Source organism: Lynx canadensis, chromosome B3 (assembly GCF_007474595.2).
Source record: "Lynx canadensis isolate LIC74 chromosome B3, mLynCan4.pri.v2, whole genome shotgun sequence".
NCBI classification, from domain to species: Eukaryota; Metazoa; Chordata; class Mammalia; order Carnivora; family Felidae; genus Lynx; species Lynx canadensis.
The window spans coordinates 113,267,269-113,335,709 of record NC_044308.2 but is presented as its reverse complement, the minus strand read 5'-3'; the positions used below and the strand labels follow the sequence as shown (position 1 = coordinate 113,335,709).

The window sequence follows — 68,441 nt, the reverse complement described above, 5'->3', positions numbered from 1 at the left end:
CCAGACCCAGGTTATGATTTGTAATTTGGGAAAAAAAAAAAAAAAGTCACCGTGGCCCCGAGTGTACTTTGCTTGCTTATGTACGTTTGTCTATGCATTATTTATGTTAAAGGAGCAGGCCGAGGAGCCAGAAAGGCAAACCGGACGCTGCCTGCTGGGCAGCTAGAGCAGTCTTCATACCCTCGTTCTACAAGGGCTTGCAGTCCCTTAGCGCACCGGTACAGTCCTACACTCAGAGGGGATTGGCACACTCGACTTTTTTGGTTAGGCGCGTTTGGGGTAAAGAAGATGAATATGGAGACTATAGGAGGAAAGGAGCCACGTTTCAAACGGCTTTCTTGGCCAGTCCTGCAGGCTCTCTGTCCAGGCCTGAACCGAGGCAATCACCACCAGGACCCACTTCTGCAAAGTGGCTTGGAAAACTCACTCCGGGCCTTGATGAAGGATCCTCTGGCTCCACCCCAAGTTTGAATTTGAATCTCTGGAGGTGAGGCTGTCAGATTACCCAGCTAACAACTTCCCCAGGCAATTCTCCTGCACAACTTTGAGAGCCCAGATACTATAGAAAGCTGGTCCCAGTAGTAGTAGTTTAGGAGGCCAAGGGCAAAAGTTCAACTGGGCCAATGGGACTCCAGGGCTGAACTTGCAAATGGATTCATAGCTCCTGGGGATTGAGATAGGTCAACCCCAGACTGTGGGACACTGGCCTCTGCTATCTCTTCAACACTCAGGAAGATGCCTAAGGAAGCTCAAAAGCAAGTCTTCTGGAGTTTGTTAAGGATGATTCATTGGTTCATTCATGCTTTCATTCACCTTCATGAACATTAGATTTCAAATAATATAAAAGGGCTAACAATGAAAAATGTCTCCCTCCCACCCTGCCCTGTCCCCCAGATCACTCCTCCCCAAACACAGAATTTCCTTTCAAGATATTTTATCTATAAAGCATTCATAAATACATATGCATTCATATGTTTGTATATATATACAGTTGACCCTTGAACAGCATTGATACGAACTGCACAGGTCCACTTATACATGGATCTTATTCAATAAATATATTGCAAATGTTTTTTGGAGATTTGCAACAATTTCAAAAAACTTGCAGATGAGCCACATGCCTAGAAATACCAAAAAAAAAAAAAATAGTATTATTGGAAGAATATGGTATTTAATACATATAATGTACAAACTATGTGTTAATCAACTGTTTTTGTTATCAGTAAGGTTTCCAGTCAACAGTGGGCTACTAATTAAGTTTTTGGGGAGTCAAAAGTTATACTCAGATTTTCTTTTTAATTTTTTAAGTTTATTCATTTATTTTGAGAGGAAGAGAAAGAGAATGTGTGTGAGCAAGCAGGGGAGGGGCAGACAGAGAGGGAGAGACAGAATCCTAAGCAGGCTCTGCAGAGTCAGCACAGAGCCCTGTGGGGGGCTTGAACTCATGAACTGTGAGATCATGATCTGAGCTGAAACCGAGAGTCGGACGGACACTCAACCAACCGAGCCAGCCAGTATAGGCAACCCTATACTCAGATTTTTTACTGCATAGAGGTTGGTGCTCCTAATCCTGGCATTGTTCAAGGGTCAACTATATATATGTTCATATATATGTATTCATATCCCCTTTCAACACTAAGGAAACATCCCTTGCTTTTTTTTCCCTCTTGACATTACCATTTGTTGACTCTTGTTGACTCATCAGCACACTTAGAGATGCTTTATTTTTTTAGGGGTCCCCTAGTGTTCCTAATGATGGATATTTAGGATGTTTCCAATCTTTGGAAATGCTTTGCTACAGTGAATATCTATGTGCATACTTCTTGGTCCACATTTATGACTATCTTTATGGTTTAATATTTAGAAGTGGAATTGCTGGCTCTACACACAATATGAATTTTAAATTTCATTAGATGCAACCAAATCACCCTCAAAGGAGGCTGCACCACCAACCTATACTTCTTTCAGTGTGTTTTGAGTGCCCCTTTGTTCCCTCCCACCACACCAGTCAAGTGATTTATCACGAACTACAAAAGCTTTTAAAAAGGGAGGATTAAATGAGTTCATATGCATGGATGATTTTAAAACACTGCTAGCACACAGGAAGGTTCAAGAAAGTGTTAGCCTTTGGTCTCCCAACCACACTCCTCCCTGTGACCTCTTCTTTCCTTTGGGCTCTGTTTCAATACCAGCTCTGTAAACTTGAGCAAGTTCCTTAGCCTCTCTGGGACTCGGTTTCCTTTTCTCTAATATGCATGATCTCTCTCTCTGGAGTTGGTTTGAGGATTAAATCAGATAATAGAGTTACATAAATTTTGGAATACAAATCATTGTTCAATAAGTGATAGCTATCCTTCCCTCAAACTTTCCCCCCAGCTTTTATTTTGAAAATTTCAAACTGACAGAAGTTGCAAAAAATAGTGCATCAAACACCCATATACTTTTTGCCATGTTTACTTTCTGTCTTTACACATATATAATATATATTATAATATATTACATTATATATTGGTGCTATTTAAGTTATATATTATATATATTATATATTTCATATTTCTAATATATTATATATTACATATATTATAATATATAATTTTTCCCCTAAACCATTTGAGAGTTGTGCACATCATGACCTTTTACCCCTGAATATTTCAACATGTACCTTCCCAAGAACAAGGATGTTCTCCTAATATTATCACACTTAGGAAACTTATTAATACAATACTATCATCTACCATACAGACCATATTAAAATTTCCCCAATTGTCCCAACAATGTCCTTTATAGCTGAGTTTTATAGCTCTTCTATTTATTATTATTAGTCCCTACCTAATACCAGAATGAATGGATGCCTAGAGAATAATTTCATCCCCTCCTCTGTCCCAGGGAGAGGGTGACTCCCACAATTCTAGAGCCTAGTATTCCTCAGCGGCTTCAGGTAATCAATAACCACGCTAGCAGGGAAAGTCACAGGCAGGGCAGAGTTTCCCATCTAATGCTAGGGATTGTCCCACCAGCCGTCTTGGCTGATGTCACCTCCTCTGCCTGGCTCCAGCCGCCCGATGCTGGCAGCCCAGGAAGATTCTGTCCACCTCCCCTCCAAACCCTGGCTGGGCTTCTGGTGTCTCTTCCACGTCCCCCATTGGCCTCCAATCAGCAGAGGCAGCTGTGAAAGCTTCGGTGAGGGAAACCTGGCTCCTCCGTCACCCTCAACCGCAGCCCTCCCCATGCCACCCCATCCCTAGATGAATTTCTATGAACCTCCAGGCTGGCCTACCCCTAACTTAACCCTGGAATTAAGGGTTGAGATGTCAAGACACTATGTTTTCCCCACAATCGTTCTGTCTTTTTTTTTTAATGTTTATTTTTGAGGGGGAAGGGGGGATAGGCAGAGAGAGAGAGAGAGGGAGACAGAGGATCTGAAGCCAACTCTTCCCTGAGAATGGAGAGCTGAGAGCTGAGAGCCCGATGTGGGGCTGGAACTCACGAACTATGAGATCATGACTTGAGCCAAAGTCGGTCGCTTAACCAACTGAGCCACCCAGGCGCCCCAACAATCTTTCTGTCTTAAGTCACCTTTTACGTAGCCTTCCATGGATCTGAGACTAACAGTCAAACTGGCCACTGATCACATCCAGACAGTAACATCAGCTGATGCTGATATTCTTCTCTTCCCCACCCCCCCTCCTTCCCATTCATTTGTTCATTCATTCATGATAACTGACTTTTAGGTTGTTCCAGGTACTCTATTAGATGCCCAACTATTAACTTGGATAAACCATTTCCTTGCTTCCTGCCTCAGTACGTCCTATTGTAAACTGGGGAGGAAAAGGCAGGATTATGAGAGAATCATTACAGCAGAGGGGAATTTGCAAAACTGAAGTAAGGAAAAGCCATCTTGGGCACCATATTTGGTGTTGTAGTGGGAAGTAGAGGAGAACAGGAAGGCTGGTGGGAGCCTGCCTGAAAGTCTCCAAGGCCCCAGATCCCTCTACGGGTCCATGCAGAAGCGGCACTCATGACACTTAAAGCTCATTCCTGTTTGATATTAGTTTGTTATTATAGTGGCCTGACAGCAGACAGAGGAAGAAAGCCATCGTGTGCCCTGAGTGGAAGGCTCAGTTGGGCCATTGAAGCTGAGGATCTCCTTTTACTTTTCTGAGAAGAGGATGAGGCCTTGGTGGCCACTCACTGTGAACATGTCTGAACCAATTTGGTCCTCTGGCAATTGACAGGATCCTATACTCACGGCCCCTGGAGATGAGAGGTGACTGGAGACCGTTCATCTCCTCTTCTATAACCTCTTACAGGTGGGATAGTAAAAATGGCCAAAATTCTGTCAATTATACAGACATCAGCAAGCAGGCACAAAAATTTCTACAACTTGCTTCAAGGGAGTCAAGGAGTTGGCCTGGTCTGGTTTTTACACATTATTCATGTGAGGGCCCATATCCTCTTTCTGGCTAACTCCTTACTTTGGAAACCTCTAGCATACCTCAAGCACATTCAGCCTACTGGTGTAGGCTTTGATGCCATTTGAAGTGCTTATGTAATCACCCTCTAGACTACAGATTCCTGATTAGAATACTTTCGATGCTAACTAACCACTCCAGGGGTTAGAGGAGATCGGTGTATATACAGACACACCATGTGGTTTGACATCATCAGTTTAAGTCCCATCTTTACCACATCTGTGCTGATGTAACCTTGCGGCGGGTGCTTAATTCCTCATTGGTAAAGTGGTATAACATCTCTTGCCCCGTAGGGTTGTTGGAAGGGTTAAATGAGATAGTATTGTGTCTGGCATGTAGCAAATTCTGTATAAAAGGTAGCTTTTGTTATTCATTCTTTGAACAAATATTTGCTAGAGGTATAATGTTTATGAGATACTCTCCCAGGTTGCTAATATGTACTGTACTAGGTCAAGAGGTGGTGATATCTCAAGGAGTTCTCTTTGTTGCAAGATTGCAATAGATAAGAAACATGGTTTGAGAGAAGGAATAACTCTAGGAGAACTAGCAAAATGTTTGACAATTCATCTTCCCATGTCCTGGGCTTTCTAGAGATCCCACTTCTCAACACCACTTGTTTTCTCTGAGTGGGGATCTGGACTCCAAAGAAGCCCTACCTGCTTCACTGAAACTCTCCCAAATCAACCACCCTGTCTTCTGCCTTCAGGGCCTTGTTCTTGGTTGTTTTTGGTAGGAGACTAAAGGGGAAAAGGGAGGGAGAGGAGAAGGGGGAGGGACCTTAGAGTCCCAGGAACCCCGGGGGCTGGTCCTTGTCCAACCTTCTACCTCAGGAGCCAGGGGCAGAGGTTGGCAGCCCTTGGGTTACAAAGAAGTCAGGAGGTGATTCTACTGCTGAATCTCTGGGAGCAGCTAGAGCAACCAGGGGCTGGGTCAGAAAGGCTCAGGGTCATTGTCCAATTCAGGTAGGAGAGCAGTGATCAGACATGCAGAGAGATGCAGGATAGGAAGGAAATGAGAGTCCAGAGGCAGAATTCTGTATTGTGTGTGTGTGTGTGTGTGTGTGTGTGTGTGTGTGTTGGATGGTGGGAGTGTCCTAACTTTGGGCATGGACTCTTCTTTCATTTATTCATTCAGTTACTCAAGAACAAATATTTACGGAGTAGTTACCATTTTTCAGGCACTGTGTGAGGAAACAAAGTGTGGCAAATGTGACCAATGAACTCAGGGCACAGACTTCAAAACCAGACATGCCTGTCATTGAACCCTGGGTCTTCCCAGTGGGGAGCATGGCAAATGATCTATCCAGTCCAGCTGTGGGCTCCAGAGCCAGACACAGCCAGACAGAGCCGGGCAGAGAGCAGGGAAGAAAGAGGTTCTTCATTTGTAAACAGGAATCAGTATTCTTTCCTTAGAGGGTAGTTGGAAAGATGGAGATAGGGTCTGCCCCAGTATCTGGCATATGCACCCAGTAAGTGTTACTGAATGGAGGTATAAAGGACTAGCAAGATGCCCAAAGAGTAGGGACTTGGAAGCTCACAAAGAGCAATGGGTGGAAGGAAGGCCTGGTCAAGAAGGACTCCAATGAGAAGGAAGGCAGCGATTCCCCACCTGACCTTATATCAAAAAGCCCTGGGGCCACTGATTAAAAACATGGAACGAAGCCCTGAGCATTGAGATCAGCAAGCTCAGGGGTCTGTATTTTCGTGATCCTTAGACCAATAGGGTGCCTGGAATTGACTGGTTTGTCATACACCATGTTCCAACACTCCAGTGATCTTCTCAGACAGCAACAACAGCCCCAGAGGGGAAGGCAGGGTAGAACTGATGTCATGACAACACATATCAATGCAAAAGGATCTGTCCAGCACAGCTGTGAGCTCACCAAGTGAGAGAGAGCCAGGCAGAGAGGGACTCAGTAGGATGAGGGTGGAGAGGGAAAAGAGGAGGTGGCAGGGAGGGGGAAAGGGAAGCTGAGTTGGGAGCTGATAGAGCTCAGGGAATGAGAACTGCGTAAATCCAGTCATCTGTGTGGGATTCTAGATCATTTTAGAACTTACAACATTAAGGTTTTAAACCAACCGTCTTATTTCTCCATGGGGGTAGAAGGGGATGGGCAGGGACCTTCAAGTAAGTGGCATTTCTCCAGAAGTCTAAGGAGCCCATGTGGGAAGAGACTCTGGGGTTCTAAGAAGCCGGAGGAACTCAGGCCAGTCAGGGAGCCTGTTGTAGCACCTTGGCCCCTTTTCTGCAGTATGTGTGCGGCAACTCTAGACATTTGAGTTCTCGAGGTGACATTGTGTTGGCTCTGGGGGATTCTACTTCCAGAGTTCAAATTCCAGCTCTGGCACTTAACTGAATACTGGCATATAGTAAGTACTCAGCAGATGCTGGCCATTATTATTATCCCTTCAGCTGATGACAGATCATGGGAGAGGTGTGGTGAGCTAGGGTTCTGCTTTCATCCATTCAGTACATGCGTGGTGAGTGTCCACTGTGGACCAGGAAGTAGGGGAGGGAGAGCATGGTGGAACAGGTGACTCAGTCTGGGCAAACTGGACTGTGGAGGGCCTCTTTGTGCCCCTTGACCTCCCCTCTGCTGACTGGCTGCTTCACTTGACTGGAAGAGGCTTGCAGTGTAGGGTGGAGAGCTATCTATGGCTGGGAGTTGGAGTCCTCTGCTTCAGAGACACATGCATTTCCCTGCAGGGCACCTTCCAGGCTGAGCGGTTGCTATGAGAGCATGCCAATAAGTGCCCCAGAATTCACAGAGATGGCAAGATGCAAAATACCTGAACAGAATGAGAAGACCTAACCATTTCAGCTCTTCCTCCCTCCTTCCCCCAAAGATTTAGTGTGAAACCAATTGGTGTGTTATCTGCTTTGATCAATCGAGCCTTCATCTGTGGTGCTCATGATCATTATGCTCAGGCTCAGGGATTTATGAGTGTCAGGTCTCATATCCTATTGGAAACCTTCTTTGCCAGCTCCTCTTTATGAAAGGGGGTTAGTCCAGATGACATAACCTGTCTTCCCTCACAAAGTTCCCAATGTGACCCCCCAGTAGCCAGGACAGGGAGGCTATCTCTCAGCGCCATCTAGTGGTCAGGATGGCTTGTTTTCTTAAACAACCCTGAGCACCAGCATTCCTACTCCCAGCCATGCCGATGGCCAGATCTGTTCCCTTCCAGTCTGACTAGTGCATGCTTTGGCCACCCTGAAAGGTGGTGGTTAATGGGGCTTTAACTTCCTTTTTTTAAAAATGTTTTAATTTATTTTTGAGAGAGTGCAAGTGGGGTTGGGGCAGAGAGAGAGATGGAGACAGAGGATCTGAAGCAGGCTCTGCACCAACAGCAGTGAACGGGTCATGGGGCTTGAGCTCACCAACCAGGAGATCATGACCTAGGCCGAATGCTCAACCGAATGAGCCACCCAGGTGCCCCATTATGGGGCTTTAACTTCTGTCTAAAGTGGAGACTTTAAACCTTAAACTCTGAATACTTTGTTCCTGTTCAATTTTGCATAGTTTCAGGGAAGGGGATTAGAAAACTTAGTGGTACTAAAAGATGAAGGTAAAGGAGAGAAAGATGGAAAGAACATTCTCCCATTCCCAGCTCTGAACACTTGGCTTCAGCAGTGCATAGACCATCAACTTGGCACTTGTTCCAGGTATCTCTCACCTAGAGCCACAAGAGCAGGGGACAGGAAGAGTCTCTTCTGCAAAGGTCCAAGCTGCAGATTAAGGATCATCTTTGCTCCACCACAGATAAAGTGATGAGACAGGGAGCTGGGACCAGACTGCTTAACTCAGAATACCAAGGGAATGCACATACTGGGAGATTTGCTCATGGAAAAGTGAGTTTTGGAGATTCCATAGAAGTGACAGGACAGTGCCCCTTTCCAAAAAGCAGTTTCCACTTTTCCAGGTTCTGAATTTCCTGGTCCAGGTCTAGAAGACAGAATGCTAGTCCTTTCCCTATTACAGTGTGGGGCCCACCCAAAGGAATCTGATAGCGCTGACAGGCTTCAGACACATGAAGGGAGGTTGGTGATGGAGCAGAACATCCAGATTCCTAGGATTAGAAGCAACAGGCATTGCTCTAGGGGTGACACATGACTGTTGCTCCTTCCAAATACTACATGTTGCTCCACTGGCTACTGGGGGAAACTCTCAGATGGCTTTGGAATGGTCTGATCCTGACAGCAGGAATTTTCCTACAGGGTATAGGGGATTGTTCTTGTGTGGACTCAGGATCTCTCAGGGGTAGGAGAGTGGGGTAGGAAGCACTCTTGGGAATAGCATGGTTCTTTGGGAAGCAAATTTTAGTGTTGAAATAAATCCATTGGAATATTCAGAATAAGAAAATTTCCTAAGTATCCTTGCTATTCAAGCCAGTGGAAGATAATATACACATATAGTAATGCACATAAGATTAGAAGCTATTTATAAGGTAAAGATCACCAAAATTTTTCTAGAACCTTTTCCTCAACTCCAAATCTCTGCTTTCCCTGACATAGTTTTATTATTCTTGTGTCCTTTCTTGAGCTATACCACTCAAAACTTCTTACAATTTGTGTTAGGAGAAGGATGCTTAGAAGGACTGTATTGTTCCTCATATTTATAGCAACAATAATAACAGAATAAAGAGGGAGAGGAGCCAAGATGGCGGAACAGCATGGAAGTTTTTTTGTGTGTCTCACGTCCATGAAATATAGCCAGACCAACACTACCTACACACCTAGAAACCATCCTACACACCTAGAAAACTGATCTGAGGATTAACACAACAATTTGCACAACCTGAACCACAGAATTCAGCAGGTACATGGCACAGAGAAGTGAACTGGGGGAGAAAGAAGCTGCAGAGGGCAGGGAGCTGCTTTTGCATGGGGAGAGAGGATGAAGATGGGGGGGAGAATATGAGAAAAGCATCCCCTCCCCAAAGCAGCTGGAGACAAAGTAGAAAAGTGGAAACAGCCACAGGGACTGAACTAAAAAGGGAGAAAGGAGAAAGGAGAGGGTTTAAATTCCATTAAGACCATAAACGGAGGGGGTGGGGGAGTGCAAAGTCTGCAACTCCACAACTCAATACGTGGTAGTGCCCTGGTGGGAAGGGTGAATCCCCAGGAGCAGAGTGGAGTCTGCGGTTCTTCAGGCCACACGGGGATAGGCAGTTCCCCTGCTGGGAGGACACCTGGTAGAGGCTATGTGGGTCCCCCAAAGGCAAAGCCCCAGTGGACTCGGGAGAACAACCACATTCCCTGGTTCTGGAAAAGGGTTATTAAGGGTGAAGCCTGGTGCCATATGTGTGTTGTGATTTTCCATAATCCCTGAAATGCTGCTGCTACACTATCTGGCGAGCTTTTTCTGGTGTGGGCTGGCACCCAACCACAGTCTCTGGGCATCGGCAGCAGCACGGTCCCGCAAATGTTCCTTGGTGCAGCCAGCACCTGGCCATTGCTTGGTGAGACCCTCCTGCAGAGGGGCAGAACAGGTCAAAGCTGCAGTCCCTCAGAACTAAGGGGTTGGGAAAAACAGCCACATCTAAGACAAAACTCAGGAGGAAAGTGCTGCCTGGGGTTTGGTCACGGACTGTGTAAAAGCGGGGAGTGGATGGAGGCTGAGGACAAAGGATGGGTCCATGATTGCTGATCAGGGAGAACAGAATTCCGATACTAGAGACTGAGTTGCAGGGTGACACCATTTTCACCGCTCCCGCGCATGTGCCTATGCGCCTACAAGCGCCACAACAATCCACCCCAGCAAGCTAAGCAGTGCCATCTAGTGGAGAACGGAGCTGTTACACTAAGCCCTGCCCAACTGGGCCAACCTCGCTCTTCAGGAACACAAGTCTCTCCACCTGCTTAGTTTATGGACTATAAAGCACTTCATAGTTTGACTTCTAGGGGAAAACAAAGTGATTACAGTTGTATTTCAGTCTGTTCGCCAGTCCATCTATTCAATTTTCTTTCTTTTTTTTTCTCTTTTTTGTTTATTTTCTTTTTCTTGACTACAGAAAGAGAAAAAATGCATTTTTATTTTTAATTTTTATTAAAAATATTTTTCTTTATTTTTTTCTACTATATTTTCTACCTTTGTGTAAATTTTTTCAAAATCTGTTTTACCTCTATCATTTCATTTTAGTCTACCTCAGTGTATTCATTTTTTCAAATTTTCAAATGATTTCTTTTTTTGCTTTATTTTTTCTTTTCCCGTTTTTCTCTAATCTTTCAACACTCAGACCAAAGCACACCTAGGATCTAGCATCATTTATTCAATTTTGTGTGTGTCTGTTTTTAATTTTTTAATTTTAATATTTTTTAATTTTAATTTTTTTAATTAAAAAAATTTTTTTACCTCATTAATTCCTTTTATCCCTTCAAATTGATGAAACGAAGAAATTGACCCCAAAAGAAAGAGCAGAAAGAAACGACAGCCAGGGACTTAACCAACACAGATACAAGCAAGATGTCGGAACCAGAATTTAGAATCACAATAATAAGAATACTAGCTGGTGTCGAAAATAGATTAGAATCTCGTTCTATGGAGATAAAAGAAGTAAAAGCTAGTCAGGATGAAATAAAAAATGTTATAACTGAGCTGCAATCTCAAATGGGCGCCACGGTGGCAAGGATGGATGAGGCAGAACACAGAATCAGCGATATAGAGGACAAACTTATGGAGAATAATGAAGCAGAAAAAAAGAGGGAGATTAAGGCAAAAGAGCACAATTTAAGAATCAGAGAAATCAGTGACTCATTAAAAAGGAACAATATCAGAATCATAGAGGTCCCAGAAGAGGAAGAGAGAGAAATAGGGGTAGAAGAGTTATGTGAGCAAATCATAGCAGAAAACTTTCCTAATCTGAGGAAAGACACAGACATCAAAATCCAGGAAGCACAGAGGACTCCCAATAGAGTCAACAAAAACCCGCCATCAACAAGGCATATCATACACAAATTCACAAAATACTCAGGCAAGGAGAGAATCATGAAAGCAGCAAGGGAAAAAAAGTCCTTAACCTACAAGGGAAGACAGATCAGGTTTGCAGCAGACCTATCCACAGAAACTTGGCAGGCCAGAAAGGAGTGGCAGGATACATTCAATGTGCTGAATCAGAAAAATATGCAGCCAAGAATTCTTTATCCAGCAAGTCTGTCATTCAAAATAGAAGGAGAGATTAAAAGTTTCCCAGATAAACAAAAATTAAAGGAGTTTGTGACCACTAAACCAGCCCTGCAAGAAATTTTAAGGGGGACTCTTTGAGGGAAGAAAAGATGAAAACAACAACAACAACAACAACAACAACAACAACAACTAATAAATAAAGACCAAAGGAAACAAAGACTAGAAAGGACCAGGGAACACCACCAGAAACTCCAACTCTACAAGCAACATGATGGCAATAAATTCATATCCTTCAGTACTCACTCTAAATGTCAATGAACCCAATGCTCCAATAAAAAGACATAGGGTATCAGAATGGATAAGAAAACAAGATCCATCTATATGCTGTTTATAAGAGACCCACTTTAGACCTAAAGACACCTTCAGATTGAAAGTAAGGGGATGGAGAACCATCTATCATGCTAATGGTCAACAAAAGAAAGCCAGAGTAGCCATACTTATATCAGACAATCTAGACTTTAAAATAAAGACTGTATCAAGAGATGAGGAAGGGCATTATATCATAAGGGGTCTATCCACCAAGAAGACCTAACAATTGTAAACATTTGTGCACCAAATGTGGAAGCACCCAAATATATAAATCATTTAATCACAAACATAAACTCATTTATAGTAATACCATAATAGTAGGGAACTTCAACTCCCCACTCACAGCAATGGACAGATCATCTAATCAAAAAATCAACAAGGAAACAATGGTTGTGAATGACACACTGGACCAGATGGACTTAACAGATATATTCAGAACATTTCATCCTAAAGCAGCGGAATATACATTCTTCTCCAGTGTGCATGGAACGTTCTCCAGAATAGACCACATACCGGGACACAAATCAGCCCTCAACAAGTACAAAAAGATTGAGATCATACCGTGCATGTTTTCAGACCACAACGCTATAAAACTCAAAATCAACCACAAGAAAAAATTTGGAAAGGTAACAAATACTTGGAGACTAAAGAACATCCTACTAAAGAATGAATGGGCTAACCAAGAAGTTGAGGAGGAAATTAAAAAGTTCATGGAAGCCAATAAAAATGATAACACCACAACCCAAAACCTCTGGGACACAGCAAAGGCAGTCATAAGAGGAAAGTATATAGCAATCCAGGCCTTTCTAAAGAAGGAAGAAAGATCTCAGATACACAACCTAACCTTACGCCTTGAAGATCTGGAAAAAGAACAGCAAATACAACCCAAAACCAGCAGAAGACAGGAAATAATAAAGATTAGAGCAGAAATTAATGCTATCGAAACTAAAAAACAGTAGAACAGATCAATGAAACCAGAAGCTGGTTCTTTGAAAGAATTAAAAAAATTGATAAACCACTAGCCAGTTTGATCAAAAAGAAAAAGGAAAGGACCCAAATAAATAAAATCAAGAATGAAAGAGGAGAGATCACAACCAACACAGCAGAAATACAAACAATAATAAGTGAATATTATGAGCAATTATATGCCAATAAAATGGGCAATCTGGAAGAAATGGACAAATTCCTAGACACGTATACACTACCAAAACTGAAACAGGAAGAAACAGAAAATTTGAACAGACTCATAACCAGTAAAGAAGTCGAATTAGTAATCAAAAATCTTCCAAAAAACAAGAGTCCAGGGCCAGATGGCTTTCCAGGGGAATTCTACCAAACATTTAAGGAAGAGTTAACACCTATTCTCCTGAAGTTCTTCCCAAAAACAGAAATGGAAGGAAAACTTCCAAACTCTTTCTATGAAGCCAGTATTACCTTGATTCCAAAACCAGACAAAAACCCCACTAAAAAGGAGAACTATAGACCATTTTCCCTGATGAACATGGATGCAAAAATCCTCAACAAGATATTAGCCAACCAGATCCAACAATACATTAAAAAAATCATTCACCACGACTAAGTGGGATTTATACCTGGGATGCAGGGCTGGTTTAATACTTGCAAAACAATCAGTGTGATTCATCACATCAATAAAAGAAAGGACAAGAACCATATGATCCTCTCAATAGATGCAGAGAAAGCATTTGACAAAATACAGCATCCTTTCTTGATAAAAACCCTCAAGAAAGTAGGGATAGAAGGATCATACCTCAAGATCATAAAAGCCATATATGGAAGACCCAACACTAATATCATCCTCAATGGGGAAAAACTGTGAGCTTTCCCCCTAAGGTCAGGAACAAGACAGGGATGTCCACTCTCACCACTGTTATTCAACATAGTATTGGAAGTCTTAGCCTCAGAAATCAGAAAACACAAAGAAATAAAAGGCATCCAAATCAGCCAGGAAGAGGTCAAACTTTCACTCGATGCAGATGACATGATACTCTATACGGAAAACCCAAAAGATTCCACCAAAAAACTGCTAGAACTGATTGATGAATTCAGCAAAGTGGCAGGATATAAAATCAATGCACAGAAATTCGTTGCATTCCTATACACCAACAATGAAGCAACAGAAAGAGAAATCAAAGAATCGATCCCATTTACAGTTGCACCAAAAACCATAAAATACCTAGGAATAAATCTAACCAAAGAGGTGAAAAATCTATACACTGAAAACGACAGAAAGCTTATGAAAGAAATTGAAAACAACACAAAAAAATGGAAAACGATTCCATGCTCCTGGATAGGAAGAAAAAATATTGTTAAAATGTTGATACTACCCAAAGCAATCTACATATTCAACACAATCCCTACCAAAATAACGCCAGCACTCTTCACAAAGCTAGAACAAATGATCCTAAAATTTGTATGGAACCAGAAAAGACCCCAAATAGCCAAAGCAATCTTGAAAAAGAAAACCAAAGCAGGAGGCATCACAATCCCGGACTTCAAGCTATACTACAAAGCTGTAATCATCAAGACAGTATGGTACTGGCACAAAAACAGACACTCAGATCAATGGAACAGGATAGAGAACCCAGAAATGGACCCACAAATGTATGGCCAACTAATCTTTGACAAAGCAGGAAAGACTATCCAATGGAATAAAGACAGTATCTTCAGCAAGTGGTGCTGGGAAAACTGGACAGTGACATACAGAAGAAAGAACCTGGACCACTTTCTTACACCATACACAAAAATAAACTCAAAATGGATGAAAGACCTCAATGTAAGACAGGAAGCCATCAAAATCCCTGAGGAGAAAGCAGGCAAAAACCTCTTTGACCTTGGCCGCAGCAACTTCTTACTCAACACATCTCTGGAGGCAAGGGAAACAAAGGCAAAAGTGAACTATTGGGACCTCATCAAAATAAAAAGCTTCTGTACAGCGAAGGAAACAATCAGCAAAACTAAAAGGCAACCGACAGAATGGGAGAAGATATTTGCAAACGACATATCAGATAAAGGGTTAGTATCCAAAATCTACAAAGAACTTATCAAACTCAACACCCAAAAAACAAATAATCCAGTGAAGAAATGGGCAAAAGATATGAATAGATACTTCTCCACAGAAGACATCCAGATGGCCAACCAACACATGAAAAAATGCTCAACATCACTCATCATCAGGGAAATCCAAATCAAAACCACAATGAGATACCACCTCACCCCTGTCAGAATGGCTAACATTAACAACTCAGGCAACAACAGATGTTGGGGAGGATGCAGAGAAAGAGGATCTCTTGCATTGCTGGTGGGAATGCAAGCTGGTGCAGCCACTCTGGAAAACAGTATGGTGGTTTCTCAAAAAATTAAAAATAGAACTACCCTACGACCCAGCAATTGCACTACTAGGTATTTATCCAAGTGATACAGGTGTGCTGTTTCGAAGGGACACATGCACCCTCATGTTTATAGCAGCAGTATCAACAATAGCCAAAGTATGGAAAGATCCCAAATGTCCATTGATGGATGAATGGATAAAGAAGATGTGGTATGTATATACAATGGAGTATTACTCGGCAATCAAAAAGAATGAAATCTTGCCATTTGCAACTATATGGATGGAACTAGAGGGTATTATGCTAAGGGAAATTAGTCAGTCAGAGAAAGACAAATATCATATGACTTCACTCATATGGGGACTTTAAGACACAGAAAAGATGAACATAAGGGAAGGGAAGCAAAAATAATATAAAAACAGAGAGGGGGACAAAACATAAGAGACTTAAATATGGAGAACAAACAGAGGGTTACTGCAGGGGTTGTGGGAAGGGGGGATGGGCTAAATGGGTAAGGGGCATGAAGGAATCTACTCCTGAAATCATTGTTGCACTATATGTTAACTAATTTGGATGTAAATTAAAAAAATAAAATAAAAGAAAGATACAACCTAAATATCCATCATTTCTGACCTACTAGTTATTATTATGATTTATCTAGAAAATCAAGTATGCAGACATTAAAATTTGTTGGAGGATTATGTTTCCTGACATGGAAAGGTAGTCATTTCTTAATGTCGAGTGAAATAATTTCTAGAAGTGTATATAATATGAAGGATTTTATGTGAAACTGTACATATACATAACTACATATATATCTATGTACATAAACGTGAGTGGAAGATGTTTTTCCCAAACATTAACAGTGATTATCTTTGGATGTAGAAATTTGGTGTAATGGTTTTAGTCTCTGCCTTGTTATTTTCCATATTATGTGAATGTTTTACAAGGAGTATGAATCATTTTTCTAATAAAGCTTTTAAAATGTTTTTAAAGTATTGATCTCATCAGTAATGCAGAAAGCTGAGATTCAGGGAAGTTGACAACTAACTCAATAAAGCCACAGTCTGCCAGTCAATGAGCCAGAATGTGTCCTCATATCTTCCCATCCCTCAAGTTTTATACCAACCCCTTGAGTCACTGCCTTGAACTGGTAAAAGCCCTGAGGGAATATATAGCAAGTGGACACCTGGAGAGTTGGGGATCAATGCTCAGATCAGAGGGGACTCACATGCTTTTGATGTTGCCTGGATCCCCATTACCTCTTCAGAGCAATTAAGCTATGACCACAATAGCATTACTGGATTCCTATTACACACTATGTTCTCGTGGTCTGGCAGTCATCCAGGTCTTCAAGGAGCAGACACAAGTCTGGGTACAGAGTTAACTTGGACCTAGTTCTAATCCAAGCCCATTTACATCCTGCAAGGGAAATGATGTATTTAAGCCATGTTCTCCACTTGAGGAAAGAAAGGACATGTGGCTAGTTGGAAGTCATCCAGAGGACTAACTTCATGAGGTTCTGGGTGGGAGCCACATGGTGAATGATTTCAAGGAGAAAGTCCCTCTTCCTTCTCTCCACCACTTCTTACTCTTCCACACTTACCCATGTTCATCCACACTCCTTAACTGCAGTACCAGAGACCCTCAGACCCTTCCTTTGGCCTTCTTTGATTTCTGGGACATCATCCAACTCCATTTAGCCTGGTGGTCAAGTAGTAGTTATGCCAGGGAGTGGGACCCACCGGGCACAGTATCTTCCTAGAACAAGAATTTGGATTTAAATAGTAAAAGCTCAGAGATAGGCTACAGTATTAATTTCCCATCATACGAGCACCCATAAAGTCATGTACTGGGTTAAGATAAGGCCTCTGAGCAACTAGTTCCCTTCTCAGCCTACGTGTTCTTTTTTTTTTAAATTTTTTTAATGTTTATTTATTTTTGAGACAGAGAGAGACAGAGCATGAAGGGGGGGGGGGTCAGAGAGAGGGAGACACAGAATCTGAAGCAGGCTCCAGGCTCTGAGCTGTTAGCACAGAGCCCGATGCAGGGCTCGAACTCACAGACTGCGAGATCATGACCTGAGCCAAAGTCTGATGCCTAACTGACTGAACCACCCAGGCACCCCTCAGCCTATGTGTTCTGATTGCGGACATGCAGTTCCAGACAAAGCACTCAGCAATTCTGTATTCTTCCTTTTTTTCATTGGAAACCCCACTCTTCTTCCCTCCCTGTCCCTAGACCCTACTATTGTATTCCCTGGGGGGCGGTCACAACCCTAGATATCTGACATAACTTCCCACAGATATGAAAAAAAGTCCACCAAAGATGGCATTGCTTCCTTCCCAGATATGTACTTTGCTGAAGGACATAAGAGCAAGCAAATCTTGACCTAAGCTGTGGGCAAGAAAGAGGGGCAAAGAGTCTTCTGACAGAGAGAAGTGTGTAGTTCGCAAATATCAGACAATTTTGAGCCAAAGTCAGAGTTTCCTTTACAGAGTGTGGTAGAGATAAAGGCAGGTTATGGAAACAGCTCCATCATGGAACACAAATAAGCAGAGCCTCCACAGCATGGGAGGCACAGAATTTAAAGCTAGGAGCATGGGATAGTGCTTTGTTATAGACCATTCTATATTGTTCTCATACCCATATGCATAGGTGTCAGTCTTTTTACCTGTATGACCCTAATCCTTAGCACAGTGCGTGGTACATTAATGGTTGTTGAATTTGAATAACAAGTTCCTTGAAGCCAGGTTCAGTCCTCACAACAGCACAGTGCTTGGGAAGAGAAAACACTAAATACATACTTATTAATTAATTAGCATCTGAGACTAAGAGGATGCCTAATTGAACTAATTCCCCAGACAACTTCGAGTCCCTGGGATCATCAGCCTCTCAGACTTACACCGCCTTTCCTGAAGATGTCAGAGTCCTCCTAGAAGGGCCAACACAAGAAGGGTAAAAAGAATTGAAACAGGTTTTATCTGACCCTTGGTGGTGCAATCTGCACACCCCACCCCCACCTTCGCCCCACCTCCAAGCTGGGCTGCCTCACAGCCAGCTCCTAAGGCAGAACCTTTTGCCTCAGATCTACAAAAAGAAAATTTTTCCCACTCTAACCCATCCCAGGACCTAGTGGGGCCCAGAATTGGGACTTGGATGACATGTTGTGATAGAAATTCTTAGCCTATTAGTGTTGCCAAGTCCCAAGATATCCTTCTGCAATCACTGTGTCTGGCTGAAGTTTCTCTTTGAACTGATACAGTGATCGGGACAGGCACACAGTGTCCACCCGTGCCCCCGCCCTGGCAGAATGGCTTAGATAGCAGCATAAAAGCTTTTAGTTGCAAAGCCTTCTCATAAGCAGGCTCCCCTTAACAATACCCCTTTGTCCCTCCTCAGACGACTAAGCTCCTTGTATCCAGGCAAAGGGAGGCACGAGGGGAGGTGACCAGCTTGGCGTTTGGTTTCTAATCTCCAGGGCAGAAATTCTTTCCAATTTGCCCAGCACCTGGGCTGACTGCTGAGTCGGAAATGAGAGCAGCTGGGGAGTGGGGGTGGCTCTCTCCATGATTCCAAAGTTTCATAATGAACTCTATCTCATCCCTGCTCCCCCCACCACCCTGCTGCCCCCACCACCAAATTTACAACCTTCACAGTTAAACTCACCACTTAGAAGTATGAAGTAATGTAGTTTCAATGTATGTTCATATTTTCACTTTGATTTCTTTTAGCATTGGCCTTTCCCCCCCTAATTTACTGCTAATCTCATGAAACTGCACTAATTTTCAGGGCTGTCTTAGTGCACACACATTAATGTCTTAATGCTTTATGGATGAATTCACATTATCATAGAATGGTGAGTTCTTCATTTTCAGGCTCAAGGTGTTCATGAATACTGCATAGTCCTTATCTATTGCATTTTCTTTTTGATGAGTAAAAAAGGAGAGGACACGACTTTTAAAATATCCCCAAAGTAAGAATACACCTGTTATTTTGAGAGCTCTGTGAAAGTTCATACCCCTTTCCCACACAGACACATGGATAGCAAAACTTCTGATAAACCTGCAGTCAATTTGACCATTTCCCTGGGGTTTAATGCCTCTTCCCCTTGCTACTGGTACCCCTTTCCCCCCTTCAGAGGCATTTTGTAAACATTCAAGGACACCCATAACAACCTTTTGCACTTGCTTCCCTTATCACAGTTTACCCACTCCTGAGCAGAGCTCAGAGTTGGGCAAATCTATAAAACACCTGCCTGTTGGGGCGCCTGGGTGGCTCAGTTGGTTGAGCGTCCGACTTCGGCTCAGGTCACGATCTCACGGTTCGTGAGTTCGAGCCCCGCGTCAGGCTCTGGGCTGATGGCTCAGAGCCTGGAGCCTGCTTCCGATTCTGTGTCTCCCTCTCTCTCTGCCCCTCCCCCATTCATGCTCTGTCTCTCTCTGTCTCAAAAATAAATAAACATTAAAAAAATTAAAAACAAACAAACAAACAAACAAAAAAACACCTGCCTGTTTCCACCTCTATACCAACCCCAGCATGGGCAAGGATTTTATTCAGTAACATACACCTTCCTGTCCTGGTACTTTCAGAGCTTCCTGCTACTTTCTTGGGGCTGACGTGTTTCTCTCTTCACCTTCTTTCACAGCCAAGAACCCTACAGGGACACTGAGTCAGGTGTAAATTCCTTGTGCTTCCCCCATGGCATGGACATTTACTGTATGGGGCTGCACAGCAGCCTTTCTCCTCCTCTGGAGAACAGCACTGTGATTTCTCTCTCACTGCTTACCTCTCAGTCATGATATGGGGTGCTGTTAAGAGCTATGTCAGAGTATCCTGCTGGCCCACCCCTGGCCAAGAGGTGGATGCATGACTCAACTTAGGTAAGTGTGGCTCTAACACTTGAGCAGAAGTGATTAAAAAAAAGTGAAGTCCAGTGTTTAGGGGCAGAACCCTGAGAAGATTCTCAATTACTTCCTATTACCTGGGCTCCCAAAGCTGTTCTGATTCGAGCCTGTTCTGAGTCTATTTTGCCAGCATTCCCTTCAAATCTGTGTATCATCTGAGCATATCCTTCCAAGAAATTCCTTTTAGACTTAAGATAGCTAAAGTCGGTTTCTGTTGCTTGCAGCCAAAGAATCCTAAATGATGCAGGTTCCCACTCTTTAGTCTCTTTATGACTCTTTCCTTCCTACTTCCAGAAGGGACTGTTACAAAGAGACTCCCCTGTTATCAACCCCCAGATGTTTGTTTTGACCTCCTCTCTTACTGCCAAGACTGTATTTTCTGAGATGAGAACTTTTCTGAAAGACTTCTGTATGCTTGTTAGGGAGGATTGATGGCCTCAGTTTCCTCCAGTTGTTTCTCACCCAGCTTGCTTTCCTGTAAAGCTGGTCCAAATAATTCCAAACTTGAAATTGCCTTTGACTTTGATGCTTCCTCCACTCCTACTTCACTTATCTTTTTCTTATCCCAGCCTCCGGGATGGATTGGCCTCCAATTTCTACACTAGGCTCCCTCCCAGGTCCTTCCTGATCTGGCTGTGGGCCCAGTCCCCCCACTGAAATCACCCTCTTGAGCCACATCTCTCCTGACTTGTGGTCAGAGGGCATCCCCCAGGGAACCAAGTCTCTCTAACAAGTATGCAGGAGTCTTTCTGGTTCCCCTTGAAAGTCATCAAGGAAATTACTTATAGTGGACAAGAGCAACCACTTTATGGATGGTTTGCTTAGTAGAAGGGCAGAGAAGTTTTTGTCTTTCAGAAAAGATGACTGAGAACCTAACATTATCAAGGCACTTTAGAGACTACAAAGACACCTGAAAGACTCTCTTTTTCCCTACTTCATGGTCAGAGAGAGATGTGCAGAGAATTACTATTCTAGTCCCTACTGTGGCAGAGACTTTTAACGATGTATATGTGCCTGACGATATGCTAAATACCTGAATTATCTTACTTAAGCTTACAACAGCCATGGGTCTGGGTAATATTGCCATTTCTATTTTGCAGATGGCTATTTTATAGCCTCAGAAAAGGTTAAATAAGTAGACTTAAGATATCTGGCTAGGATGTGGAGTCCGGACTCCAATCCAGCTTGCTTTGATAAGACAAGAAGGCAAAGGAGAGGCTGGCATCCTTTGCCGTGTGTTAGTGCAGCAGGGTTTGCTCTGTCCCATGGCTCTCCACCGTGAATCTGTACTTGAATCACTAGAATTACTATTACTGTGCCCACCTTCACCTGGGGGTCACTCCCCATTCATTCCCACAACACTATGTATGTTGTATGTCTCGGCATTCTTGGGTGAAAAACCAGGGGACCCACTCATTGCCACAGATGCTTTTTTAGGTCTGCTTCCAGAGCTGATTGCTCTGCCCCGTACGTACCTCATTTTATTTGACATTTTCTAGGTGCAGACGTATGAGACCCTGGATGGAGTGTCAGAAGACCTGAGTTTGACCTGCATTCTGCCTTTACTAGCAATATGGCCTTGACCAAACCACACAATCTCTTTGAGCCTTGGTTTCCTCATTTATAAAATGGGGGTTAAAATAGCTGCCTTACCCAAAGAAAAAGATATGTTAACTGTAAGGCATTATATGAATTTTTGTTAGGAAGCAATGATTCCTAATTTAGGAATGAGGAAAACCCAGATCATTCAGTTAAATCCATGGGAGAGCTGGATAAAGCAGAGACTGGCTAATGCCAAGTCTTGTGCCTTAGTTCCTTTCCCTCCCTTCTTTTTGATTCTGTAACTGGACTGTGGCTTCTGTATACTATGGCTTCCACACTAAAAATTAAAATATTGATATTATATATGAAAGCATTTTCTTTGATCTCAAAGTTTATTTTTTGTCCCTGATTTTAAAAGAAATGTAAACACTTTTGTGAGCCCTAAAACATTATGGGCACAAGGCACTGCACATACTGTGCTAAATGGGTAAGTCACCCAGAATTCAGATCTTCTGCCTTAACAGCCCATCATGCTTTCTTGTGCAATGCTGCCTCCCAGAGTCAGGGAGGGAACCGAGTCAACTACCAGACACAGACTGAGAAGCAGAGCGGGAGAACTAGGCTTCGGAGGCAAGAGGGCACAGGGAAGGTCCCTCTTCAGTAGGTTAGCTTTGCTGTCAGACTAACCGAAGCTACTTCTTGCCAAGGTGTTCCCGAGAGGAGGCTGTCTCTTGCCTCTCTGATAGTGTTCCAGGGACAGCCTACATGGCTTGCTGTAGCCCTGATCCCTTCTCCCCACTCCCTGCCTTACCCCCTCCCCCCTTCAGAAAACACTTTCCTGTTATCAAAGGTCCGCTGCATACTGAGGACAGTACATGCACTATCTCACTGGGTCATCACAACATACTTAGGAAGGAGGAAACTAACTTTGGGAAGTCAAGAGCTCTTGCTACTGGCAACACATGGCTTGAGAAATCCAATATAACTCTTTCTGCCTCATCGAACCCCAGTGCTTTCCTTCTGCAAAGAATGACTCAGCCAGCCCAAGAACTAGGTGTGTATGGGATGGCCTTAGAACTCCTTGTCCAAACTGCCCACCCCTAGTTGGACGCACCTTTGTTGATCTTTGAATATCCCGGCCAGGGACAGGAAGCTGGTGGAGCAATGGCCTCACTAGGCAATTAGGAGAATAGGATCAGATTAGGTTCAGAGAGTAGGAAAGCAGCCCAGCTTCTCACCCAGGATGTGGCAAGTCCACTGGATGCACCTCAGTTTCCTTTTCTTTCAAGACTCATTGCCGCCCTGGGCCTGGGAGAACTCTTGTCACTGTGGCAGGTGGGAAAACAGGGTTAGGAGGGCTAGGAGAAATCAGGCCTAGGCACACCTAAGGTCTGTGTGAGTATGAGAAAAAGACACTGCCCCCTTAGGATAGACTGTTTACAAAAGGACAGCTCCAGGGGGCATTACCTATAATTTTTTTTAAATGTCCTTTCCTCTTGGCTCCCATACCCAGTGCCAGAACTGAGGCTTGGAGTTGGCATAGGGGTTCAATTACATTCCTACTCCTGCTCAGTCTTTCTGCGGGACCTGGGACCTGTCTGAAGGGCCTGTCTCACATCAGGGCCCTCTCACCCACTTCCCAAGATCCATATCCAGAATCTCCAGGCTTTCCAGATGACATCCATTATTTTCCACCGTCCAAGAGAAGAATCTAGAGTGACCTCAGAAAGAACATCCTGTGTTTAATCTTTTCAGTATAGATCAAATTGTGGGTCTTGGAGCTTCCGGCCCTGCCTTAGGCAAATTCCTTAATTTCCACAGGCCTCAGTTTCTTCATCTTGAGAATGGGGATGATAAAAATGACCTTGCAGGGCTGATTCAACGAATGGATAGCGCACAGCACAATGCCAACACAGAGTAGGTCTGCAACACCACGTGGTCCGTGGCGCTCAGGTGGCCAAGACCTGCAGGATCCCCACAGGGGGTGTCGCACGCGCCGTCCCCACAACTCCTACAGGCTAGGAGGTGAGGGTCCCGAGTTAGTCCTCTCCGCCGGGCTCCTGTGGACACCTCGGATGCAGGCGGGGTGGCAGGGGCCGGGAGGGCCGAGCAGCTCTGCACTGCAGCCACCTGCGCCACGGCCTCGGCCGATGGCGCGCTTCCAGGCGCCCAGGGTGCGGCCGACTCCTGGCTGCGGGAGGCGGCGGGGTCGGCGGGGTCGGCGGGGCAGCGGACCCAGCGGGCTAGCAGGCGAGCAAGGAGTTAAGCGGGGCCGGAGGCAGCGCGCCTGTCAGACGCGAGCATGTGCAGTTTGCACAGCATCCGTACTATGGGTGAGTGCCACCGCCGCCGCCGCCGCCGCCGCCGCCGCCGCCGGGGGCTCCGTTCGGCCCGGGCAGCGGCGGCTGCAGCCCCCCGGGCCCCGCGCCGCTACGGCGGGCGCCGGCATACAATGCGGGAGTAGGCGCGGCGCGGGAGGGCCGGCGGCGTGGGGGAGGCACCGCCGGCAACTCGACGCGGGGGGAGCCCGAGCTCCGGGCGTGGGGGCGGGGAGCGGCGGCGCAGGAGAGCGCCCCGAGTCCCGGCGCGGGAGGAGGAGCGGGAGCGAGCCCGGGAGACGGCGCTCCTGGCCGCACCTGCACCCGGCGGGCGGCCGGCCCTGCCCTGCCCTTGCCCGCAGCTTCGGCCCCGCACCGGTAGGTGCCCCCGAAGCCCGCGGAGAGGCCTTTCTGCCGCCCGTTGAGGTGGCCGCGCGGGGCTCCAGCGCCGAGTGCGGGGGGCCCGGGGATGGTGCGGTGATGGGAAGACCGGGCGACCGGGCTGGGGGTGCTGCCGGATCCTGCTTCCTCTTTGCTTTCGGTTTCGAAGCGTCTGCCCCGGCTCGAGAGCGAGCCGCAGATCGGAAGGTGCGCCCGGGCTTGGATTCCCTGCGGGGGATGGGCGCACAAGGGGGCGTGTTGGGGAAGGGGTGCACGTTGGCAACTTTCCCCGCCTGAAACAAAGGGGTATCGGGGAGGTGCGAGGGGAAGGAGGCAGCCGGGGATGTCTGGCCCCGGAAGGTTGATATCCCCCTTCATCCGGGAGGAGAGCACCTCCGAGGCCGCCTCGGGAGTGCAGAGGGGGCGCCAGTTTGAGTGGAAGCTAGGAAGCCAGGGAATGGGAGTGGGAAACACCGACCCTCCTGAATCTGAGGCTAAGGACTTTGCTGAAAGGGATGGAACCGTGCCTAGATAACCCTGCCGCCTTCTCCCGAGGGTGAATGGAAAAACTGGGTGATGGTGGACTGCACACCTAGGTGTCCTCCCTTCTCCGAGTCAGTGCCCTGGGGCCCCCAGCCCAGCCCCCTGGCCGCCAGCTCTCTGTTTGCCCTTTCTGATTTCCAGTCCTTGGTGGGAAATGCAGGATTGAGATGGGGACCATTATAGCCCTGTTCATGGCAAGGGCAGGGAGACGTTGGCCTCTTTCCCAGGTGTCTTCTTTTCCCTCTTTCTGTGCCCAGTCAGAAGCTGACCCCCTTTCCTTCCTTCCTGGGACTTTTTTCCGAGGTTTCTTCGGAGATATGTGTGGTTGCCTCAGGTACAGAGTTTAGGGTGGCAGGTTGTTCTGATACCGCTTCAAACCCTCCCTGGAGAGAGAGAACAGGGCCCCAGAGAGCAGTGCCAATGTAACCTTGGGGGCTCTGCTCGCCAATTCTCATGTGTTTTGAGCACCTACTAACAAATGAGCTGTTAACAATGGTCTTCAGACTTTGATCATCAGGAGGCCCGGGTTTCCCTCTTTGCTATAACCAGGAAGAGGGGTGAAGGTGAGGGCTGAATGGCTTCCCCTGAGGGTGGTATACTGTGTTTCTCTCTGTAGAACAAATGGGCCAGGATCCAGATTCCTGGTCCCTGACCTTGTGTCTCAAGGAATGAGGTGTCTCCAGCCCCATGCTGGTTTGCATATGACCACTGGCTTCCATGTGTGACAGGACTGCCCCTTGCCTTTCTTCGTCTTAGAAAGGACAGACCTTTGAGAGTCGAGTTTTCCCCCTGGTTGCAAGGCAGTGCTACATCTGCTTGCCTGTGGAGACAGAAGGCACTGGGGGTGGGGGTGGGGGTGGGGGTGGGGGCTGGACTGTTGTGTGACTCTTGCTTGCTCCTGTAAATGGGCTAATGATACAAGTATTTGGGTCAGGGTGGGCTGTGTTACTCTAGAGACATGGAGGGGCGGGCTGAGATGAGGTTTGGCCTTCCACCCCAAGGCTTGGTATTTGGGGAGAGAGATGGGTAACTGGGAGACAACAGGTCCTTGGAGGCCAGATGACGAGCTGATTTAGTGTTGACTTTGGCCACTCAAAGGCACTGGAGTAAGGGAGGTTCCAAGACCAGTAAGGGGTAGCAGGAGAAAATGGAGTCCTCTGAACCATAGATCTGTGGCCCTGGAAGTTATGGCTGAAGTCAGGTGCAGGTGCTAGACCAGAGAACACCACCGGCCCACTTGTAGGGACCTTTCTCCTCTAAATGGGCAGGGTTGATTATTGCTTAGCCCCCCACTGGGTTTATCCCAAGCTATTTATTCAGAGCTGAGAGTAATGATATGGAGGCCTGACCTCCCCACCCCCAGTGGTGAGAGAAGGGCTATTCCATGGTGTTCCTCAGATGTACTGACAGTAAGATGGGAAAATGATACTCCCCTGACTCCCTCTCTTAAGGCGATGAGGCATGAAGTTTTACAATTTGTAAAGTGATTTAAGAGCCTTGGGTCCTTGAAAGATGTTAAATGAATTAGGGAAACTTGTACTGTGTTTATTTCATTTGTATCAGACTTATATATTGTTTCTAAAGGGAAAGATGTCATTTTGCAGGAAAGGGCTAAATTACAGCTTTTGTGATGGACAAAGCTCAGCGTTGGTTTTAAAAGTGTAGTTTTTAATCAGAAGCACACAGGCCGCAAGTGTTTTTCTGTCTGTCTCTGCTTTCCAGGTATCTTCGAGCTCCTTCCTAGTAGGATTTTTCCTGGTTAGACAGTGTCTAGCCTGGACGTCAGTGGAAGTCCCCTTCCAAGCTCTGAGAAGGGTCTCCAATGATGTTGGGGACTCTGATGTTATAAGTTGAGACCCGGGTACGGGCGGTAAGGCGAAGCCGTTTGGTCTTATCAGAGACCGTATCAGATCTGGCTGTCCTTGAGGGAAGGGAAATCTAACCCTTGCACAGCCTGGCTATTTTCAAATTTATATCCCTTTACTTTCCTCCTAGCTCCTCCCCTCACTCCCAATTTATAGATAAGGGCGGTTTGGGTTTTCTTTTTCTTTTCTTTCTTTCTGTTTTTTTCTTTCATTGCAAGCACATTCCTTTTAAGGTGTGGTGATTTCTGACTTGGCAAACTCTCAGCTCCCTTTGTGGTAACACCTGGCTAAGGAGGGAACGTCAGAAGGGATTCTGCTGTTCCGAACAGGAAGAAATACAGCCTTTCTGGCCAGGCCTTCTCCACCACCACCTCTCAGAAACCAGAGACATTGTATTTTAAAAGTAAAGTGGGAGCGGATTTCTGGGAAAGGGCTAGGAGGCAACACTTTTGGTTATGGTTTCCCTTGAGGAAAACTGAGTCACACTGAGAGCACAGTGGCTGTGTGTGAATGTCTGTGTTGGGCGAGTTTTCCTTTCCTGGGATCTAATGGTGTTTTAGGCTCAGGTACTAGAGGAGACCCTAATAACTTTATATTTTTTCATTATGAGATGAAGATGAAGTTTGGGTGCCCATTTGTTTGGTTTTAGATGTACATGTGCTTCAGACTTTGCACTGTGGGATGCTCCATGCTGCTGTGATTTAAGGAAAAGGAAGTGGCTTTTACCCCTGCAACTCACATCCATAGATAGAGCTGAAGCTGAATAAGTAATGTCTCATCCCCAGATGAAAAGGAGGGCCTGCTCCCTTCCCTGTGCTCACACCGCTTCTGCAGGTGTGGGCTCCCACTCTCCTCCACCCTAAGGCTGTCCTCAATGTTCATTTTAACATCAATCCTCCTATATATAAATTTCGTGGGGTTGAGGTCACAGAGTGGTATTGGTCCCATGCTCCTTCAAAGGATGGCTCTGAAAGGTAGCTTTCTACCCTCCTCTGATGTTGGTGCTTCTATCTTTGGGGTCAGTCACAGTCCTGTCTGGCAATCTGAGGAGTAACCAAAGCTATTGCCAATTTCTGAACATCCAGCTCCCCATTATCCTTTACTCTGCTGGCTCCCCAACAGAGGGTTTGATATCCTTTCAGGGCTCTTGGCTCTAGTGTGACTGGTATTGTAGAAGGGACAGCATCCTTGAAATTAGGGCCAACAGTCTACATGGACAAGACTTGGGTCTCAGAATGCTCCTTCCTGCTGCTCCATCCTTTAGAAGTACAACAGTTTAAAAAAATAAGACTCGCATTGTCAAATCCTTACCTAATGTAGGGAGATCTAATAGATCAGGAGGCATAATCTGAGAGCACTTGCTGCCATTCCTTTCTACTTTGGGAGCCCCGCATTCAGAACACACTGGATTAGCCATTTCTGACTGCTTCCGCAGTTGGACTTGAATGATGAATGCTTTCTAGCTGGTTTGTTCATTCATTGTTTCTTTTCAGTTTTTAAGAGGCAACCCGTCACATGAGTTTCTGGAATGGTCTGTTTCCATCAGAAAGGTCACTCACCCTGAATTTTCATAAGGCCTTGATACCAGCCCTGAGGATCTAGGGATGCCAGCCAAGAAGGAGATTGAAGAGCCACAAAGAGAGGATTCTTTTCTGGACTTCTGAAGGGTGATTCATGCTTCAAGATAAAATGTGCTTCCTGGGCCCCACGGTTTCAGTGCTTGCAGGGTCAATGGAGGGACAGGCCCTGGTGCAGCAAGAAGCCCACCTTAGAGACAATAATCGCTGTTCTTTGGAGCAATGGCAAGGACCTATTTTTAGCCTATTGTCGACCCCTATCTTCTTTTTTATAGCTTGCGTTGGCCAGACCCCATTCTAGTCTGTAGGTTTCCCCTCCCTCTCATTCCCAAAGAGGCCTTTCCAAAGCCAGGGGTAAGGTATCCAGGGCATTGGTCTTACTTTCAACTACCCTCTTAAACATGGACGAGAAATATTGTCGGCACTGGGTAACACCAGGAGCAGCTTCAGATTTTTGTGTTGTAATTCTGTTTTTACCTGTTACAAACAAGAAGATGGCTTTCTTATGCTGACCTATAGATGCCTTGAGGCTTTCATAGAGCCTGATCCGTTTTCTAGCACATGGTGAGTGCTTGTTAAATCATCAGCTGTGGTACTTGGATGTGATCAGATACTCAGATTTCTAGGTCATTGGGCAATGATGTCGTTTGTGCAGGAGCTGATGATTGGCAAAGGCTTCCAGAATCAGGGAATTTTGGATCCCTCCCTGGCTCACTTGTGTGACCTTGGACAGCCAATTGCAGCCCTCTCAGCCTTAATTCCACAAATGGAGCTTCAGCTGGCTTCAGTGATCACAAGAACGATAACAGTGTCAGCCACCATACTTACTGTATGCCAGGCTATGGGCTAAGCACTTGACGTAAGTTCTCTTTTTCTCACAGCATTGAGATAGCTACTACTAATTATCTTCATTTTACAGCTGGAAAAACTGTGGCTCTGAAAGATAAAGTGATTGCACGTGTCACACAGCTAGCAAGTGTCCAAACTGGGATTTGAACCGAGATCAGTCTGATTCTATTGCATTCTATAACTTTGGATCAAAGAATGGAACAAATGTTGAGGAGAAGGTGAATGTGGAGATAGTGTTAGACATAAGAAGGAGAGCTGATGTGGAGTAAACACAGCTAGTTAAAAGGAGATGGAAGTAGATTCTTATTTGAAAAACAACATCCCAGTGAATGTTCAGGAAGGAGAGAGATGTTGGTACCCTGCACTGAGGAAGTAGACCAGATGGCCTGGGAGTTACTATAAGGGGAACAGACTTTCTGCTTGGCATAAGAATATATCTCATAAACCCCATTTCATTTTGATGCCAAAATTGTTCTCTCGCTTAACAGACTCTCTGGGCAGCATTTTCTGTCACCCTACTGTCACTAGTCATAATAGCTTACCTTTGCAGATGCTCGACTCCAGATCGCATCCTCCAACCTGGTTTCTGGACATTCCTCTGCTCATCATTATAGTCCAGCTGTGGAGACCTGATTATGACTCTGAGGTCCCAGGTATACTCTTCAAAGCGTACCAAGCATTGGACTATCCTGTTCTTCCGAGAAAGTATTTATGGCCACTGATTACTCCCTTCAAAGTGACCAGCTAGTTCATTGAGGTGGTTCTTCTCATTTTCATCCTTGTTTGTTCTAGGCAAGTTAATTTTTTTAAGTTTATGTATTTATTTTTGAAAAAGAGAGAGAGAGTTGGGGAGGGGTGGAGAGAGAGGGAAGAAAGAGAATCCCAAGCATGCACCACACGGTCAGCGTGGAGCCCAGTGCAGCGCTTGATCTCACAAACTGTGAGATCGTGACCTGAGCCAAAATCAGAAGTCAGATGCTTAACTGATTGAGCCACCCAGGCAGCGCCCCCCTCCCCACCCTCCCGCCCATGCAAGTTAATTCGAACTCTTCTATCATTTTGAGGTGTTTGTGGAAGAGGAATGAAGGTTGAGATGGTGGCCCATGGAGGTAAGCTTACCTCTCTTTGAAAGTTAGCATGATGGTGTATAATGGAGCATGATGTTAGGGTCCAGGCATTTGGGTTCTCTCAGCTCAGTGACTCTGGGCACATGGTGTGAGTGCTTTGGCTTTTAGTTTCCTTATATGTAAAATGAGAATGTTGGAAGAGAGGTTCTATAATATGTCTTCCAGCAATAAAGCTGGCTGATCCAGTAGAGTCTGGATAATTTGGTCCTTTCTTCGGAAATAACTTAGCTGGTCTGGAATTGTAGGAAGTCAGAGCTGGGAGAACAGAGGTGGAGTTGAAGGAGAAAGAAGCCAACTTGGAAATTAAGGGACAAAGTCAGTGCAGGAGCAAGTCTCGTCTTATAAAGCGGGACTGGGTCAGGTCATTCCTCCTTTGACCATTTAAGTCAGGCAGCTAAGAGGTGGCATCTTTTTACCCTGTATACACCATCCCCTAAACTGAGGGGAGCATCCCTTTTATCTTGTCTTAAAACTTAAACTTCACACTCCCCTCATCCTCCAATTGTTCCCAAGTGAAGGCAGCAGGGAAGTTGTGTATTGGTGTATGTTTCACATTCTGCACTTGGATTTGGCAGACTCCAGGGCCTGTTTCAACCCAGGACCCCCCCTAAGCCTCCAGGACCTGGGGACTTTGGCTGATGCTTTCCAGGTGACTCAGTGTTAGTGAGAACATGCTTCCTCTTGCTGCCTTCACTCTGCCTGGAAGCCCAGCTTAAGAACTCAGGGAGTCACAGCTTTTTTCTTCGTGGAATTGGGCCATCTTGATTTCCCATTGAACAATGCCATTTGTCCAAGGATCCTTGGATTCTGCTATCCATTGGTACAACATCTATTTTCATTTAATCGTATTCAAGGTTGAAGAGCAAATGAGTTCCCACTGAATCTACCAAACCAGTGGTAGGTTCTGCCTCTGCCTGCCTTGCTTTCCCCCTTAACTCCTTACTGCCCTTATACCAGTTATTTCCAGTGGTGGTTACCATACCACTGGGAATGTGAGAGATGTTAGAAACTAATTAGAAACTGATGTTTCAGTTGATACAGGGACAAAACATTTCATTTTAATAGCTATGTTTCTAATGAGTGTAAAGAAACAAGACTCATCGGGGGTGTACTTACAAAGTGACTTCCTTTTATGCTTATTCAGTGGGATTCATTCTTTTCCGGCCTTGGGATGAAAACTCAGTCAGACCCCATAACTTTTTGGGTCATTCTTGGGCGGTAGAAGGTCCTGTGGTCACTTTAAGTCACAAAACGTAGTCTCAGATCAGTAGTTAATATGTCCAGTCCTTTGTCACTGGACTGGGAGGGACAGGAAAGGGCTCACTTGGCCAGGCCTGTGGTCTGCTGGCTTCCAGCTTCCTGGGCAGAGCAGGTATGTAGTGCTGATTCTCCTTTATGGCCACATTCATGGGTTTCTCAGAGATTCCTCCCCCACCACTTGCTAGGATCAGTCACTTCCAGTTGTCTTGAAAAGAGCAAATTTTCCTTTCTATTCTAGATGATTGTTCTTTCCTCAGCTCCTAAAACCCAGTGATTTGCCTCCAGCCTCTTCCAGCTAAGGTCCTGCAGTCTGTCCACCTGGCCCTCTTGGACAAGATCTGCTCTGGTCTCGTGCCAGCCTTCTCTTGCATGTGGCCCCATTAGCCAGAAGAAGAAATCGTGTGGCCTTTGGTGCAGTGAAGCTGGGAATGCAGGCTGAACCCCCAGCTCAGCCGTCTGCCTTGGCTCCTCTGATAGCAAATGGCCAGTCTGTGTCTCTCACCTTATGTGCCTCAGGTGGTGATTAGATGCTGGTCCTGTGCCAGGCAGATGCCCTCCTAGTTGCAGGGTCAGACATCAAGCTTCCTGAGCCGTCCTGTTGAAGCCCCTCTCACGGGCTTGGAAGTGTCAGACCTGCTATCCTCAGTGCCTTAATTAGGACTTTAGATTCAACCTCCTGATATATGTGTGTCATCAAAACCATAACTGTCATGAGAAGCCCGTGACTTCATGGCTACTATTGCTCAGGATACAGCTGCAGTACATATTAAACTAAAAATTTAACTTAAATAAAAATAGTTAACAACAGCTAACACTTAACTGAGTACTCCTAATGCAGGGTACTGTTTTCAGTACCATAAACATGCTCTTTCGTTTAACCCTCATGGGAGAGACACTTATATTATTTCTATCCTACAAATGAGTGAACTGAACAAAGAGAGGTCTAACAGCTTGTCCAAGGTCACACAGTTGGCATCAGAGCCAGGATTCAGATGGAAAGAATCTGAGCCCAGAGCATGCTCTTTTAAACCACTCCACTCTGTCTGCCCACAAGGGTGGTGGGCAGTCATGGCAAGTCATGAGGTGGAAAGCAAATGGTTGGCAAATGCTGCCTTAGGGGCATCAGCGTAGGTTCTTCATTCCGGCATTCAAGGTCTCCATGCACTGCCTTTCCCTTTCCCTTTCCCAGTAGCTCCTTCTATGTCCTTTACAGGAGGCTCATACTCTTGCATGGCTACCCTGCCCATATATTGTTTCCCTGCCCAGAGGGCCCTCTGCTTTTCTGCCTCCCCAAATCAAAGTCCTTTTTCAAAGTCAGACCTCATCTTTGCTGCAAAGGTATATTGGACCCAAACCACTTCAGCTGGGATCTTATACTCCTCTTGGAATTTCATCACTAAATTGGCAGTTTATTATGTGCTTTTCGGCAAAGAGCAGTGGAGGGCAGTTAGCAAACCCAGATTCTGATCTGTGCCATGAAATGCCTGTTGCTAACTTTGCTAACTTATTCGAGACCTGAGACCTCTCTGAACCTTGGTTTCAACATTTTTTTTCTCCAAGTTTTTGTTTAAATTCCACTTAGTTAACATACGGTGAAACATTAGTTTTAGGTGTGGAATTTATTTTGTTATGATTTTTTAATTTTATTTTTTATTCTTTAAAAAATTTACATCCAAATTAGTTAGCATATAGTGCAACAGTGATTTCAGGAGTAGATTCCTTAATGCCCCTTACCCATTTAGCCCATCCCCTCTCCCACAACCCCTCCAGTAACCCTCAGTTTGTTCTCCATATTTATGAATCTCTTCTGAAGTGTGGAATTTAGTGACTCATCATTTAATACAACACCCAGTGCTCATCACAAGTGCTCTCCTTAGTACCCATCACCCATTTAACCCATCCCCCCTCCCACCCACTAATGGTTTCGACATTTTTAAACCGTGGGTGTGGATTAACTCCCTTCAGTTTTCAGTGTATCATGATTTATGTCTACCTTCTTGTCCCCACTAATCTTTCAAGCTCTTGAGGGCTGGAACTGTGTCTTGTATGTCTTTTTACCTCCCAGGATTCTGCCCAGGGTTTTACACACAAAATGGATTTACTATCAGTTGGTTGACTGATGGGAAATGCTGCTGTAAGTCTGCTCTGAGTTTGACTGACTTTTAGAAATCGCCTTCTTCTGGGTGATCACCAGTGAGGACTTTGTAGTGTTCTATTCTGCACAAGTTTTAACAAAAGGTTGGGTCCAATCTGCTGCCTTTTATCTTTGAGAGACCTAATGTAATGCCATTAAGGCCCACACTCCTTTATCTGAAGTTTGAAAATCCAAAACATTCAAAAACCAAAAGCTTTTCTTTAACTCCTGTAATGGCAAAACCTGATCTGACTTATCTGCTGTGCAGAGTGTGACTATTCATAGATGTGGCCACAAAAATGTTTATGTGTTTACTTGAGGGTGCTGCCCCAGACCCTGCTGTGGGGATTACGTAATGCATGGGTTGTGTTCTATACTACTTCTTAGAAAATCTAAAAGATTCTGAATTCTGAATGTGGAAAATGGATTGTAATGCTGTTTGGTGTTAGTCCACAGAGGTGCTATTGGCATCCTGGGTGGGACTGGCCTTTGTTATGCAAGACTCTTCTGACATCAGAGAACCTCACATTACCTTTGCCTCTGGCCTTGCCCTAATCCCAGCCCTGATTCCAACATGACAGCCAGTGCCTTCGTTTACCAATTTGATTTTTTAAAAATATTGCATTATGAGATCATTCATCTTGATTTGTAAGTGTTGTTGGCACCACATTGAAGTTTGTGTCTGAGGCAAGGGCCTTTCTTGCCTCACTTGCCTCACTTAGACACCCTGCATGACTCCTGAACCAAGAATGCTTTCCTCTTCCCACCTCCCTGACTCTGGCATGAACTGGTGTGTCCTCAAAGTGGGAGCTACCTACTGGGTGTTTGCAGCTCATTTCAACATCTGATGCCCTGTCGGCTGAATCAGCTCTCAGAGACCCATGTAAACTGGTTCCTGGATGCACTTCCTACATCTGGATGTTTCTTTGGAGTCCAAGTGAGCCTGGTCCCTCTACTTCCTTCTAGGAAGTGATACACCTTCTCATGTGAGAGTCAAAATGCTTGTAAATCCCTACATCTGCTTTGACCTGACATTAAAAAAAAAAAATATATATATATATATGTATACATATGTATATATGTATACATATATATATATATGTATATATGTGTGTGTGTGTATACACACACACACACACACACACACACACACACACACTCCTGGAATAGCCTGAAAACAATAGAAAGATGTACAATGATGGAATCTAAAGTGTTCCATTGTGGTTTTTTTTTTAAAGTAATGTCTGTCCCCAGTGTGGGACTTGAACTCAGGACCCCAAGATCAACAGTTACATGCCCTACTGATTGAGCCAGCCAGGTGCCACTCCATTGTGTTTTATTCTTTTTTTTTTTCTCTCTCTTTTTTTTTGATGAGGAAACTGAGAAGTGATGGAGTTGGGAGTGTTTGTAGAAGAGCCAGGCTCAGAAAGCCTTGCTTCTGGACCTTCCCTTGGCACTTCAAGCTGGCAGGCTGCTCCCTTCCTTTCTTCCCAGGCCCTGGGTGTCCTCAGATTGGGGACGACTCATGAATCAGTTAGGTATCCCCTCTTGATTGAAAGACATCTTTTTTTTTAAGCCCTTTGTCCCTATTTGACAGCGATGGGCATGCTTATGGGAATTTAGACCACATCCTCCCCTCCCCCCCATTAAATAACCATCCCTCTCAGAATCTGAGCCCTAAATATTTCTGGTCTGCCTTTTAACCTATTGGAGGTCCTCTGAGATCATTTCTCTATCCCTATTCCTGTCCATGATTCCTCATAATGTAGCATTTTCCATAAATATCCTTAAGCATCATCTTCCCATCCATTAAGAAGATATTCCCCAGACCAAGCCTGGCACCTGTTTCTTTGACTTCTTCTAAATACATCTTTGCCTCCAGACATTAAACCATTTATTATTTCCCTATGGATGACTTGTGGTCTTTTACCTATTGTCACTATGCAGGAAAATGCTGAGATATAGTATAATTTAAATTAAATATGGAGATGAAATTTCCCAAAGGTGCCCAATTGAATACTTTTCTTCTTATGCCCCATCAGTTGACCACATTGTCTATATACCCATCATTCAGGATCCTCATGTCAATATCTGTAAGAGACCATTGAGTTTCTTCTGTGGGTTTTATCTTTTGAAGCCACCCTAATTCTGTTTCCCCCTTGATTCCCCTTGGCACTATAGTTTCTCTTGCTTCTAAGGGCACATGATCTGGAATGGTGCCCCCTTTTTATCTAGCAAATATTTATAATGCCTTCTGATCACCCTAAATAAAATTCCTAAATAATATGACCCACATATATACATGTTTCTTAAACAAATCAATATAATGCCCTAACTGTAATATAACAGAGAAATAAAGGAAAAGTTAGTTATAATACAGTGTCATGTATTCTAGTATGTAATTGCTCAGGCACAACTACACAGAAAACAGAAGGAAGAAGTCAGATGCTGGAACCTGTGCAGAGAATCACTGAGAATGTAACAGCCACAAATACCCACAGGATCTAGGTGTGTTGTGTGGGTGACTCAGATACCAGGAGAGGTGCTGCTGAGGTTGACGTGATTTTCCCAGATGGTCAACCGCTCTTGGTGACATTTCAAAGAATACAAAGTATAGTATCCCCTCTAACTGCACTGTGATGGCACTCCCAGACAATTCAGTATATGTTAAAACCATGCAAAAAAGTCACCTGTCAGTCCTGCTTTCTTAATAGCTCTTGAGTCTTAACTAATTTAAGTTGGCTGCTTGACGCTTGTTGGCATTCAGGATTGCAACCTCTACTTACTGTTTGGGCTGGAATAAGACCTTTAGAGGCCCTTAGCACTCATGGGCTTATGGTCCTATAAATAATTACACATAAATCAGTATAGAGTCATCATATAGAGTCATGTTTTTAGAAACAGCAAAATCTATGGGTGCACCAAAGTCACAATAACTTCTCTTTGACCCTCTCATTTTCTGTCCTTTCAAATAGTTTTCTTCACCGCCCCATCATGGCTGGCACCCTAAGCACGTGTGTACAGGCCAATTGGGCAATTCAGGGCCATGTAGAATGGCAGCTTCCTGTGGCCCGAGTTGGGCCTTTACCTCTGTGGCCTTTGCCTGCCCCTGGTGGCACAACACAGATCCTGAGTGATTGTTTAATGAATGTGTGAATGAATGCATAAATAATGAGATGAACTTGAAGGGGCTCATTTAAGTAAAAAGCACTGTAAGAGTGTAATTTACTATTATTACTAGTTTTCTGGTGTTTGGTGTTGGTAGAATTTCCAAGATTGTATATTTCCAATGTTTTAAAAACTACTGGCCCCACTCTGGTGTTTCAGCTTTCATACTCCAACCTACATAGCATTGAGGAGTCTGCCCATAAAAGATGCATATCAGATCATATTAATTTCTGAATCAATAAATGAATTTGTACAATGTGATGGTTTGCTTGATTCCCTGTAGCCTGCAGTGAGCCTGCTTAAAGAGACTGGGTCAGCTGTCTGGCTGTGTTAAAGGTGACCACACCCAGCTATGACAGGGCACCTGGGGAGGGAGGCTCTGTGTGTGTGTGTGTGTGTGTGTGTGTGTGTGTGTGGTGGGAGCAAAGTCTACTCTGGAGTCCAGTGGTGGTGATGGTGGTGGGGTGTGGGAAATGGGACATGCACCCCAGAAAGCCAGCACAAGATCTCCAAAGGGAGGAATATGGCCTAAGGGCCTAAGGTCAGGCAGTCTGACTAGGACTAGCTACAAAATTTGGTGGTGATGGGGCAGGGGGAATGAAATATCGTGAAACACCTAGAAGGCTGTGGTTTAACAAATACAACCTGACTCATTATGGTGGGCTTGTGGACAGAAGTGATGTCAAAACATCTCCAGAAAATATTAACCATACGTAATAAAAATAGACCCAAAAGGTTATATTTGTGCCCAGTGCAGACATGTGATGACCGATGTTCTCCCTGGATTTACTCTCTATGTCTTCTCCACTCCTACCCCAGACCCTGTCTAGTGGAAGGGGCTCTTTTGTTGTTTTTTTTTCTCCAAACTGTTTATTTGGAAGTAATTTCAAAGTCACAGAAAAGTTGCCAGAATAGTACAAAACACCCAAATACTCTATCCAGATTCACTTTTTTAAACATTTGCCTCATTTTTTTTTTATCATTTATGTTCCTTCTCTGTCTAAATTTTTTTTTGGAATTTAAGATTAAGTTGCCTAAATGAGGGACCTTTATTTGTAAACATTTCAGTGTGGGTTTTCTAAGAATAAAGATATTGTTTTATATAACCTTCAGCAAATTGAACATTGATACAATGCTTTATCTAATCTGCTGGCAGTATTCCAGTTTTGTCAACTGACCCAACAGTGTCCTTTATAGCATTTTCCCCTCTTCAGTACAGGGTCTACTCTGGAATCTCACATTGCATTTAGTCCCCTTGCCTCTAGAATAGTTCCTTAGTCTTTCTTTGTCTTTCATGACATTAACTTAAAAAAAATTTTTTTTAAGTTTATTTATTTTTGAGAGAGAGGGAGAGAGAGAATCCCAAGCAGGCCCCGTGCTGTCAGTGCAGAGCCCAATGCAGGGCTCAAACTCACGAACTGTGAGATCATGACATGAGCCAAAATCAAGAGTTGGATGCTTAACCAACTGAGCCAACCAGGCGCCCCCATGACATTGACATTTTTGAAGAATATAGCCTCCCCTCCCCATTTTTAAAAAAATAGAATATTTTTCTCCTTGGATTTTGTCTGATGTTGCCTCATGTTTAGACTCTGGGTTATACACTCCTGACTGGGATTTACATGAGTGATGTTGCGTCTTTTTCAATGTCTTACATCTAGAGGCATTGGCTGGCCATTTGCCCCTTAAGATGTGGTGTTAAGTTAGAGCTCTTGGTTAAGGTGTTGTCCAGTTTCTTCACTGTGCACTTACTAATTTTCCCTCACTACTAGTAAGCAATCTGTGGGGAGATACCTTAAGACCATATAAATATCTTGCTCATCAACATTTTGACCTTAGACTTACCAATCATACCCTCTGGGTTTACAGGTATTTCTGGATCTTAGGCAAGGGGTAGGAGTTTAAAGCTGTCTGGAACGAAACCAGGTGGCCCATTTGGGGCACCCCACCTATGTGGCATGCTGGGCCCCACCCTGTTGAGTAACCAAATCTCTACAATAGTTTGCCACTTCTACTCCCACCAGGAAGAGCAATTCATTCGTCATTCACTCAACTGACATGTAAGCATGTTCTTGTGAAAGCTTCTCAGCTTTTCTTGGCACAGGGGGATATAAAAAGAAGGCTCATGCCTCTTGGTGTCTTTAAGAAGTAGAGTTGGGAGAACAGACTTGGACTCACTGAAAGGTAAAGGGCAGGTAAGTTGTCAGCACTATGACCCCATAGGGCAGCTCAACCAGACCTGTCCCATGACCCTGGAGAATTAGGTGCCCTTAGGAGTTTGGGTTGAGGGGGATTCAGGGACCTTTTGTTAATGCAAGTAATCTTTGAGTGGGCCTTGAAGAATAGGCAAATATGGGTAAATGGGGAGGAGAGATAAAGGCACTCTGGGAGGGCAGCTATGTGCACAGAGACCGGGAGTTTGGGGGTGTGGATTGTGTGACTGGGGAGCAGTGAATCATGGGTCAGCCTGGATAGGGCTAAGGGTTGACATGGGGGCAGGGTCTACCAAATCTTACTGAGTGCCCACCTCACGCCAGACATTTTAAAAAGTAACTTTTCCAGTACTCAAAGGGATATATATTCAGTATAGGAAGTTTAGAAAAATAGAAATACATAAAGAAACATTTTAATGAGGTTACTCTATTCTTTCATCCCCAGATAATGGGTTAGCCATGGTGTATTTCCTTCACTTGTAAGATCTTTATCATTCTTCTGGTGTCAGTCTTATTTTGGTTCATGGATTCAGTAGCCCTTCCCATCCCTCAGGGGATATTCATTGTGCTTTAAAAACGTTTCATTCTGTCAACTTTATTTTGCTTTCTTTATAACTTTTGTTCTCAAATTTGGTGCTTTTCTGGCAGTTTTGGTTTCTGTCAAATGTTTGGTGAGTCTTTGTTATGTGTTCCTCTCTTTGTATTATGAGATTTTTCAGTCACCACTCTGTGAACCCTAGTTCCATGCCAATCACTGGTTGTGAACAGGGGGTGGGATGTGTCTGCTAGGGACCGGTGTCTAGGTGTCCCTTGCCCCCCTGCCCCAAGTTCCAGGACACAAACATGGGTGGAGAGGTGGGATAGGGGCCCAGCTGCTCCAAATCCAATCACCCATCACTCAGGGCTTCTCATGAGCCCCCAGTGTGCTGGCTCCAAACTTGGAGCCCCCAGAGCTGCTCCTCTGACTGAGCACAAAACCCTTCGCCTCACCTGCTTGGGTTCAGATCCTAACCCAGCACTTATTAGTACCATGACTTTGAGAAAGCTGTGTAACTCTGAGTCTTATTCATAAAGTGAGGATGATAGTAGTTTTTATCTCAAAGGATTATTGTGAATATTAAATGAAATAATACAAAGTTCTAAGAATAGTGTCTGTCATATTTATATACTGTGTGAGTGTCAGTTACTATTAATATTGTTATTTTTTTCATGGTTTTATTTTGGGGGTTGTGGTTTCTCCATCAGTTTATTCCCATTTGCCTTCCATCTTCAGGGACCCCATATCACTCCTTGTTTTCTGGTGCTGTAATGGATTTACTCTTCCTAGAAAATGTCTCTTCTGCCATTTTCTGGGGCCTTGGGGGTGGCAGGTATATTCCCCTGGTCCTGCCATAGTGATATAGTCATGCATTTCCTTCAAGTCTTTCTTCTCTGAATATGTGTGGGTGTTACTTTTTATCTGTAACACATACGTTGGGGCATCCAGGCCTCGGCCAGGACTCATCACCAGGTCTGACTCTGTCCTGTGCAGAGGTGGGAGGTGATGAGTTCTCTTCTCAGCCTTCCTCAGGCTAGTTTGAGGTTGTCCTAATGAATGTAATGGGCCCTCTGTTTCCTTTGTCAAAAGGAATGTTAATTATTTTCAGCAGTCTAATTATGTGGCTAATGAGAGACTGACTGCGATAACATCCCTTTAATTACTCTTGCCTAAGTGCTGTTTGGAGCCATATTTTGAACATGCTGCAAGGCTCAGTGCTTTCACAGTAGATGGAGCTGTCCAGCGAGAGGCTGAGTGGAGGGCCAGGGCTGCAGGGCTTACGCTCATGGTGGAAGTGCCTGGCTGCAGTCAGGACCCAGCCAGGTGTATGCTGTCCTTTCCTCTGGGCCATTACTTAAATGAAGGGGACATTCAGATTGGGTCACATGTAGAGCAGACAGCAACTGTCACAGCTCCTTCAGTACATCTCATTCCTGTGTCCCCCAGTGCATCTGCTGTTCAGTCTTGTCTTGGCCGGGCCTCCTCCCTCACTCATGGAGTACCTGCGCCTTGCCTTTTTCCTCATTCTGCACTTGGATGTTGAGTCCCTACTATATGTTGAGTTTTTACCCAGGACATGGGGAGGCAAAGGTAAGGAACTCATGGTTCATATAGCTTTCTATAACAAATTTTCTCATGCCCCTCCCTTCTTTGCCCAGGAGAAATGCCACATGTCTGTGTTCCGACCCCTACCACCTTCTCAGGTTTGTCTTCTGTATTGTGGCCTTCCTGTGATTTCAATGTGGTGTCTTTCAATAACTGGGCCTTCATGGGCAGACCCTTGGAGGCAGCTCTCCCAAGGCCCTGGTGGACTTGAATATGCTGGGAGGGGCAGCTGACATGAGAACCCACTGTCAACTGTTGGTGGCCCATTGCTGTGGGTACATGAAGTCCCCTATTTCCTGTCCATACATCCCCATCTCTCCTGAGTGGTGTAAGAGAAAAAAGTGCTAGTAAAAACTTGACCCTCCCTTTAACTTCTTTGAATTTCCAACCCCTCCTGAGTAAATCTGAGTTAATGCCTCCATCCCAGACTTGTGAAGGGTTCTGTGTGGAAGCTGCCTGGCACACAGGAGGTGCCCAATAAACACTCTGGACTTTTTAAACACTCCAGGCAGCACCTCTAGACTGAGTTATAGCCAGAGACCCAGGGGCTGACCTCATTCAGCAAGAGCCCTCTCCTGGTTCTTGGATATAAGTCGCAGTGGACAGAGACTTTCATAAAACAATGGTTCACCCTCCCCCCACCCCCCATCTTAACAATGGTTAACTAGGCCTGAGCCTGAGGAAGAGAGGAAGGGCAGGGGTATCTATTCACAAGAAAAGCTTTTCCAAGAGCAAGAAAATGTAGCTGAGTTTTAGGTCTGTATGTTTGGCAGCCTTCTGGTCACCCTGGATAAGCTCCAGAGCAGTGCAGCTCAATACAACTTTGTGTGATGATGGAAATGTTCTATATCTGCACTGTCCAATATGGTAGACACTAGCCACATGTAGCTGTTGAACACTGGAAATGTGGCTAGTACAATGGAGGGATGGAATTTTTAATTTTATTCATTTTTAGTAAATTTAAATTTAAATAGCCACATGTAGCTATCAAATTGGACAATGCTGTTCTAGAGCTTATAGAAAAACAATCTAGTTGTGCACTACTTGTTTTTGCACTGTTAGTTTTCCCATATCCAGTTTGTGGAAGAGAGTCAAGGCACGCTAGGTTGCTGGCAAGGGTCATGTGTGGTGAAAGGGGGAATGACAAAGTCTGGGCAGCACCCAGAAGGGAGGTTTGGAGCCCCCAAAACTATAGACATCCTGCTGAGAGGGACGCAGCTAGCTAGGCATCTGACCTTATTCTCAGTTCTCCTAACTGTGTGCAAGGGCAGAGCCACTGGTCTGCATGGCGGCAGAGGTGGGCAGGTGGTGCTCAGATACGTGATTCTCGTGCCAAAAAGGTATGTTCCAGCTGGGGGAAAATTACTTGTGTTAGGATTTTTTTGATTTCAGATGACAGAAAACTTAACAAACTAGGTGGAGTTAAAAAGGAACATTTACTTTCTTGTTAAAGTGAAATAATCAGGTTAGAGAAGGCCTAGTAAATTTACTTAAATTCTTTTGATGGGAAACAGGTGGAAAATCCAGGCCATCAGTCAACAAAAGATTTAACTTTACTTTTATTTGTTAATAAATATATTGCCAAAGCTGACTGGGACCTGCACCTTCCAGCCCCTGCCCACAAGGCAATTGTGCTGGGCATGTCCCCTTGGCAACTGGGGCTTTGCCATGGCCCAGCTGGCACTGTAGGGACCACCAGATGACTTTTGCAATGAGGGGCAGGGAACATTTGACCCCTTAATTACACTTTTTAATTGCTCTGGCCTTGCTGTTTCTCAAACTCGTTTTTTAGCTTGCTCCTCCCTCAGGGTCTTTTTACTTACTATTCCCTGTGCCTGGAATGCTTTTCCCAAAGCTCTTTGAAAGCCTTCTTTGCAGAGCGCCTGGGTAGCTTAGTCAATTCGGTGTCTGACCCTTGATTTCAGCTCAAGTCGTGATCTCATGGTGGTGGGGTCGAGCCCCACGTTGGACTTCATGCTGAGTGTGGAGCCTGCTTGGAATTCTCTCTCTCTCTCTCTCTCTCTCTCTCTCTCTCTCTCTGCTGCTGCTGCTTCCCTGAGCTCTCTCTCTCAAAATAAATAAATAAACATTCAAACACACAAATCACTTAAAAAAAAAGAAAGAAAGGCTTCTTTGCATCTTTCTCATCTATGCCCAAATGCTACCTCCTTAGAGAAGTTTAAGACATGCTCTCCACATCCAGTTATTCTGTCCTCACCAGGCATCTCCCCTTCTTTGTGGCATATTATCAGACATTATGGCATGTCAGCTAGCCTAATCATTGTCTGTCTCCCCACAGAGATGTGAGCTCCAAGGGGGCAGGAGCATTGTCTTATTCACACTCAGTTCAGTGCCTGGCCTTCAGCAGGTGCTTGATAAATATTTGTTGACCACTGGAATACAACACCTTGAATAAACATGTTAGCCTCCACGGGACTTCTTGGACTAAGTCTCTGGTTGTTTAGAAATCTCTGGGGGTGGCTTGGCTATAGAAAGCTGTGAAAAGCAGGCCACTGGGTGTCATGCTGTTCAGAGGGCTCACGCTTATCCTCCAAAAGGCTCACTGGGCATCTTTCTGCCTCTACTGGTGAGGCAACTAAGGGGCAGGACAGGGTTCCCATTGTTCCAAAGGTATGGAGGTGGTGGGGTAACCTATGGGATACCCTAAGGACATGGGCAGTAATAGGGAGAACCTTGATAAATAAATTCCTGGTCACTTAGTGATGCTGTTAGGCTACTGACTGTCCTTTTCCAGATGACAGGAGAAGCCTTGCTGGTCTCACGTGACCAGGATTCCAGGGCCCCTCAGCTGCTGCCTGATGGGATCTGCATAGGGGATTATTGATGAAGGGGAGGTGAGGCAGCTCTTTACTGTAACACATGCCTTGCTCTGGGATGGCAGCCAGGCAGCTAATTAGAGAGCCCAGCAGCTGTCCAGCCTTTCAGGCAGCAGGCAGCAGCTACCCAGGGCCAGGGGGTGGGGTGGGAAGGAAGGAGGAGGGGCACAGGGCCAGAGACCACCTTCCAAGGTGTAGGGGATGGGTGGTCAGGGTTTGTTTAGAAGGGGACATGGAGAAAGGCACGCAAGGCAGGAGGGGCTGGTTGGGGAGAAGGAAGGAAGGAGAGGAGGGTGACAGGACAGAGTAGCCTGCAAGTGAGGAAGAAGACAGATTGGTGAGATGTCCGGCAGGCAGAGAAACCTAGACTCTAAGCCCTAAACGAGGGGGCATGGAGTGGAAGGACAGGGTCAAATGGAGCGTGTGCGCAGCCTGTTTCCCAGGTACACCAACTTCTTCCATGGCAGTCAGGCCCAAGGGCTTGGGTCTTCCCCTGGGGGAGCTGAGTCGACACAGGTGCATTTGCACTTTCACATAGTCTCTCACTGACTCCAGAAGTTGCCAAATCTGCTTGTGTTCTGAGCTGGTCTTACTATAGGACGAGTAAAAGCAATTCTGCATCCCGTGGGAAGAACCAGGACACTTTGAGTAAGCAGAGGGCTCCCCCAGTGGGTTTTGGGGGGCATTTACTCTTTACTTTGTAGGCACCTAGGGTTGAGGGGAGATCTGGGGACGAGGAGATTGAGAGGGACAAAGGGATGTATTTGCCTGCCACTTCCTGGATCCAGTCTTAGGTTCTGGGCCATGGAGAGAGGGCGGAGAGTGGGGGGAGGTTTGGTTTTTAGGTTCCGGTCAGGGAAGTAGAGCTTCAATCCTGCAAGTCCAGCTTACCCTAAATAGTTATAGTGGAGGGGAGAGAATGATGCAGAGGGACTTTCCTGCCAGCAGCTGCTGGTTAAACCTCTTTGGGAAATGAATGCTATGTGCATGAAAACTGGATGTGCCTTTTGAGAGTGCCAGCACATTGTAGAAATAACAGAATAGGCATTGTTATTCTCTGACCTGAGCCTCAGCTTGGACCCTTGCCCACATAGGAGCCTGCAGTTTCTCCTGGGATGCCTGGGACATTTTGTTCCTTCCCTAGCCTTCCTCGTGTGACATGTCTTCTCTGTTGTCCCTACCCAAGGCATCCACTCATCTGTCCTGACCCCTCTGTCCAGGTGATGGCTCTTGGAGGTGGGAGGAGAGTGAACATGATCCTTTATTCCCTCATTTGCAAAGATAGCCCTGGCTGCTGTAAACCAATATTTATGGTGCTTTGTGGGAGAGAGCCCTTCCATGATGAGGTGGCCTAAAAATTAGGGAAGAACACTAGACATCACTGTTTGGTTGATAACACTGGATGGTGCAATCACCCAAGCATTTAGCTGGGCCCTTCTCAGCCTTGCTTGTCCATCCATCCAAAAGAAATTCCATGGCCTCGAGGAATTCATCATGTGGAGGGGGAAACAGACAATAATAACTTTAAGATGGGACATTATGTTTCAATGGAAGGATGTTCAAAGTCCTGTGGGAACATCAGTGATGGAATAGCTGGGGGCTTAGGAGGGTTCACAAAGGAATGAGGAGGGAGCAGGTCTCAGAGGAGCGCCTGGGCATGTTGATGAAGCTGGACGGACAGACTCGGGCTGTATGCTTACAAATAAGCGGCTTACAGAACAGACTAAGTAGATTATAGTGAATGAGGGACAGGTGCATGCAGACATATGGGAAGCAGCTTGAAGTCATGATGTATGGGGAGAGGGGTGATTCTGGAGCCTGAAGACCAGGGTTTGAGTCAAATGTGTAGATTTGGCCTAATCTCTTAATGTCTTGAGATTCAGAGAGTTTTCGTCTCTGAAATGGGGTTGGGGGTGGGAGTGGGGTAGGGTGGGTGGTGATAACTCCTGCCCTCCCTGCAGGAGTCTTGGGAGAATCATGAGGGATGATGTACTGGAAAAAGAGTTTTAAGTTCTGCCCACATTAGTTGCTATAAGGGCTCTTCACACATTCATATGCTCCAAAAACTTCTAGTTCACGCCCTGTGGTCCACAAAGGAGCCTCATGCCACCTACACCAGGGACCTGCTCTGAGGGGCCAGGGAGTGTCAGCGGGGGCTGGGGACAACATGTATACTTGGAGGCAGGGGTGGGACCCCTGCTAGACTGTTGCCTCCTTGTCCAGCCCCCAGCAGCTCCCTGGTGGAAGAGCCTCAGACCAGGAAGCAGGAGGTGTCCGGTGCCAGGCCAGCCTCGGAAAGGAGCCTCTTCTGACTGCAGCGGCTTCATCTGCCAGGGCGGCATCTCAGCCAGCAGCGGCGGGCTCCCAGGGCTGACTGCAGCGACCAGCAGGCTGTGCTGCCAGGATGTGGGCTTTGGTTTCTGTTTCTGTTTTGTCTCGTGCTTGTTGATGTGGCCTGCTTAGTTCCCCTGGGAAGGGGAAGTGCCGGTGGGTGGGATTGAACTCCCAGGCACGGGTCATGGTGGTACTGGGGGTAGAGGGGGTATCGGACATGCCCCATGAAAGCCCTTTCCTTGAGGTAATGGGTATGTGCCAGGCTGGCTGGGAGAAGGGAGGAGGATCGACAGGTGGGGCAGGTTGAGGCTTCTGTATGTAGAGCAGCTGGGGAGGAGCCAGGGAGCACAGCAGCCCACTGCACTTTGCTCTCCGTCCTTCACTTGTCTCAGTGCAGGAAGAGGGGGGTGCAGCGGCTGGTGACCCAGGGGTGCACAGCCTTCTGGGCCACAAGCACCTGTGCATGCAGTGAATTCTGCCCTTTCACTTCTCCTCGGCTCCCATGCTGCCTTGCAAGTTGCCAGCTCAGGGAGCTCAGAGAGCCTGGGAGGTATGGGCAGGGAGGAAGCTGGCTGTGGGCACCAGCTTGGGTGGCGCCTCTGTGGAGGACTGTTTGGCCATCCGTGGGGGGAATGGTCCCGGCTTCCACCCCTGTCCTGCTATAGGGCCACGCTGAACCTGACTTCTGTCCTTAGTCTCGTGCAGATGGTGCTGCACTCAAGGGGTTTTCAGAGAAGCTTCAGGACTTTCATATAAAGCCGGAATATCTATCAAATGTTCAAATCTTAGGTATATATTAAAAAGATGTATGTGGCCAGGGGCCAGATTTGTATCAGCATGTAGTCTGTTTTTTTTTTTTAATTTTTTAATATGGGTTTTTTTTTTTAGTTCGTTTTTGAGAGACAGACAGAATGCTAGTGGGGGAGGGGCAGAGAGTGAGGGAGACACAGAATCTGAAGCAGGCTCAAGGCTCTGAGCTGTCAGCACATAGCCAGATGTGGGGCTAGAACCCACAAACCGTGAGATCATGACCTGAGCTGAAGTCGGATTCTTAACCGACTGAGCCACCCAGGCACCCTTATGTTATTGATGTTAATAGGAAGGGCCTCAACAATCACAGTGATATAATAGAATGAAATAAATATTAGGGTGGTGGGATTATTGCAGGGAGAGGGTCTAGCACACATTTTGTTGGTGTGCTTGTTTTTCTGTGTAGTTGTGCTTGACTCCCCAAATGCCCTACTTGTCTGGGGTTCTTGACCGCCCTTGAAAAAGATGTAGCCACTGCAGGGTGAAGGTGAGAGTGTAATTCGAAGCTAAATGAGAATGGCACTGGATTCTAAAATTATACCCCCTCTCAGATTTACAAATGTGCACACATTTACTCATGGTGCAAGAAGCCCTAAGTCCTAGCCCTGAGTGTGAATTGCCTGGGATCCATCCCAGGCTGTCATTGCTGGATTAACCAGACCTGAGCAAGCAGGATGGCACAGAGGAGGTAATAGGTTCCAGGACAGGGGCCCAGTGGCCTGGATGGGCTGACTGCCTGGTACTGAACCCGGAGCCCAGGCAATTGTAGCGTTCACCTTGAGGCTGCCCCTCCGACTAGCCTGGTGGGTTGGAGCTGGGGCAGTTGAAGCTAATGAACGCCTCCTCTTTTATTCCCAGGGACACATGGAAGCCACCCATCCACTAGCCAAGGATCAGCTGAGCCCTGGGGCTGATGCTTGCCCACGCTGCTGAGAATGGCACGGAGGCCCAGCCAGGCAGCAGGAGAAAGGTTAACCTGGGACACTCCTGGACAGTGATCCTGATGTCTGTTCTGAGTTGTGCACTCAAGGGTGTGATAAGTGAGTATGTTACAGGATCCCCGGGGATCATCAGCCCTCCCTGCCTCGGCAGCATGGTCACAGGTCTGGAGGTTCTCATTATGAGCCTGTGTTCTGTCCAAGGGCCTGTCACAGGGCTATAGTTGTGGAATAGGAGGGGAATGTCCAGCAGTTTCAGGCCGTTTCATGTGTTGGAGCCATCTTATAGCCACATGGCCTCTAAAAACTGTGCCAGACCCAGATTGGCTGACACAAATGATGTCAGACACCCAGCACATAGGAGATGACATCTTCCTAAATTCTCTTATCTGTAGGCTCGTGGATGCTTTGGGCCCTGGGCTTTACCTCTCTGCAATGAGAACTGTACCTCATCTGGGATTCCAGATTCTGCTCCGATGCTATGAACAGTTCACAAGGCCTTGGGTAGAGCACCCAGGGCACTGGGAGGTGAGGGATTGGTGGTGCCTTAGCTGCCATAAAAGTGGCCACCAAGGGGTCAAGAGGAGCAAGTTCTCTGCTGCTTTTGGCCTGTTAGGAGGAAGTTTTCCTCCTCCCAAGTCCAGACAAGCTGCATGGAGAGCAGGGGACCCCCAACTGTGGAGTCTCACCTGTCCTCATATGGGCTTTCTTTCCAGCCTTAACCTCTGGCTTTTCCTCAGTGGTGCTTTAGAAAATGACGATTGGTTGGGGCTTCTGGGTGTCTCAGTTGGTTGAGCGTCTGACTTTGGCTCAGGTCATGATCTCACGGTTCGTGGGTTTGAGCCCCACGCCGGGCTCTGTGCTGATGGCTCAGAGCCTGGAACCTGCTTCTTGGATTCTGGGTCTCCCTCTCTCTCTGCCCCTTTCCCGCTCATGCTCTGTCTCTTTCTCTCTCTCAAAAGTAAATAAACTTAAAAATTAAAAAAAAAAAAAAAAGACAATTGGCTGCTTTCCCAAGCCCCAAAGGCCTGTCTGGCCTAAAGGCTATTGTCTGCATAGGGCAAACAGTCCCAGTGAGGGATCAGGGACCAGCAGGCAGGGAAGTCCCCTGGAAGACAGGGCAGGGAGAGACAGTGCTTTTACACTCCTGACTGGACGGGCTATTGGGAGCTGCTGGGCTGGCATATAGGAACCGGGAGGCTTAGCTTCCACACAGGAGCATGCAGGGAGGGCAAAGGGTAACTAGGTATTTCTCAGCTATAGGTAGATGTTGACTCTAGTGCCGGTGGGAGTTTAAAACTCAGGGCTAGCATTTATTTTTCACTCAGCCTGGGCTTGCAAAATCAGTTTATGGTTGGAGGCTCTTTCAGGAAGTTGATTTGTAGCTAGGGTAGTGCAAGCCTGAACTGTGGGTGTGGGGTGGGTGCACAGAGATGGCCACAGAGGCCACTGTGGGAGCACGGTGACTCAGACCAGAGACCTATTCCCCACATAACACAGAGTTCCCCAGGGCAATCTACACCATCATCCCTAAGACTGTTGTACCCTTTGGTCCAGTGATCCCATTTCTGGAGTTATTAAGAAATCTTTCTTTAAGGTACGCCTGGGTGACTCAGTCAGTCAAGTGTCCAACTCTTGATCTTAGCTCAGGTCTTTATTATTATTATTTTTTATTAATTATTTATCTTTTTTTTCCTTCCAAGATTGTATTTAAATTCAAGTTAGTTAACATATAGTTTAGTATTGGTTTCAGGAGTAGAATTTAGTGATTCATCACTTACATATAATACCCAGTGCTCATCACAAGTACCCACCTTAATAGCCATCTCCCATCTAGCCCATCCCCCACCTGCCTACTTCCATCAACCCTCAGTTTGTTTTCGATAGTTAAGAGTCTCTTACGGTTTGCCTTCCTCTCTGTTTTTAGCTGATTTGTCCTTCCCTTCCTCTGTGTTCATCTGTTTTGTTTCTTAAATTCCACATATCAGTGAAATCACGTGGTGTTTGTCTTTCTCTGACTTATTTTGCTTAGCATAATACACTCCAGTTTCATCCACATCATTGCAAATGGCAAGATTTCATTCTTTTTGATGGCTGAGTAATATTCCATTGTATATTTATACCACATCTTTTTTATCCATTCATCAGTTGATGGACATTTGGTCAGCTCAAGTCTTTATCTCAGGGTTGTGAGTTCAAGCCCTGTGTTAGGCTCTACACCCAGCATGGAGCCTACTTAAAAAAAAAAAAAAAGAAATCTTTCTTTAGGATGTATTCCTAGAGAAGGAAAAGGCTGAATTCTTTTGTTACAGGCATAAAAAAAGATGTTTCTTGTGGTGTCATTGTAATAGTGAGAGTGGGAAACAATTGTTCTCTCTCCCTTTTCTGAACACCTAAGTTAAGTAAATTATAGTTTTCCACCTGGTGGAATATCACATAGCCATTATAATAATGAGAACAAAAGCAATATAACAACTGGAGGAAATGATTATTTTATAATAAGTGAAAATGTCAGGTTACAGAATAAGTACATTAAATTTTTTTTTTCAACGTTTATTTATTTTTGGGACAGAGAGAGACAGAGCATGAACGGGGGAGGGGCAGAGAGAGAGGGAGACACAGAATCGGAAACAGGCTCCAGGCTCTGAGCCATCAGCCCAGAGCCTGACGCGGGGCTCGAACTCCCGGACCGCGAGATCGTGACCTGGCTGAAGTCGGACGCTCAACCTACTGCGCCACCCAGGCGCCCCCAGAATAAGTACATTAAAGCAACTTGTAAAATAAACACATGAGAAAAAGTTGCAAGGGAGAAGTGATAATGGCTGCTAGTTTGGTGGAATTATGAATTCCTTTTCTTTCTATGATACATGGATTTGCTTCTTTTAAAGCTAAATGTAATCCAGGTGAATATACAACACACCATTAACAGTGACTTTCTCTAAGATGTGGGGTGATGGAAGATATTTCCTTTCTAGGTCATTCCTTTCCATAATGTTTAAATTTCAGGTGTGAGCACATGTTACTTTTATAATCAGGAAAAATAATAAAGATATTTTAAAATGTTAGCATTGAAAAATTTTAAAGGCTATATCTGCCAAGAAAGGGGAGAAGAGAAAGGCTGAGCTGCTAGCTGTTTACACCTGCCCTTATCAGTGTTTAAGAGCCTGCGCCTGTGTGGGCCCATTCATTCATTCATTCATTCATCCGTGCCAGACGTATTAGTGGGTCTTATCACCAGGCACTGTTGGAGGCACTGGGAACCCAGCAGTGAACAAGACAGAGCCCCTGCCCTCATGGAGCATTCATTCTAGTTGGAGGAGACAGACAACAAACAAGTAGCAAAATAGTAGAAAGTGAAAGTGCTGGAGGAATGAAATATGATGATGTCAGTGATGGGAAGGCTGTTTTGGATTCGAGACCAGAGAAGGTCTCAGGGGTGATGGTTGAGCTGAGATCTGAGTAACAATAGAGAAGCAGCCAAGTGAGGTCTGGAAAGAGCCTTGCAGGCAACACTCAGGATGCCCAGCCTCAGGGCACCAACTGCTAGGTGCCCTTTACTGCCTGAGCCCTGGCGAACCTCTGTGCCAGGCTGACTGTGTTCCCCAGGCCCACTTGTCCTCCTGTGTCTGCCAGCTGGGATTTGCTTAGCATCTGAGGCCTTCTAAAATCCTCTTTGGCCTGCTGCTTTGTGTGGAATGGTTGCTCCTGACACTCTCCCTGGTGCTGCTCCAGGCACCAGGCTTCTCTGGGCAGTGTGATGCTGGTCACTGCTCTTGGCTGAATGTCCATGGCAGGGCTGGGCCATCTGAGATTCCCAGCCAATATGAGGGTGGGCTGGCAGTCAGGGTAGCCTGACGGGGACCAGTGTGTGTCTTGGTGAAAGGTCTTTGAATGGCACACACCTTGAGGCCCTCAGGGGTGGCTGCTACCATGGTCCTGTGAGGGTCTGCTATGACCCTGGAGGATCATTGTGTAGATCTTGCCAGAACTTGGCCTTAGAACAGAACTTGGCCTCTCAGAATAGGACGAGAGCCTGCAATGGCTCTGACACCTGTTCTGGGCTTCATTGATGATCTACCTAGAGGTTCATGTTGCTCTTGCTTCTTGTTTCCTCTCCATATACCATCCTAGTCTTCCAGAAGCAGAAACTCAGAAAGTGGTGGTGCCTATAGAGGAGCCTGTAGTCAGCTTCAAGGGCAGTGCAGTGTGCTGATTGGGAATGAAGGCTCTGGAGCCAGACTTGCTGGGTTTGGATCCTAGCTCTGGCTTTTATAGCTGTAATTCTTAAGACTTATTAAGACTTCCCCTTCCTCAATTGCCCCATCTATAAAATAGGCTTGAATATTATCTGAGTTAATACCTGGTAAGTGCTGAGAAGAGTGGCTGATGATTACTGTGACTTGGGAGGTAGCAGGAAGACCATCCCAAAGAGTTTTCTGGGGGATGCCCATAGCAAGAAAGGGTGGAACTCTATGGTGTCTGGGCTAGCCAGTGACCACAGGTATTTAGCTCTGCTTGTTTCCTTTCTGGCCCTGAAGCAAGCCCATATATTCCTCCCACCCTCACCCCTCCCAACTTGATTACCACAGTGCAAGGTGAGGATGGTTTCAGACCTTGCATCTTTCACCCAGATGTTAGGACACCTGCCCACCCCTCATAGATTCCACTCACTTCCAGCACAGAGCCTATCAGGGGGCTGGACTCAGAGTCCCCCCCCCCCACCTCCACTGCCTTGCTCCCAGGGGCCCCCTATAAGGGCTGTGTCTCTCCCCAGCACATGGAACTGTAGCGATTTTGGTGCCTAGGAATGGGGAAGTAAATGAGGTGAAAGAGGCCTAGTAATGAGGCGAAGCCCCGCCCAGCCTGGTTGCATGTAAAAGGAATCCCGATTTTCTATCAAGATGCTCCTCTGGACAGAAATTCCCAGAGTCATTGTGTTGTGGCACCTTAGCTTCCTGGAACAAGATGAGAATTTTGAGTAAAATCAAAGGCAGTTGCCTTATCTGGTTTTGCCTCCAGCCTGTCTCAGACTTGTGGCATTCTCTTCGCCCCTCTCAACTTGCTGTGCTCTCTGAGTAGGGAATAACTCAGCAGGTTCTGGAAGCTGGTGAGATACTCCTAGGGAGCAAGATTCTGAACCCCTCCCCACAAAGTCATCTATCACCTGTCCCCTTGGGGGGGGGGGATGGTGCCCTGCTCTGCCAAGTCACCTTGAGTTCTGGCCCTTGGCTGGAACTCCGTATTCCCAGGCCCTTTTATCAACAAGTATGAAGGCTCTTGTACATGAGTGTTGTTCTCCATATCCTGCATGTGAAACCGTCCACAGCTCTTTTCTCCTTCTTGTTTTCATCCTTGCCCACGCTCTCCTCCTCACTTCACCTTGAGTTTTCTTTCCTGGGCCATCCTGTCTTTGTGTCATCGTTCTCAGGATGGTTGTGTTTGTCACCAGGAGAAAGAGGCCAATGTCCAGCGAGCAACTGGTTCTTCCTGATGCAGGCCTTCCCAGGTCTCTGATCTCAGTGCCGAGCAAGGAGGTACTGGAAGAATGTGGGGAAAGGGCTCGGGTGGGGGGAGGCCTGGGCAGGGATAGGGGTCTTTTGGGCCAGCAGAGGGTCAGGGAGCCTGTCCCAGCTCAAAGTTTAAGCATGGCTCCCATGAGTATTAGCATTGGGTTTGGGGAGTGGAGTTTTGCAAATCTACCCAAGCCAATGCCGCTTCTAATGTTAGTGTCTGTCCCACCACGGTGTGAGCTGCCATCCCAGCTGATAACACTGTCTCACATCCCCTTTCTCTGTCTTTCCCCCTCATCTCCTGGCTCCAGCCAGGACGTCCAGTTTCTCCTTTTTGTCTCACATGGACTAGGCATGTTCTTCTGGCAAAACCCCACAGATGCAGCCTGACCTGGCCTAGGTATGCTTCCCCTCTGCCTACCCATGTTCTTCCAGGTAGGGAAGGTTCCAGAAATGGAATCCAGGCTTTGGACTCACCTTGTTCTCTCTTCTCCATCCTCTCTTCTGTTCAACATCTTGCCCTCCTTCCACTGTTTAATGGCTATTCCTTTGTTCTTGCTTGCTTCTGCTCTAAGGTTTGGAGGTCCAGCTCTTTAAAGTCACCTGCTTCCAGGGAATGTGACTGGACCCCACGAGTTGTTACTGATTGGGAAACCTTGGCCGTCTCTAAAGATGAGCCCAAGGGGCAAGGAGAGCAGGGTTTTAAAGTCAACATTAAGGTGGGGTGCTGACCCGAGGACTCCATTAGTTATGTCAGGATGCTGCATAGGATGAACAGGATCCTGTGGGCCAGAGGGGCCAGAGGTGCGAGTGCAGGTCAGGTGGACAGACCTAAGTTCAGAGGGGCCTGAGTTGGGTGGGAGACAAAGTGGTTTCCAGGCCACCACAGCCCCGCCTGTCTGGGGTCATGGGCCCCTCCTCATTCTCAGTGAGTTTCCCTGGAGCTTCAATCTGTTCTCTCCCACTCCAGGGGTCTAAAAGCCTGTTGGGGGTTCAGGATAGAATGAGGGTGTGAGAAGCTTGCCAGGAATGCTGGCCCTTTCATTCCACCCTGCTTTTCAAGCCTGGACCTCAGAGGGCTAGTTCTGAGTGCCGCCCCCCCCCCCCCTTTTCATTAAACCTCCCCAGCCACACAGAGGCTGGAAGCTGGCCAAGCCCTCCTCTACTCAACCTTTGTTTCCTCAGGGGCTGCGTGTGTGGTTATTGGTTTCACAGGGTTGCTTGGCTGCTGGGCTGTGCTCTGGGTGGAGGTGAAAACCTGACCTGCTTGGCAAGGAAGGCTGCCCAACCGCTAGTGAGGACAGGGGCAGAATGTCCCGCCTTGGGTACGAGGTGGCACTCAAAGCGGGAGAAGCTCACCAGGAAGCCCATCTCTGTGCCAGAAGTGACAGCCACACTTTCTTGAGCATTTGCTATAAGTTCAGTAGCGTCTATTAGCTCATTCATCCTTACAGTCATCCTCGGAAGTAGTTACTCTTGTTATTTTCCCTTTATCTATAAGGAAACTGAGGAAAAAAGGAAACCGTTTTATAGAAAGGTCTGGTAACGTGCCCTGGAGCCCACAGGTGAAGGGTACCAGCCCGTTTGAATCAGAAAGTTAGAGTCTAGAGCCCCTGGGCTTAACCACTTTATGTTATTCAAACCTGTGAGGCATGGTTTGTTGTTGGTGATGATGGCTCAGGAGGGAACAGCCTGCATTAATTTTTCAGGACTTCAGGTGTCCTAAGGTTCATTTGTCTGGCAAGTTTGTTGAATATCTTCTCTATACAAGGCACAAAGATGATTAATACATATTCATACAACAAACAGTTTTAAGTTAAATTTTATTTTTGTAAAAGTTTATACATACTTGGTAGAAAAAATTTTTAGACTACAAGAAGTTTAAAAAAGGAAATAAAAATCACTTGTGATGTCACCCTCCAGAGATGATTATGGCTAATTTTTTGTACGTTTACATGTATGTAGGCTTTTGCAAAATCAAAATCATATTAATTATTTAGTTTTGAATCCTGTTTTTTTTTCCTCTTAACATTATAATAAACGTTCATCAAGGGGCCACTGGTGCATAGCAAAGCATAGTGCTAACTGTTGTCACAGAAGTGAACTGGGTGCAGAGGTGGACAAACAGGGCAGCAGATAGCTCTGGAATTGGAGGTGTTTAGGAAAATCTTCACAGAGAAGCTGGACCTTGAAGATTATGGGCTCATGGGCCATGGGTTGAGGGTGGTGGTGGCCGTAGCAGTTGGGAAAGGCACACCAGGTAGCAAAAGCAGTAATGAAAAGATCCAGAGGACAAGATCTGAGGCAGAGGTGGCTCATAAAGGGCTTTGCCAGCCATCCCTAGGGGTTTGAGCCTTATTGCATAGATGGTAAAGATCCACTAATAGGCCCACATGGGGAGAAATATCAAATTCGCGTTTGAGAAAGATTGCTGTTTTTACATACTCTTTAAAAAAATTTTTTTTAACGTTTATTTGAGAGACAGAGACAGAGCACCAGTGGGGGAGGGGCAGAGAGAGAGGGAGACACAGATCTGAAGCAGGCTCCAGGCTCTGAGCTGTCAGCACAGAGCCGGACGTGGGACTCAAACCCATAAACTGTGAGATCACGATCTGAGCTGAAGTCAGATGCTTACCCAACCGAGCCACCCCGGCACCCTCTACATGCTCTTAGTGTGATGAGTGGATTGGAAAGGAATAGGCACCTTCCAGGCACCCCCTGGAAGACACCTGGGGGCATCTGGGTGAGAGATGGTGACAGCTTAAAGCAGAGCAGCAGCAATGAGAAAGAGGAGTGAAGAGGAAGAGATGATTTCAAAGATATTTAAGTGGTGGAAAGGACAGGAGGTAATGGCTGACTTGGTGGCCTTGCCATGTGGCCTGTTTTGATCAAGAAGATGTTAGTGGGCATGAGTTAACCAGAGTCTTGAAAAGCATGGGTGCAGCAGGGCTTGCTCGTTCATGTGCTTCTGCCCTTGCCATGAGAAAGCGTGCCTGGGATGTGAGATAAGTAGATAAGAGCCACCCCAGCCAAGGATAGGACAGAACCCCCAAATGACCAGCAGTCTCATGATCAAGGCCACCCAAGATCCCCTAACCCACAGACACACAAGTAGTAGTAACAAATGAGAGTTGATTGAAGCCACTGAGTTTTGGAATGACTTACGTAGCAATTATAAACTATTAATAAATGTCTTTTTTTTTTTCATTGAATGCTGTGTGCCAGACACTATTGTAGGCAGTGGGGATGCAGTACTGAACCAGATGGACAAGGTCCTTATTCTCAGGGAGCTCATGTTCGAGTGGAGACACAGCAGAGGAAGTTAGCATGACACTAGAGCCTCTGGCTGCTAACTGGGTGCTTGGTGGTTCCTTTAATCAGAGTGGGGTCACAGGAGGAAGACAAGTTGTGGGGAAAAGATAATGAGTCTGATTTAGGAAAGGATTTGAGGTGCCTATAGGACATTTAGGTGGAAGTGTTCAGGAAGGAGTGGGATACAGAGGTGCAGAACACAGGAAAAACATCTGGATGGGGACTGAATGTTATCAACATAATAAAACAGGAAATCATCTGGGCCAAAGAGAGATAGAGTGAGTGCTATGGCTATTCAGTGGGGGGAGGGGAGGACTGTGGCGGGGAGGATGAAAAAGATTTTGTTCTGAAGGTAACCTGGAAGCTGGGTTTGTGCTTGTGGAGGTGAGAGGAAAGGCCACAGGAAATACACGGATAGAATCTACAAGGAGGGGAGGGAAGACCGGGAGAGCTGGCCTGTGAGAATAAGGCTGAAAAAGTAGGCTGGCATGAGATCCTAGTGAGTCTTGAATGCCAGGCCAAGGATGCTGTGGCATTTCATTAGGAAATGGGGGGCCACTGAATGTTTTTGAGGAGGGGAGTACCATCGGGCGCACATATCTAGATGGGCAGTGGTGTGCAGGGGGATGGGTGCTGAAGCAGAAACCAGGAGATGTGGATCCTAGTCTTAGCCTTTCCATCTACTGGCCCTGGGATATGGGGCAAATGGCCTCTCTCTGAGCCCCAACTGTCTCTCTTAAAAAACAGGAGTTAAACTATCTGTCATTCATATGAATCTTAATTTTGTAAAAACCAATGACAAAATGTAAATGGAAGTCCTTGGAAGACCACAAAGCAATCCACAAGGGAGGGTATTGAGGTGGGTTATTAATTGTGACTAGGTCTGTGTTAGCTGAAAGATGAGGCTGGGATTCCCAGACAGGCATGCAGACTACATATGCATCTTGTTAACCTCTGTCCCCTCTCCCACCTTGACAGAAGTGTCAAGCCTGGTGTCCACTGGCAGCTGGCAGAGCTAGGATGCATGTTTTCATCATCTGCCTTTCCATTCCTGATGCAGCCCTGAACTGCTCCCCTCACCCCCCTCACACACACACCCAAACATGCATCGTTTAGAGACTGCCTGCTCTGGAGAGGCCTGTGCCAAGGCTGCAGAACAGAGGACTGGAAAATAGTCCCTTCCCTCAAGGAATACACAGCTAGCTAGCTGTGTACTAGCTAGCTGGATCAGAGGGCATATGCCTTATAACAGCGAACAGGGTGGCACTGGAGAAAGAGTCAATTGAGTCATCCAGACAGTCACTGATGGAGGGCAAGGAGAAAGCTGAGAGATCTGGGGGCCAGCCTTCAGGGAAGCAGGATGGAGCCTTAAAGACTGGTGGGGTTGAGAAGAGGGGAGAGGAAGGCAATAAGAAGTAAGAGAGGACTGTCAGCCCATTGGTTTCCTTTCAACATTGAAACTAACACCAAAACCTGCTTAATGGAGCAGTGAAAGACAAATGTGACCACAACGAGCTTCCACTTTCAACCCATTAGGATGACCATCCTCAAAAAACCAGAAAATAACAAGTGCTGGCAAGGATGTGGAGAAATTGGAATCCTTGAGTACTGTTGGTGGGAACGTAAAATAGTATGGCTGCTGTGGAAAACAGCAAGGCTATTCCTCAGAAAATAAACACAGAATCACCATATGATTCAGCAATTCTACTCCTGGATATAAATCCAAAAGAATTGAAAGCAGAGACTAGAACAGATATCTGTATACCCATGTTCATAGCAGCAGTGTTCACAATAGCCAAAAGGTGGAGGCAACCCATTCATGGACAAATGGATAAATAAAAGGTGACATAGGGGGTGCCTGGGCGGCTCAGTGGATTAAGCGTCCGACTTCAGCTCAGGTCATCATCTCACACCTCGTGAGTTCGAGCCCTGCATCAAGCCCTACATCAAGCTCTGTACTGACAGCTCAGAGCCTGGAGCCTGCTTCAGATTCTGTGTCTCCCCCTCTCTCTCTCTCTCTGCCCCTCCCCTACTCATGCTCTGTCTCTCTCTTAAAAATAAACATTAAAAAATGTTTTTTAATGTGACATATCTAGATAGCTAGCTAGATCACAGTGGAATGAATATTATTCAGCCTTAAAAAGTGAAGGACATTCTGACACATGCTTACAACATGGATGAACCTTGCAGACACGATGCTCAGTGAAATAAGCCAGTCTTAAAAGGGCAATTACAATATGATGCCACTGAAAAGAGGTAACTAGAGTAGTAAAATTCATAGAGACAGAAGGTGGAATGATGGTTGCCAGGGCGGGGGGGGAGGGGGTGGGAAGCGAGTGTTTGATGAGTATGGAATTTCAGTTTGGGATAATGAAAAAATTTTGGAGCTGGATGGTGGTGACAGTTGCACAACAGTGTGACTGTACTTACTGTCACTGAACTGTACACCTAAAAATGGCTAACGCAATACATGTTATGTATGTGTTAACTAACACACACGCACAAGATAAATGTGATAGGTTGCTTAGAAAGATCCCAGAAATATGAGTGATGTGGAGTTGTTTGAAAAGAAGTGCAGGAAGAGATGAATCAGCTAGTAGCCTAGAAATGGGGGTGACTGGCAGGCCAGGACAGCCAGCTCTTCCACTGACCACAGATAATCCAAACAAAGTTTAGGGAGTGTAGGATATACCTCCTTCCAATAGTATTTGAGTAGGGCTGGTCAGAGGAAGCCAGTGGAACTTCTCATTTTCTTCCTTTCATTTCTCATGCCCACCTGGCTAAGGTGAGGAATAGGGAATAAAGTAATGAACATGAAATAGCGTCAAGAATATGGTAACCAAAGAGAAAGGTAGAGGCAGGTTTGGAATCCCCTCCAGCCTGGTCATGGCAGAGACCTGAGCTGCACGTGGGAAGGCAGGAGGAGGGCTCCGTCCCTCCTTCCCTCACCTGTCTCCTTTGTGTCCCAGCAGCCAGCCCCACTCGGCGCCATGGCATCTGCCGAGCCCCTGACGGCGCTGTCCCGCTGGTACCTGTATGCCATCCACGGCTACTTCTGCGAGGTGATGTTCACGGCGGCCTGGGAGTTCGTGGTGAACTTTAACTGGAAGTTCCCTGGGGTTACGAGCGTGTGGGCTCTCTTCATCTACGGCACCTCCATCCTCATCGTGGAGCGCATGTACCTGCGCCTGCGCGGCCGCTGCCCGCTGCTGGTGCGCTGCCTCATCTACACGCTCTGGACCTACCTGTGGGAGTTCACCACCGGCTTCATCCTGCGCCAGTTCAACGCCTGTCCCTGGGACTATTCCCAGTTCGACTTTGACTTCATGGGCCTCATCACCCTGGAGTACGCCGTGCCCTGGTTCTGCGGGTCCCTCATCATGGAGCAGTTCATCATCCGCAACACCCTCCGCCTCCGCTTTGACAAGGACGCTGAGCCCGGGGAGCCCAGTGGCCCCCTGGCGATGGCCAACGGCCACGTCAAGACAGACTGAATGGGACTGGTGGGTGGGGCCCGGGGCTCTCTCATGGACCCGGTGGACAGAGGTACCAAGCTGGTGGGGTGACGTCTTCTGAACAGCACAAGCCCTGGCCCGGGTCTGGCCTCAGCCCCTTAGGGCACACACCCTCGCCGTCCACCGGGGGCGGGACCGGGGGCGGGGCCAGGTGTGGGGGGCGGGTGTCGAGGTAGCCCGGGGACTCTGGGAAGGGTCTGTGGATCCCTGACCAGCTCAGAGGCTGGCGGCCAGAGGCCTATGGCTAAGCAGCGACTTGACCACCTGGGTGACTTTGGAAGCAGCAGGCCCTGTCCTGGCTAAGGGACTCTGAGAATGGGACAGAAGATGAGAAGCCTGAGGAGGCCTGAGGAGGCTTTGGGCTGCTGCTAGGCCTCCTCTCTCCTCTCACGTGGTTTAAGTTGGGCTTTGGCTGGTTCCATTAGGCAATATTCAGGTGCTTGCTTGCAACCAATACCTCCCCGGGGGCCTGCTGAGCTGCAGCCTAAGGACAGACTGGGCGGCCAGGAGGCTGCTTGGCAGTAGTGCTGGTCTGCCAGGGCTGGAGGCCTTCCCTTGGCTCCTCTCCCCTCCCCCAGGGCTCCGACGCTCCCTTGGCCTTCTGGGGCCCCCCCCCCCCACCCTGGTGCTGGATTCCCACCAACCTTGGGCTTTTGGAGGTTTCAATCCCTGTGTATTCGGTGGCGTTTCCCCCCTTTCTCTTTTATTTTCAAGGCTTTTACCACTAGCAGCCCCTTTATCCATGTCTGTCATCCCCACCGGCCCCCCTCCCCAACTCCCTGATCAACACAGCAGCTGCCAGAGATAGAACCCTGAGACAGACCCTGCCCACCCTGTTGCTGCCTTCCCTCCACTATTTCTGCTGGCCTGATGACTGGGAAGTTCCCCTTTAACACCTCCCCACCTGTCTGGTGGGCTGTGGCAATGCCCCGGTGCTCTTCTCTGTGCCCCCTCCCCTCAGTGGCCCAGCAAAAATTGAATGATATACCCTCCCCCAACACACAGGCCAAGATGGGCCACCCCAGATCCACAATGGGGACCTAGAGACAAATCAGTTTAGGGGAGGAGGGTTGTGATAAAGGCATCTGGTTTCTTTTCAAGCCAGGCAGGGGGAATCGAGTTTTCTAGGGGATGGAGGAGCAGGAATCTGGTGTTGGGAGACCCATGGAGAATAAGCGAGGGAAAAAAAGAAGACAGCCTTTCAGCTTTGAGAGGGTCTTTGGAGCATCCTTAGTGGGAGGGGGTCAGTTGGTTCTGCCATAGCCCCAGCCCTGCAGCAAAATCTGGTCAGCACTACCCGCTTCCCACCCCTCCCAGCAAGGCTGACCCTTTGAGCTTACTCCTTAAGCAGTATTAGCCCTGCCATGCTCATGGGCTTTGTCATCTTTGTTGCCAGCCCCCCCCCCTCCTCTGTGACAGGTCCATTGCTGGCAGTGGACAGGTGAAGTCCTCACTCCAGCCCACTTCTGGCTCTGTCCCCACTCCCTGAAGGGAGAGGTCCATCAGAATGCAGCCAATGCTGTGGCATGTGGTCTCTTGACGCAGACGCACTAGGAGTCTTAGATAGAAATTTGCCTTTCCCTTTTTATGGATCATTATAAAACGATAATACTGCCTGTGGAGAGAAACTGCTCTTCCTTGCTGTGCTGCTCTACCTAGACTGTGCAGACAGCACTAGTCAGGGTGTGAGCCAGGGCTGGTGGGCTGGGGATGGGCAGGAGTGGTATCCCAGATGGGGAGAAAGGCTGGTTGTTTTCTGCGGTTAACCCTGTCCAGGACAGGATGAAGGGCACCTTCCAGCCTCTGTGTCCCTGCCAGGCTCCTCAAATTCAGGCATGAACTACATTCTGCAGGGGCCAGACCTACCTTTGATTTTGCTGTGGCCCCAATTCCAGGGCTTTGGGGCATCCAGAGATTCAGGTTTCTATCTACAGGTGGAAGGGATTCTAGAGGGAAAATATCATCTGGCTTCCCTGTTCCCTCTGGGAAGTTATTTCCTTGGCCTTCTCCCTTAATTCTGTGATATCCCAGTTTTCTGGACCCCAACACCCTTCCAGGTCCCCCATGTGGGCCCTTAGACCACACCACCCACCTTTGCCCTCCCCTGCCACGACCGAATCTGTGGTCAGCTTGTTGATGTCTGCCAGCATAGGGCCTCCATGATTCTCAGTCAGAGCAAGCCCTTGGATGGCCCATTGGGTCTGTCCACTCCAGATGTTGCCTCATGGGCATTCCCTGGCACCATCTTTTCTCTGGGCCCTACAAACTCCCAAGTACAGGAGGCCCCACAGTAAACCTGCCTGCCTGACATATACAGAGCACTGTTTTTCTGCTTCATCCAGGTGCCCTGTGGCTCTTATTGTCCCTCATAGGGCACAGAGTCCCCAGCAAAGGCGGGCAATGATCCAGGGCATGAGTTCAGGGTCTGAAGGCTCAGAAATCACCAGGAGTAGCTCTGATTTCAACTCTTGCTTTTTTTTTTTTTTTTTTTTTTGGTATCTTCAGGGCCCTAATCCCTTAGTGCCCAGGCACCCCAGCTCTGTCAGTGGGGGTGCTGGCAGGAAGAGTCTGCTTGCTGTTTGTGAACCTCTGGTGTCCTGGGTCTCTCTCCACTGGACATGGCAGCATTTCTGAGTTATAGATCGCCATGTGCTGCCCTGCATGGTTGAACCGCTTCTGATGTCTGCTAGGCATCCTGTCCCTTATGCCCTGTCCCCTCTGATGCCAGTGAGTCACAATGGCCTATGCTTATTTACAGCAATAATACATAGGGAGTGCCCATGAAATCCTCTTGTCCTAGTCCCTCACTCTCTGCATGGGTCTCCTTAGGGAGGCAGCACTGAATGGGTCAGTTCCTGAGAACCTATATTTATGAAGCTCTGGGCTGTGCAGACATCATCACAGGGAATTCAGAAAGGAAAGAGGTCCAGCCCTTGAGCTATGGTGAAGGCAGGGAGAGTACCTTCCACCCTGAAGCCACCCCAGACATGGAGGAGCTGCAGGTCCCGGCTCTCCCACCTTCGAAGTGGGTGGGACTGTCTCCCAACTGCGGCAGCTCTTCAGAAGGACACACGACTGGTTTGTGCGCCCATTGCCTGCTCTGTCTTCATTGGTCTCTTTGTCTCTTCCTTTTCACATTTGTGCACATCAAATATACTGGTGTTTGTGTTCCAGAACTGGCTCTGATCCATCTCTGTTTCTTCTGTTTTGGAGACCCTTTCCTAGGGGCTGCTGGAGGCCAAACCCTTCATACCATGTCATGACACTGTCTTAAACCAAGAGGGCTAGTGGTGGAGCCACGCTGTAGGGAGGGCAGGTGGCACCCCCTGACAGTCCTTTTCACTATCTCTGCTCTGACCCTCCTGGTAACCTGAATTCTCTGCCCAACCCTCCACCCCTCACCAGGAACATAATATGATCCATAATCTGGCCATTCTTTGGTCCTAGGTTGCAAAGCAGATGGGGAGCCCTGGGCAGTATTGGCTACAAGTTGACTGCATTTGCCCAGGAGATGAGCTCCTCTTAAAACACACCAGCCATGACCTGGAGTGTCATGAGCCAGAAGGGGCCAAGGAAGGAGGCTGAGGGTACTCCAAAGAGCTGAGCCACCAGAGCTCCTTACTTTCTATTACACCAAAGTCATGCTTTGAAGAAACAGAGCTCTGCACTCCTCCCTGGCAACTCTTCTTTCCCTGAGAGGTACATTTGGGGGGAATAATCCCTCCCTACTTTGTGTACTTCTGCTCTGTCTTGTGTCCCTTGTCCTCTTCTCCACTACCATGCTCCTGCCCACTTTCCACAGGAAAAGAATGTAGCATTCAGAAATTGTTCAGTCAGTTCAACTAAACTCAGATGGCTTGGTCCCCCCCTGCCACAGCCACTGGTTTTCTGGATGCAGTAGGCAGTGTGTTTTCTGAGTCATTGGGGAGACCCTGTTTCCTGCACTCACTTCAATGTATTAATTTCTTTGACTAAAAGCGTTTCCCCTTATAAAAATGAGTAAGCATAAAGCCCCAATGGCCATTTACATGTTTGTATAAACAAATATATAAGGCTATTCCCTTAGAGCAGGTTTTTATAGAAAGAGGCAAGCATAATGAAACAGGGTCTACCTTATGGAGCTTCAGAGAAAAGGCAAGAGGCAGGGCTCAAAACAAGAAGTCTGAGGGGACCCAAGACTCTTCTTATCTGGCCAGCCCCTTCTGTACTCTACTCAATGGATGCCTTTCTTTCTTGATACTTTCCTTAACCTCCTCTGCCCCACTGTCATTCAATCCAAAAGGACCTTCTGTCAATACTGCATTGAGACAAGGAGAGCTAATGCCAAGGACCTTGGCTACATCTTCTGACATCTGCCCAGCCTTCACAAGAGTCTAATATTCAATTAACAACAACGAATGAATGACCATAATCTTGCCTTTCCTTCTGGGGTGCCCATCTCAGAAAAGTGCTTTGTCCATACTGCCCCCTGGTACAACCAAGGATATCTGGACTGCCTGTGTTTGGTGGGCAGGGAAACAGGTATAGGAAAAGGGAGCAACTGACTGATCATACCACAAGTTATAGGAATTTGTCTCAATAATTTTACAGTAGCTGCAGTTCTTACCACAGTTAACACTGAGACTTCAAGTATTGGGACTGCAACTTGGGCACAGCGATGAGTGTTCATGCACAATCTCAAATTTTCTCCCATTTGAGGTGGGTACTGTTACATCCCTTTTTTATAGAGGAAATGTGGTGGCAACAAGTCTGTAACCGATTTACCCTATTTCTCTGCAAATCACTTTTTTGTTTCATTGTAAGCAGAAGACCCTTTGGGGAGGATTTGTGGTGTGTCAGGTGCCCTTTCCTATTTTGATGAGATTCTGGATTTCATTAGAGTCCAGCCATCCAAATGCTATTCACAAAGAGAAATGACTCTTTAGGAGGGGGAGAGCTGAGGTGGGGGGGATTAGGTTATGAGGAAGGAGCTATAGGATGCCATCTTAGTCAAAACCTAAAAAAAAAACGGTCACAAGGATTCCTCTTGTGGACGGAGGGTTGTAAAATTGTGGCCTTTGGCAGCTGTGGGTTTAGGATTGACATCTCTTCCCCTCCCACACATGGCCTTATTTTTGCCCTTGGCCTTTTACCTTTGATTCTACTTATTTCTCTTAAGATTAAGCCTGAGCCTCTAGCTGTTGGCACTCTCAGAGGGTTTGAAACTACCAGGTGAAATCTGTCTCCTTCTGAAAACTCAGATGCACCTGAGAATTGACCTGTTTTATTCAACTCCTATGGGACACCTGCAGTGAGCCAGAGTAGTCATCGGGGTGGGGGTGCTTACAGTTAGCTGGTGAGAAAGACACTGATTGGACACTCACACAGATAGTTAAGTCATTGCAATGTTGCTTAGCTCTGCAAAAGAGAAATTTCTAACAGAGGAACCTGGCTTATCTACAGGGATACGTAAGGATTCCCTAGGACACACACACACACACACTGTAGACCTTCAGGTTGAGTACTGGTGCTTTTCAGAGGTGGGCTGGCTGCTGGCTGTGCAGAAATATAGATGTTGACTATGCCTTAGGAGGTGCCTAGATGGGTACAGTGCAGAACAAAACCAGCACACAGTGGGTACTTCAAGGAATGCTCAATGAGTGAAGTCTTAAAGTAAGTTGGTCCCAGTAAGCCCACCCTGAATGTTCCAGAGCACCACAGTCCCCTTTGGGAACCTGAAGCTACGAATACCATCTGAACAATGACCATTTCTGCCATATCTGTGCCCACCACCATAGAGCAACTCACTGTCCTACTGATTTTACCAAACCATTAGTCTCCACAGAGCCCTGCCAGCTTCTCTCTCAGCGTCTTTGGAGCTTGGCCCAAGACCCAGCTCCATTGATTTGTCTATTGCTTCATTCTGGTGATACATTTCTTGGTGTGGACAAAGGTGTCCTTTCAGTGCCAAGAACTATAGAGAAGGATACACTGACAGTCTGGTCTGGCTCCATGCTTCTATTACAAGCCTACCTTCCAAACAGAAAGGAAGATTTCCAAGTTTATAAGGGTCCACCAATGGTGAAGGGCCCCTGAGGCTGAATCTTAGTTTGAGTATGGAGTTATGTTATTTTCCTAGGGTTGCTGTAACAGATTACCACAAACTGGGTGGCTTAAAGCAACACAGATTTATTCTCTCACAGTTCAGAAGTCAGAAATCTAAAATTAAGGTATCAACAGGGGTTTCCCTCTGGAAACTAGGGGAGAATCTTTCTATGCCCCTTCCAACTTCTGGTGGCTGTTGGCATGTCTTGGCTTCCTAGGTTTGTGGCTGCTCCGTTCCAGTTTCTGGTCACATGGCTTCCTCATCTTCTATCTGGGTCTTCTTTTCTGCTTCTTCTAAGGACACTTGTCTTTGGATTTAGGGCCCATCTCAGTAATCCAGGATGATCTCATCTCAAGATCCTTAACTTAATTATTTTTCCAAATAAGGTCACATTCACCAGGTTCTGGGATTTAAATGTGGCTAAATATTTGGGCGGCGGAGGTGGGGGGGAGCACTACTGAACCCACTACAAGGATTAAGGAGGGAGATTTCTACCGAAGCCTTTGCATCTTGTACTGATTAAGAGCAAGAGCTAGAAGTTAGTGCGAGGTGCCCTGGGACAGATCTCAAGGATTTAGGTTGAGGATGAAGCTCTCCATCCCAAAACACATCCAACTGCTGTGGTTTTTCCGTTTAGATGCAGATCTGACCATTTCACTCCCTATTCCAGACTTGTTTAATGATCTCCCATTATCTTTAGTATCAAGCTCTCTGCCTCCTCCAGACTTATATAGCCCTCTGTGGTTTGGCCTCATTCCTCACCTCCCCCTCAGTCCTGTGCAATCTGGAGGGAACAGCATGTAACTTCCCTGCAGCCCCTGCTCCCTGTCCCTGTGCTCCTCTCATTGGAACAGTCTTACTCCTTGCCTTTTGCCAGCAGCATGGTCTTCATCTACCCCCAGCTCTCAGGTTAGTTCAGGCACACTCAGGTGGGAGCTGTCTCCCTGGAAACTCTCAGTGTGACAGCCTGCCAGCCACAATGGCTGAGTTCTTCCAGTGCTGTTGATGCAGCAGATTTCATTTGTCCATCTACCCTACTGTGCACCAGGTCCTGTGCTAGGCCCGCAGCACAACAGTGAACAGGGAACACTCATCTCTGCCCTCCCTGTGTGATGCCTTTACCTGAATTATGGGGCACCGAGAACCCTGTTGGGCTGATGTAGGGGAGAAGGAATTAACTAGGTTTAGGGGTCAGGAAATATTTCTCTGTCTGATACAACCTGGAGAGTGGGAGGTGGGGCAAAGGGGGAGGTGAGGCAAAGATCAGCCTCCAGGTAGAAAGGACCCCACGTGCAAGGCAGGGAACCCAGAGCAGGGTCTCTGTGGGTCTGCATGAGCTCCCAGGGGTGAACAATGGAGCTCACAGGAAGCCCAGCCTAGATCATGAAATGTCTTGTAAACCAAGGCAGGAGGGACAGATGATAAACAAGAAAATAACAGGTTGTAATACATTAAAACAGATGGGTATGCAAATGAACAGGGAGCTCCTTTAGATTGAGTGGCCCTGAAAGGTCTTTGGGAAGAGATGATATTTGGCTTGAAATCTGGATAATGAGGAGGATCAGCCTGTGAAGATGGGGATGATGTCATGCAGAGGAAACTGTTAGTAGAAAGGCCCAAGGCTGGGAGTAAGTTCAGATAGTTTGAGGAACATCTCAAAGGCCACTGTGGCTGATGCTTGGTGAGGCAGTGGGTAAGGAGAAGTACGGGATGGGGTCAGGGATCAGAGTGTGGAAGTTGCTGGAGGCCTTGTCAGGGG

General features: G+C 46.6%; 1 protein-coding gene across 5 annotated transcripts; it reads left to right on the top strand.

The window, feature by feature from the left end:
* The first annotated feature begins 24,058 nt into the window (after window positions 1-24,058).
* On the top strand, window positions 24,059-63,773 carry TMEM229B (transmembrane protein 229B). 5 transcript variants are annotated; one of them, XM_030319366.2, is made up of 4 exons: window positions 28,381-29,011; window positions 29,103-29,306; window positions 48,181-48,362; window positions 60,055-63,773. In XM_030319366.2, exon 4 carries the CDS (start codon window positions 60,073-60,075, stop codon window positions 60,574-60,576), a length of 504 nt encoding a protein of 167 aa, XP_030175226.1. In that variant the 5' UTR covers window positions 28,381-29,011; window positions 29,103-29,306; window positions 48,181-48,362; window positions 60,055-60,072; the 3' UTR covers window positions 60,577-63,773. The 5 variants fall into 5 exon arrangements, with proteins under 5 accessions (XP_030175228.1, XP_030175227.1, XP_030175226.1 ...); XM_030319368.1 differs by lacking the exons at window positions 28,381-29,011; window positions 29,103-29,306 and adding an exon at window positions 24,059-24,096; XM_030319367.1 differs by lacking the exons at window positions 28,381-29,011; window positions 29,103-29,306 and adding an exon at window positions 24,349-24,459.
* The last annotated feature ends 4,668 nt before the right edge of the window (window positions 63,774-68,441 follow it).

Coding starts and splice junctions, on each gene's coding strand:
- TMEM229B (XM_030319368.1), top strand. CDS start 60,073: ATGGCATCTGCCGAGCCCCTGACGGCGCTGTCCCGCTGGTACCTGTAT.